General features: G+C 33.9%; 10 protein-coding genes across 14 annotated transcripts; 6 read left to right on the top strand and 4 right to left on the bottom strand.

Moving 5' to 3' along the window:
* The first annotated feature begins 9,436 nt into the window (after positions 1–9,436).
* LOC107020302 (3-ketoacyl-CoA synthase 20-like) lies at positions 9,437–12,112 on the top strand. Its single transcript, XM_015220603.1, has 2 exons — positions 9,437–10,216; positions 10,975–12,112. The coding sequence occupies exons 1-2, from the start codon at positions 9,500–9,502 to the stop codon at positions 11,737–11,739; spliced, it is 1,482 nt and encodes a 493-aa protein (XP_015076089.1). The 5' UTR covers positions 9,437–9,499; the 3' UTR covers positions 11,740–12,112.
* Positions 12,113–14,057: 1,945 nt separating this feature from the next.
* Positions 14,058–15,894, bottom strand: LOC107019244 (extracellular ribonuclease LE-like). Its single transcript, XM_015219795.1, has 4 exons — positions 15,871–15,894; positions 14,704–14,859; positions 14,238–14,436; positions 14,058–14,170 (listed from the first exon to the last, which is right to left on the bottom strand). The coding sequence occupies exons 1-4, from the start codon at positions 15,892–15,894 to the stop codon at positions 14,058–14,060; spliced, it is 492 nt and encodes a 163-aa protein (XP_015075281.1).
* On the bottom strand, positions 14,294–17,993 carry LOC107020300 (pentatricopeptide repeat-containing protein At2g02980, chloroplastic). 5 transcript variants are annotated; one of them, XM_027917254.1, is made up of 4 exons: positions 15,871–17,993; positions 15,194–15,392; positions 14,704–14,859; positions 14,294–14,600 (listed from the first exon to the last, which is right to left on the bottom strand). In XM_027917254.1, the coding sequence occupies exon 1, from the start codon at positions 17,960–17,962 to the stop codon at positions 16,145–16,147; it is 1,818 nt and encodes a 605-aa protein (XP_027773055.1). In that variant the 5' UTR covers positions 17,963–17,993; the 3' UTR covers positions 14,294–14,600; positions 14,704–14,859; positions 15,194–15,392; positions 15,871–16,144. The 5 variants fall into 5 exon arrangements, with proteins under 5 accessions (XP_027773055.1, XP_027773056.1, XP_015076086.1 ...); XM_027917255.1 differs by lacking the exon at positions 15,194–15,392 and having other exon boundaries at positions 15,871–17,253; positions 17,515–17,993; XM_015220600.2 differs by lacking the exon at positions 15,194–15,392 and having other exon boundaries at positions 15,855–17,993.
* A 51-nt stretch (positions 17,994–18,044) lies between these two features.
* On the top strand, positions 18,045–21,428 carry LOC107020303. The gene is made up of 3 exons (XM_015220604.2): positions 18,045–18,444; positions 20,154–20,227; positions 21,160–21,428. The coding sequence occupies exons 1-3, from the start codon at positions 18,196–18,198 to the stop codon at positions 21,239–21,241; spliced, it is 405 nt and encodes a 134-aa protein (XP_015076090.1). The 5' UTR covers positions 18,045–18,195; the 3' UTR covers positions 21,242–21,428.
* Positions 21,429–25,320: 3,892 nt separating this feature from the next.
* Positions 25,321–31,100, top strand: LOC107018645 (phosphate transporter PHO1 homolog 10). Its single transcript, XM_015219177.2, has 13 exons — positions 25,321–26,507; positions 27,083–27,407; positions 27,525–27,573; positions 27,970–28,041; positions 28,166–28,295; positions 28,444–28,564; positions 28,686–28,938; positions 29,015–29,119; positions 29,210–29,254; positions 29,341–29,490; positions 29,827–30,105; positions 30,193–30,329; positions 30,508–31,100. The coding sequence occupies exons 1-13, from the start codon at positions 25,946–25,948 to the stop codon at positions 30,608–30,610; spliced, it is 2,331 nt and encodes a 776-aa protein (XP_015074663.1). The 5' UTR covers positions 25,321–25,945; the 3' UTR covers positions 30,611–31,100.
* An 829-nt stretch (positions 31,101–31,929) lies between these two features.
* On the top strand, positions 31,930–32,881 carry LOC107018923 (cytochrome b-c1 complex subunit 6-like). The gene has a single exon (XM_015219512.2). It carries the CDS (start codon positions 31,988–31,990, stop codon positions 32,498–32,500), a length of 513 nt encoding a protein of 170 aa, XP_015074998.1. The 5' UTR covers positions 31,930–31,987; the 3' UTR covers positions 32,501–32,881.
* Positions 32,882–37,951: 5,070 nt separating this feature from the next.
* LOC107020229 (ribulose-1,5 bisphosphate carboxylase/oxygenase large subunit N-methyltransferase, chloroplastic) lies at positions 37,952–41,206 on the bottom strand. The gene is made up of 6 exons (XM_015220514.2): positions 40,598–41,206; positions 40,362–40,390; positions 39,408–39,619; positions 39,078–39,203; positions 38,501–38,908; positions 37,952–38,323 (listed from the first exon to the last, which is right to left on the bottom strand). The coding sequence occupies exons 1-6, from the start codon at positions 41,071–41,073 to the stop codon at positions 38,108–38,110; spliced, it is 1,467 nt and encodes a 488-aa protein (XP_015076000.1). The 5' UTR covers positions 41,074–41,206; the 3' UTR covers positions 37,952–38,107.
* A 368-nt stretch (positions 41,207–41,574) lies between these two features.
* On the top strand, positions 41,575–45,477 carry LOC107020231 (ribulose-1,5 bisphosphate carboxylase/oxygenase large subunit N-methyltransferase, chloroplastic-like). The gene is made up of 6 exons (XM_015220515.2): positions 41,575–42,624; positions 43,011–43,039; positions 43,434–43,645; positions 43,954–44,079; positions 44,348–44,752; positions 44,942–45,477. The coding sequence occupies exons 1-6, from the start codon at positions 42,158–42,160 to the stop codon at positions 45,122–45,124; spliced, it is 1,422 nt and encodes a 473-aa protein (XP_015076001.1). The 5' UTR covers positions 41,575–42,157; the 3' UTR covers positions 45,125–45,477.
* Positions 45,360–51,275, bottom strand: LOC107020228 (rhamnogalacturonan I rhamnosyltransferase 1). Its single transcript, XM_015220513.2, has 8 exons — positions 50,384–51,275; positions 48,247–48,314; positions 48,002–48,090; positions 47,760–47,922; positions 47,147–47,436; positions 46,555–46,759; positions 46,079–46,236; positions 45,360–45,999 (listed from the first exon to the last, which is right to left on the bottom strand). Exons 1-8 carry the CDS (start codon positions 50,646–50,648, stop codon positions 45,726–45,728), a joined length of 1,512 nt encoding a protein of 503 aa, XP_015075999.1. The 5' UTR covers positions 50,649–51,275; the 3' UTR covers positions 45,360–45,725.
* Positions 51,276–53,791: 2,516 nt separating this feature from the next.
* Positions 53,792–57,069, top strand: LOC107020232 (transmembrane emp24 domain-containing protein p24delta9). The gene is made up of 4 exons (XM_015220516.2): positions 53,792–54,201; positions 54,441–54,650; positions 56,256–56,332; positions 56,754–57,069. The coding sequence occupies exons 1-4, from the start codon at positions 53,992–53,994 to the stop codon at positions 56,896–56,898; spliced, it is 642 nt and encodes a 213-aa protein (XP_015076002.1). The 5' UTR covers positions 53,792–53,991; the 3' UTR covers positions 56,899–57,069.
* The last annotated feature ends 12,440 nt before the right edge of the window (positions 57,070–69,509 follow it).

Below are 69,509 nucleotides of genomic sequence, written 5' to 3'. Positions count from 1 at the left end.
AAAGCCAAAGCCGAAGCCGAAGCCGAAGCCGAAGCCGAAGCCGAAGCGAGCGACGACGACGACGGCGCGAGGGGGGTCCCTCTTTCCAACCCTTTTAACAATTAATAGGAGTGTTTATTTATTTAAACTCTCCTATTTTCATTTCCATTACCGATGAGGGACTATTGCCTTTTTCAATAAAGCATTAGAGGACTTTTCAAGTTCCCAACCTTTCAAGTTCTAAACTTTTCAAATTCCTCTCCTTCCCTCTATTTCCCATCAATTCTTGCTACATACCCAACAATCCCCCACATTGATGGGGAATAGTTATAACATAGGAATGCACGGACAATTGTGTACTTTACAAGCAAGGATTAATTGCATCTGGATAAGTAGGTTTTCCCTTGGACTTTCCGTAGTGAACATATGTCGGATATACTCGGTCAATCGGTAGATGTGATATCTTTGAACCGTCGAACTTTGGTGTATACCTAGACAACCATATGTCACACAATTAACCCTTTACTGTTTATGATTCTTACGGTTGTGTTCGTTTCAGCCATGAACACCTCCTGGTTTCATGAGTGTATAGAGAATAGGCTTTTGACATAAATTCTCTTTGAAGCGGCTTCCACTTCACACTCACATAGGTGATTTCTAACCGTGTCATCTCGTAGATACACTATTTGGTCAAATCTACCAAACTTAGCAAATCATTAAAAACTTTAAGCTTTATTACCTCATTAACAAGCCTTAAAGTCTTAACCTTTTCCTGAACATTGTCTTCATCATGAGAATGGATTGAGTTATTTGACAATGTCGAACCGTCAGCCACAACTTTGTTTTTCTCCTTGAATCTAGCTCTTGGGATCTCCAGTCTGCTAGATAGAGTTACCGTCATGCTGACTTGTCCTAAGCCGTAAACCCATTCCCTTAGATGATCTTTCAACTGCCTCTCTCACTAGGCCTTTCGTTAGTGGATCTGACACATTATCGCTTGACTTTACATAGTCAATTGTGATAATTCCACTAGAGAGCAGTTGTCTTATGGTGTTATGTCTACGTCGTATATGACGAGACTTCCCGTTGTACATAACGCTCCCTGCCCTACCTATTGCTGCTTGACTATCGCAATGTATGCAAATTGGTCCAACAGGTTTGGGCCAGAATGGAATATCCTCTAGGAAATTCCGGAGCCATTCCGCTTCTTCACCAGCCTTATCCAAAGCAATGAATTCAGATTCCATTGTGGAGCGAGCAATACATGTCTGTTTGGAAGATTTCCAAGAGACAGCTCCTCCACCAAGTATGAATACATAACCACTCGTGGATTTTACATCATTTGACCCGGTGATCCAATTTGCATCACTATATCCTTCAATCACAGCAGGATATTTATTATAATGCAAAGCATAATGTTGTGTCCATTTTAGATAACCCAACACACGTTTCATAGCCATCCAGTGAGTTTGATTCGGATTACTAGTGTACCGACTCAGTTTACTAATAGCACATGCTATATCTGGTCGCGTGCAATTCATAATATACATCAAACTTCCCAACACTCTGGCATATTCCAATTGAGAGTCACTTTGACCTTCATTCTTTTTAAATGTACAACTTAAATCAATTGGAGTTTTGACTACATTGAAATTCAAGTAATTGAACTTATCCAATACTTTTTCAATATAATGAGATTGAGATAATGCTAGTCCCTGGGGAGTTTTGATAATCCTGACCCCTAAGATCAAATCAGCAACTCCTAAGTCTTTCATATCGAACTTGCTGGACAACATGCGCTTAGTAGCATTTATATCGTCAATTTCTTTACTCATTATTAACATGTCATCAACATACAAACAAACAATGACTTCATGATTCATAACGTTTTTAATGTAAACACATTTATCACATTCGTTAATCTTGAATCCATTTGCCAACATTATTTGATCAAATTTAGCATGCCATTGTTTGGGTGCTTGCTTGAGTCCATAAAGTGACTTCACAAGTCTGCACACTTTCTTTTCTTTACCAGGAACTATAAACCCTTCAGGTTGTTCCATGTAAATTTCTTCCTCTAACTCTCCATTTAAGAAGGCTGTCTTTACATCCATTTGGTGGATTTTAAGATCATGCACTGCTGCTAGTGCTATTAACATCCTAATTGATGTTATCCTTGTTACTGGAGAATATGTGTCAAAGTAGTCCAGACCTTCCTTTTGTCTGTACCCTTTGACTACCAGTCTAGCCTTATATTTGTCAATAGTCCCATCAGGTTTCATTTTCCTTTTAAAGATCCACTTTGATCCTAAAGGTTTATTTCCTGGAGGAAGATCAGTCAATTCCCAAGTGTGATTGCTTAAAATTGATTCAATCTCACTATTGACTGCTTCTTTCCAATAAGTTGACTCTGACGAAGACATAGCTGCTTTAAATGTTTGAGGCTCATTTTCAAGCAATAGTGCTACAAAATCTGGTCCGAAAGAAACAGATTTTCGTTGTCGAGTACTTCGCCTAGGTTCCTCACTAGTTAGAATATTTTCCATTGATTCTTCTCGTGGTCGTTTAGGTCTTTCACTTGTTGACTCACTTTCAGTTTTATACGGATAAATGTTTTCAAAAAACTCTGCATTATCTGATTCAATTATCGTATTAACATGAATCTCAGGATTATCAGATTTGTGAACCAAAAATCGACAGGCTTTACTATTCACAGCATACCCAATAAAGACACAATCTATTGTTTTGGGTCCAATTTTAACCCTCTTAGGTAAAGGAACCTCTACCTTGGCTAAACACCCCCACACTTTGAAATATTTCAAGTTGGGTTTTCTTCCTTTCCACAACTCATATGGAATTGATTGTGTTTTTCGATGGGGTACTCTATTGAGTATTTTATTAGCTGTAAGGATGGCTTCCCCCCAAAGATTTCGCGGTGAACCAGAATTGATCATTAAGGCATTCATCATTTCCTTTAATGTTCTGTTCTTCCGTTCTGCCAAACCATTTGACTGTGGTGTATAAGGTGCAGTAGTTTGATGAATAATACCATATTCCAAACATATCTCTGCAAAAGGAGATTCATATTCTCCACCCCTATCACTCCGAATCATTTTTATCTTTAGATTCAATTGGTTTTCCACTTCATTTTTGTATTGCTTAAATGCATCAATTGCTTCATCCTTACTATTAAGCAAATATACATAACAAAATCGAGTGCAGTCATCAATAAAAGTTATAAAATACTTTTTCCCACCACGAGATGGTGTTGACTTCATATCGCATATATCTGTGTGAATTAAGTCTAAAGTTTTAGAATTTCTTTCAACAGACTTGTAAGGATGTTTAACAAACTTACTTTCCACACAAATTTCACATTTCGACTTATCGCATTTAAAATCAGGCAATACTTCTAGATTAACCAATTTTCGCAAGGCTTTGTAATTTACATGTCCCAAACGGGCATGCCATAAATCACTTAACTCCAATAAGTAAACAGAAGCAGAATTTTTATTAATACTGTCAATAACCATTACATTTAGTTTGAAAAGACCCTCATTGAGGTAGCCCTTTCCTATAAACATTTCATTCTTACTTATTACAGCTTTATCACTAACTAGGACACACTTAAACCCGTTCTTAACGAGTAGTGCAGCAGAAACTAAATTCTTCCTAATAGTAGGGACATGCAGAACATTGTTTAAAGTCAACACTTTGCCGGATGTCATTTTCAACATTACTTTCCCAGTTCCTGCAATCCTTGCTGTTGCTGTGTTTCCCATGAATAAATCTTCATCGTACTCAGCAGGAGTGTACGTTGCAAAGGCTTCTTTTGCAGAGCAAATATGTCTAGTAGCACCTGAGTCGAGAAACCACTCCTTGGGATTTCCAACTAAGTTACACTCCGATATCATTGCACACAAGTCATCTGCATCTTCCATCTTTTCCACGATGTTTGCTTGACTTTTGCCTTTGCCTTTGTTTTTGTCCTTTCTTGGAGCATGACAATCAGAAGATCTATGACCAGCCTTGCCACAATTATAACAGTTGCCTTTGAATTTCTTCTTGGCCTGTTCTGACTTCTGCCCGTTGGACTTCTTTCTCTTTTTGTCTTTGGTAGGAGCTTCTTCAACAATATTAACTCCAATGATTGTTGAACTCTTACGCGACTTCTTTTCGGCATTTCTGTTATCTTCCTCAATCTTGAGCCGAATCACAAGATCTTCAAGCTTCATTTCTTTACGCTTGTGCTTTAGATAATTCTTGAAATCATTCCACGAAGGAGGCAACTTCTCGATCATTGCAGCCACTTGAAAAGCTTCATTTACTACCATATCTTCAGCAATCAGATCATGGAGAATAAGTTGAAGTTCCTGCACTTGTGATCCAACAGTTTTACTATCTACCATTTTATAGTCTAAAAACTTTGCGACCACAAACTTTTTCAAGCATGCATCTTCTGTCTTATATTTCTTCTCAAGTGCATTCCACAACTCTTTTGAACTTGTTATTGCACTATAGACATTATATAAGTCATCCTCTAAAGCACTCAAAATGTAACCTTTACATAGGAAGTCTGACTGTTTCCATGCTTCAACAATCATAAATTTTTCCCTGTCTGGCATATCATCAGCAGGAACTGGAGTATCTTCACTTGTAAATTTCTGCAGACCAAGAGTGGTAAGCCAGAAAAATACTCGTTGCTGCCATCCTTTGAAATTCACACCTGTGAATTTACCCGGTTTCTCTGCTTGTGATACAAGAGTTCGGGTTGGTGCAGCAACAGCCACTGTAACACCAGTGTTTTCCATTTCTGATAAACAAAATTGATACAATATAAGTAAGCAATAAATTATAATTGCAAACTTAAAGGAGTATAAAATCACAAAGATTTTTGTCTCCACCAGAAACACAGATTTAATAATTTCCTTAAGATTGTTTCCAATCTGTGTTATAAAATCAGAAATTACTGGTTCTAATAAATCATTCAGAAACACGAAGTAACTGAGAATTTTTGTAACCAGTAAATAAGATGAACAGAAATAAAATAATTTAATCTGTAAAAACGTACCAGAATCTGGAATACTCTTATTGAAAATTTAGGAAGAAAATCAAGTCCACTGAATTCACAGTGTCCCCTTAAGGAAATTATTCCCCTCTAGTATCCGAGGTTTGATTTGGAATATAACCTCCCAGGGTAAAATGATCTTAATCAGTAGAGTATAGATACCAAAAACTCTACTGTCAGCGAATCAATCCACAGCAGGAAAGTACACGAAGAAAAATTGTGATTTTAAGAAGAAGGAAGATCAGAAAATTCGTTAGTAATATTCTGAAGACTGAATGGTATTTATAGGCAAGAAGAATATATTCTGAAAGGTTGCAACCCTTTCAGAATTAACACGACCATTAATGAAAAGTTGCAAACTTTCAAATGGTATTGACTGTTCCTGAAAGTTGCAACCTTTCAGAACAGTCATGGCGGGAAATTTTGAATATAACGGAATTTAAAATGGGTCACTCACGCGGATCCGAGTCGGGTCGGGTTAACTAAAAAAATTGAAAACATTTCGGTTAAATTCTGTTATCAACTAATTTATTGAAAATAATTTTTGGCCATTTAAATTAATTAATAAATAATTAAAATAAATTTTGTCCAAAAAATTATCTCTCGATCGATCATTTGCCAAAGCCAAAGCCAAAGCCAAAGCCGAAGCCGAAGCCGAAGCCGAAGCCGAAGCCGAAGCGAGCGAGCGACGACGACGACGGCGCGAGGGGGGTCCCTCTTTCCAACCCTTTTAACAATTAATAGGAGCGTTTATTTATTTAAACTCTCCTATTTTCCTTTCCATTACCGATGAGGGACTATTGCCTTTTTCAATAAAGCATTAGAGGACTTTTCAAGTTCCCAACCTTTCAAGTTCTAAACCTTTCAAATTCCTCTCCTTCCCTTATTTCCCATCAATTCTTGCTACATACCCAACAATACAAACGCATTTTATACATTTGTATTTGTATAAAAGCGAAAGAGGCGAGGGAGACTGCCAGCGAGAACGAGAGTGTCGAGCGAGATTCACCAGGAAAGAGGCAAAGTAACAACAATTTGATATGTGATACAATTAAATCAAACTATGTTTATAACGTTTAATTTAAAGTTTGATACTTAAAGAGTGCTTTATTAGAACCCTAAACTGTAGGAAAATGATGAGAACAACAAACACCATGTAGAAAAATAAGAAGAAGAAACAGTGAAGACCAACAATGGGGGAAATTTTCTCTGATTTTCTGAGTTTTTTTTTATTGAAGAAGGAACAACTATTTAACCTAATACAAAATGGCAGAAATGTAAATAATCTAAGAGGCTAAAAAATTTCTAACAAACTTTGCACACCTATACAAAATTCTAGAAGAAGCATCTAATAAGAGAATCTTATGCTATGTATTAAAAAGATGACAAAAAGTAATGGGATATGAGTGAATGGGCTTTCTTGATTGATAATGTTGATCGGAATGTTGGGTCATGAATGTTGGGTAGAATTTGATTAAGGAACAGGTCCTGCGACCTGTTTCTCTTTATTCTTCAGATGATACTTGACTTAAGGAACAAGTCCTGTGACTTGTTTCTCTTCATTCTTCATATGAGACTTGTCTTCAGATGAGACTTGACTTAAGGAACAGGTCCTGTGACCTGTTTCTCTTCATTCTTCATGTGAGACCTGGGCCTGGTTTTCATGACTGCGGCGGCGTCGCCTGAGTTTCATTATCATTCTAATACCCCCCCCCCTCAAGTTAGCGGGGAGAGAAGCGAGACACCAACTTGCCATCAAGTCTATGGTGTGAGGAACTAAAAAAAGTAGAGTTGAACTGGTGAAGAGAATACTGAATGTCATGAAAACCAGGCCCAGGTCTCACATGAAGAATGAAATGAAATTGGTCGCATGACATTCAGTATTCTCTTCACCAGTTCAACTCTACTTGTTTGGTTCCTCACATCATAGACTTGATAGCAAGTTGATGTCTCGCTTCTCTCCCCGCCAACTTGAGGGGGGGGGGGTATTAGAATGATAATGAAACTCAGGTCAGGCCGCAGTCATGAAAACCAGGCCCAGGTCTCACATGAAGAATGAAGAGAAACAGGTCGCAGGACCTGTTCCTTAAGTCAAGTATCATCTGAAGAATAAAGAGAAACAGGTCGCAGGACCTGTTCCTTAATCAAATTCTACCCAACATTCATGACCTAACATTCAGATCAACATTATCAAACAAGATAGCCCATTCACTCATATCCCATTACTTTTTATCATCTTTTTAATACATAACATAAGATTCTCTTATTAGATGCTTCTTCTAGAATTAAATTACCATAGGGCCCCTTTTCTGATTTCTAGCTTGAAATTAAATATTTTAGAAAATAAAGGGGAAAGGGACAATAATTTATACTACACATTTTTTTGGATCGGGTCAAATAGGTCATCAATCAGGTGGTTTGGGTTGAGATATTTGGATTTTGTGTAACTTGCCTAATTAGTATGCCAACTAAGCATTTAATATATGAGATAACATGTCAACTTAATTTATTAATTTTTTAATCCACAAAAGATGAGTAAAATAATATGAAGATTAACGATAAAAGCATACGATTATATGAATGTGAAATATAAGAAGAGGTGTAATGTAATTACGTAAGTTCAATCATATTACTACACGTAATTGAGTCTTAAAAGATAAATTGTATATGTGTTAAAAAATTTCATTCTCTAGAATAAGCTCTAACATTCAATATGATATAACATGTCAATGTAATTTATTATTTTGCTACATAAAAAATGAGAAAAATATATGAAAATTAATGATAAAAGCATAAGATTATATGAATGTGAAATATAAGAAGAGGTGTAATATAATTTCCTAATTCAGTTATGTTAGTAGAGGTAGTTGAGTCTTGAAAGATAAATTGTGTATACATTTATTTCTAATGATGAAAATTATCAATCATTCTCTAGAATAAGCTTTATTGTTAGTATTTCACTCAATGTTATCATAATTATATTTTATTCAAAAATAAAATAAAATTAGTAGTCTTTTCGAAAAATAGTCTATTATATTGTATTTTTTCAGAAAATGAGTCGTCTATTATACCATCCTTTTCTTGAAGAAGTTGTTTGAATTTATATAAATAAAATATTTGTCTCCTTATATACATGACACATACAATGGTTTTCACGATCTAGTTGTTTTGAGAGTTTTTTATTTTTTTGGAATTTCAAGATAACCTGCAACTGCTATAATCTCTGTCTCAATCTCTGTATTTTTGGATAAGCACTCTTTAGTGAGTACTTTATGCACACGGGGTAAACCCCCATTATGTAATAGCCTGCAAATCACACCGGAAATGTAAATAGATTTTTTTTTTATTAATATTATTTTACGCTACCTCTAACCTTCTATATATTAGCTTTCAATTTTGTTTGATCATGCAATGCATGCTTATATGGTTTTATTTAGGTAGAAGACATCATTCCCCTAACTTTCTTGAAGTCTTAGATTTCTCTTCTTTTAGTAATTCCATTCTCTCTCCCTATATATTGGTTTTGCCTTCCATACCTATCTCATGATTCAAAAAAAAAAAAAAAAACAATTAAAACTTAATAAAAATGGAATGTGTTTAATTTTAATCTAAATAACTTTTGAACTTAAATGACACTTCTATGGATGAGCATTTAAGGAATTTAACTTTATAATCCGCTATGCTTTCTTAATTACAAGTGAAACAATTAATTAGTTTCATTTTAATTACTTGCCCTTTGTATCGAAAAAAAATATATACTTTTTATCTTATCAGTTTAAGAGTCTTTTTTTTAATACTATCCTTTGTATTAAATATCTACATAAAATAGTAGTACAATATATTTAAAAAAAAATTTAGCACTTCACTATCACTATATACTCTTAGCGATAATTAACATTCTTTGAAAATGTCTGTGAAGCCTATAATGATATGAGATTCAAAGACAATGTCAGTAAAAACTTTAACAGTATCGCTAAAAGTTGTTTTTGTTTTGTAGTGATAATCAATTCAAAGTTCCAAAAGCATCATTAATAGCGTTATTTAATAAAATATATCTCCAACGAAAATGCTATTAAAAAATATATCAAATACTTATTACGAATCAAGTAATATAAAATGGAAGGAAAGTATTTTATTAGCTTTTATCTTCTTATCACGAGTAAGAAAATTTCTTCCTACCCATATAGGTAGGGGTATACAAATTGTGTTGGGTGTTTAATTGCATTTAATATTACGGCAATGAAAAGATGATAAATTTAAATGAACAAAATTGACTTTACATTATCAATTTATGACACATTAATTAATGTAATAGGAGGTTGTCTTTTTTTTCTTCTTTTCTCTCACACTCTTTAAATTGACCAATGTTGATGTATTTTGGAAATTCAACAAACATATCATATACTCCAATATTTCTTGTTCTACTCATAATTTTCTTGTAACAAAAAAAAAATGGCACAAAATTCTCCTAATGGAGAAATTCAATCATCAAATTTACCTAATTTTCTTCTCTCCGTTAGACTTAAATATGTTAAACTTGGTTACCATTACTTAATCTCAAATGCAATTTATCTCATAATTGTTCCAATTCTTGTTGCTGTGGGACTTCATCTTTCAACTCTTACACTTGAAGATCTCATGAAAAATCTTGCAATGTTGAAATCTTATTCGACACTTGTTGTATTTTTGGGCACAATATACTTCATGAGTCGTCCGAGAAACGTTTACTTAGTCGATTTCTCGTGTTACAAGCCACACGAACGTTACATGATATCGAAAGAACGTTTAGTAGAGAAACTGACAGATATTTTCGATGAAAGTAGTTTGAACTTTCAAAAGAAAATTTTGTTCAACTCAGGTTTAAGTGACAAGACATATATTCCAGTAGATAAGTGGATCCCTTCGAATTTTTCGCTTAGTAGTAACCAAAATCAAGCAAAATTGGTTATTATTGGTGCTATCGACGATTTATTGGCGAAAACCGGTTTAAAAATTCGAGATATTGGATTTATTATTGTGAATTCTAGTATGTTTAATCCAACACCTTCTCTTTCTGCCATGGTTGTGAATCATTATAAACTTAGTGTCAATGTGATTACTTACAATCTTGGAGGTATGGGCTGCAGTGCTGGGCTTATATCTGTGGACTTGGCCAACAGACTTTTACAGGTTGGTGTATCGTCTTTTTTGATATATTTTTTTAGTACGTTTCAAAAAGATTATAGATATGTATATATATTTAGGAATAGCCTCTAAATATAGCTAGCTAGTTAAATTGAACTGATTGTAAATTCTCATGGGAACTTTAATTACTTCTTAAAGTAACACTTTTAATTACTTCTTAAAGTAACACTTTTTATGAAGGTATGTCCCTCTTTTTTTAGTCCATTTTGCAAGAAACTCAATATCTTTTTCTTTTTTTTATATATATTTTTGTATTTTGGGGGTGTGTTCTATATAAAGAAGAATATTTTCTTTAAAATGTTTTTCTGGTTATGAGATATTTTCCAACAAAGACGTTTTTCCACCAACAGAATGAACATGATTTCTATTGCTTTTGGATGGAAGTCATTTTCCTTCATAATTATTTCATCTCATTACTTCATATCACAATAATACTCGACATATTATCAATCTTTAATACTTAAAACTACCATCAAAACACAATATGATTCATTAATATATATCAATCTTTAATACTTAAAAGTACCATCAAAACACAATATGATTCATTAATATATATCAATCTTTAATACTTAAAAGTACCATCAAAACACAATATGATTCATTAATATATATCATCATCAACTTTTAATAAAAAATGAGATCCACAGTCAAATCATTTTTTAGAAACTTTCTAGTGTTGGATCAAACATCATCATATAATATGTTGGTAAAATTTGTTGAGTTTTGAAATGATTGAACAGGGGAAAGCCAACAGCTATGCACTTATAGTAAGCACAGAAATAGTCTCATCAGCCTTCTATACTGGGAATGATAAATCAAAGCTAATACCAAACATGATTTTTCGGATGGGTGCATCCGCTGTTCTCCTATCGAACCGTTTCTCCGACCGGAGGCGGTCGAAATATCAACTGATGCATGTCGTCCGCACCCATAAAGGCGCGGACGACAGAGCATTCAGTTGCGTGTTTCAAGATGAGGAAGAGGATGGGAAAAAAGGCATGTCATTGTCAAAGGACCTAATGGCAGTAGCTGGTGAGGCTTTAAAAACCAACATCACAACTTTAGGCCCATTGGTCTTGCCAATGTCCGAGCAGCTCCTCTTTTTCGCCTCGTTAATTGCAAGGAACGTGTTTAAACGGAAAATCAAACCGTACATACCGGATTTCAAGATGGCATTCGAGCATTTCTGCATTCATGCAGGGGGGAGAGCTGTGTTGGATGAGCTTCAGAAGAATCTTGATCTCTCAGAAGCACTTATGGAACCATCTAGAATGACTCTGTATAGGTTTGGGAACACTTCAAGTAGCTCAGTGTGGTACAATTTGGCCTATTCCGAGGCTAAAGGAAGGATTAAGAAGGGCGATAGAGCGTGGCAAATAGGATTTGGATCAGGATTCAAATGTAATAGTGCTGTTTGGCGCGCCCTCAAGACAGTCAATCCAGCCAAAGAAAAGAACGCGTGGACAGATGAGATTGATGATTTTCCTGCTCAAGTCTCGCGTTGATGCTTCATACTGAAAAATGCACAACACCTACAAAAAATCACTCTTATACATTAAACTGTGCAAACAATTATTTGTACAATTAATGTATCTACAAGTACAAGGAAAATGAGGCAACCAGTAGGTAGTTCAAATTTCAATTTCATTACAAGCTTTGAATCAGATTGCTGACTTGAATTTCAATCTTTTATATTTCAATGTTGAATTAGCTCACTCATGCTCTCTATTTGTTGAAGGAAAATACCCTGTTCTTGAATCTTGCATCATTTTAATTTGTTTGTGTATACTTTTGAAACATGTAATCTTTAATATGTCATGAAAAATATTTTTCTTCATGCTCAACATACCATCAATGTGTTGGGTATAACACATGAAATTCATGAGCTAGCCTTATTCTTTTACTACTTTTAGTTTTTGGCACTTTTTTTTTGCGTCAGTTGAACAAGTAGACACACGTGTATTATGCCACATAGGACACGTGTTTATTTGTTTAGCTTTAAGTGTCTACTTGTACATTTATGTCTTTTATTACTTCTTTTGTATTCCTTTTACCTTTATTCACAGGACCACCATTCCAAAAACAGGAAATATAAGATGTGATATTGCAATTTGCAAGAGGAGAGCAAGTTACACATGTTATATGAATGGTTCTTTGAAATAGGACCATATGTATCTGTAGCTCGTTTTAGTTACTAGGTTCACAATTTAATACATAATACATATTTAATGAAGTTTCTAACATAAATACATGATCTAAGCAAAAACTATTGGGTTCGTCTCAACCCATACCTAATAGTGTAACTCCACCCCGGCCCGCTCAATAAATATCAAGAAATGTTTGAATGTGTACCCGGTTATTATACTATACTAACTTGAGGTCGCGTAGGAACCCATAAACTTCAAATCCTAGATCTGTCTTGGCTGGCTACTTTAGCTAGCAATGTCCAGCAGCAACCTAGGTCTTAACGATGCTTAACTTAGGAACAAATTAAACTCTTATATCCAATGTTTGTGTTAGTAAATAAAACCAGAACTTTGAGCTCCTTATGGATAACCAATTATTTAAGATGGCATTTGACACTGTGAATATTTCAAAATGCAGATCAAATAGTAGGCTTTCTAACAAAGAGGTACATACAAAGTGATTATAGTACTCATATTATGTCAGCCAGCCATGAGAATGGTCTTGTTTTATGTTCATGACTCAAATCCAGTAAGGAGTTTATGGTTGTTGGGGCTAGGGGACAAAATTTATAATCCGCCAAACCACGTCATCGATAAAACAAGTAAACATTTAAAACTGCAAGGTAGGCCACTCTCGGTGATGTAATTGAAAAATAACTATTGTCATGGAGTTTCAAATTACCTTGGGACTATGACCACTAGGATTCCAATTGAAACTTGAGGAGATGGAACGAAACAGACTTAGGCCCCTTTCCTCTTTCAAGGGGACTAGAAAGAATGCAACTACTGAGACAGCATCTCAAATTAAATCCTGAGAGAAAATAAAAGATTGGTGAGGTAAGGTCTATAGAACCGTAAGTAAAAGGGCTTAAAAGGAAGAGCACTCCGACTTGCTTTCGAGAGAAATTCTAGACACCTTAGATGTCAGATCCTACAGGAAAGACTTCATGATTATGTCCTGGAGTTTCATCTCTGGAATTTGAAACTCCATGACAGCGGCTACTTTTCATTTATAGGAACTGAGCAGTGGCTATTTGTGACGGTAAAATGTCACATCCACTTCGTGTTATCATCAAAAGTTGAATAGGCCTATGAGTTGGTAAGAACCTCAAAAGTAGCTTTGCTCTTTTTTCATAGCCGATGTGGTTAGTTTGACAATGATTGTCCAAAAGAAATCTGTTGATCCAAAGAATATCGGATTGATGGACAAATTAAACACTCAAATATGGACTTTCAAACAAGATAAAAAAGAGAGCCAACCCAAGTTTGCTTGATAATTGGAGTGAATAACTGGGAGTTCAATTACAAGAAGCCAATAGAAGTATAGCAAAATAAGTTGCACAAAGTTGCTTCTGCTAAATCTCTATTAAGTTCAATGGAAATGCAAGAAATTCTCTGAGTAGGAAAAATTATTTTATAAGAAGGCCCAATGCAACATGGGAAAGAGAAGGCCTAGTAGGTTGAAGATTGGTCACTCTCTAGAGAAAGAGTGAAGAAAGATCCCTCCTCGACGAAGGCTTCTGGACCAAAGGTTGCAAGCTCAATAGTTTCATTGCATTTCCTTCGAGGGAGTATTGGACAATTGATGAGGTCTAACATACTTATCAACACAAAGAATAACCTGGTACAGTTGGTTGTTAGTTGTTACTAAGGGCATCCTTATTGCATTCTATTGCTGCTTCATGTCCAGTTCCTTTCTTTACAGCTTCCTTGATTATTTCCAAGCTATAAAAGCCTCCTGGCTCAATTCCTGCAACGTGTTTGTTTCGAGACTTAATGAATAATTTGATGCTGGACTGGAAAATAACTATAAGTACTTGCATCCTTAAGAACAGAAAGAATATTCACCTTCTCCTTAATGGTCAGAGCTGCTTTGAAGTAAGAATGCTCATCTAGAGTAGAAAGGGAACAGGTAACATGTTTGTGCCATTCGTGTGACCAGAATTTTGTTCCTTTATTTCTTAGACAGGCTAGCGTTGGCCAGTTCTCTTGCATGCTACTTATCAGGTCTTTGATCTGCACCGACATAAATTTTCATGTGCAGAGTTAGTCCAGATCTCCAGATGACCAGTCTTCCGACCTATATATAATTGGTTTTCATCTGTGCAGGATACATTAATGTAGAGGCCCTCCCTTCAAAAAGGAACTTCACTGGTTGAAACTTGGGAGTGCTTGAGAAGCTATTTCGACAAAATTAACAATGTTCACGAGAAAATGCCAGTGTGCCAGAGGTACAAAAGAGCATTGTAACATAAATGTAAAATCACAATTCATTGACCTTACCTCTGTTTCATCATAGAGGTTTGTGTTATCACAACTTGATGGATAGGAGCCATTGTCGTAATTTGGTCGAAGTCCATGAACGCCAAAGTCAAGTGTTGGCTTTCCAGTAGTTGAATAACAACAACTTAGCTTTTGATCACATAGTGCTGGTGGCCACTGAGAACAAACATAACCTTAAAGTTAGAAAGTTCAAATCTAGGGGAACTCCAATAATTTTTACCTAAAAACATTCCAGGAGTAATAATTATCATATTCTAAGAGGAACTAGCAATAAAAGGAGAACTTGCCTGCTGAACAAAGTAAAAAAAATCAAAATTCTGTGTGACACAGAGAACAAACAAACATTTTACTACAATAATCTTGATCAGTATAGGGCGGTAGTATCCTATCCTTGTGTGCATATATGGTTGCTATTGGAGTTGAAGATGGTGTTTGCCGTCTAGAGTTTTATACACATATATGTATGTACAATACAAATCATCAGGATTACCAGTGTGCGGATGGAAAGTATCACCAAACTCTGCTTAAGTTCTCGTCATGCCAAAAGAGTAAAATCATGTGAAAAACACACGGCTACGTCCCTCTAACAGGTTTATCTGGACAATGAGCATGCGCCAAATGAAGCCATTCTTGATTTGACTCTCAATCACAGAGAAGTGTCGGAAGCATGCTAAGAAGAAATGAATATCCTACGAGCGATACCACATGTATCAGGAAACTGCATGGTAGTTCATAAAGTCTAACTGATGGCTAGTGGTCAGAATTTCACCAAGCAGATTCATGTGCTACAAGTTTTGTTATCCTCTCTTTTCATTAAACATTATTATTAAACAGAAAAACTCTGTGGTCCAAGAAATATAATGATCCCATCTAGGGAACTCAATTAGGCCTTCAATTGGAAAGTTATGGAAACTATATAACTATAACAAAATATGAAGAAAAAAAAAAGCATTTCAAGGATGTTAATTGTAGACAAATTTCAATTTACTCAAAACAGGGAATATGTATCAAAGTTTAGGTTGTCTTCTTGAATTAGTGCTGTTTAGTACTTCAGTTGATTTAAGAAAGTTGTAGCTTCATCTTTAAATTTATGTATTACAAAAATTAAAGAAACTGAACTGAAAGTAATATGGTAAAGAAGGATAAGAAACCTGCTTATTTTCTAACCTCGGGTTTGCTTTTCACCAGCATTCACTAGCAAACAAATCTGAACGATAAACTATTATGATGATTGATGAGAATACCCAATTATCACAAGAAAATTCTGCATTGTCTCCAGTTGGTGTTAAGATTGTATAGGCTTGGTCTCGCTAGTGAGCATTCCATCAATCATGTAACCGAAACTACCCAATATAACTTTTTCCACCTTCAAAATTGATGAAACTCATTAATGTGAAGGTGGTAGAGGTTTCCTCTCGCAAGAGTGCATATCGATCATTTGTCACCAAAAATCCCCACAAGAACAGTTTCCACCTTCAAAATGATGAAATCTATGCAAATCTCTAATAATAATATTTCGTTTAAAGATAAGTGATATGAATTTCGCAGCTGAATGACAATCCCCACAGATTCTAAGGTTCTTAACAACACGGATTGTTTTTCCGGGTGGACTATTAAGAAGACCAAAAGTAATTGCCAATTTTTCACTGTGGTACCTCAAAGTAGCTTCTTTATCTTCATCGTTTAGGCCGGGACGAAAAGCTATAGATGTATCAGGAACATAACCAACCAATTTCAATTTCTCGATTAACTTGTCAACTTCCTGGTGCAGTTCCCTGTGCTCAATACACGTAACCTCCCCAGAGAAGAATTCATGTAGTACATTGTTAACCTCTATCGAACTACATCCAGGAATTTTTTTAATCCCTCTTTCTTTCATCAATTTCCAGATGTAATTCACTTCTTCCCACTTCCCAGCTCGTGCACACATGTTTGAAAAGATCACATAATCGCCACTATGTGATTTGTCCAGTTCAAAGATTCTCTCAAGTACCAGCTTCCCCAAATCCACATTTCCATGGATGCTGCAAGCAGCTAACAATGTCCGCCAAAGTAAAAGTGTAGGTGGAATTGGCAATTCCGTTAAGAACTTAAAAGCATCAGTAAGGCGGCCAGCCCGAGCTAATGAATCCAACATGCATCCATAGTGTTTCACCCCTGGTACAATCCTGTAATATTCTGTCATGCTATTGAAAAATCTAAAACCCTCTTTGATCAATCCACTGTGGTTGCAGGCATAGAGTAGGCCCAAAAATGTAATTCCATCAGGATTAACTTTAGTGTTCTGCATCTCTTGAAACAAAGTTATTGCACAACGAGCACGCCCATGAATAGCATAAGCCATGATCATTGCTGACCATGCTTGAGTGTCCCTATAAGGCATGCTCTCAAAAACAGAAATCGCATCAGCCAAGCTCCCACACTTTGCATACATATCAATAAGTGCTGTGCTCACCTTAACATATTGATCAAAACCATTCTTCTTAACGTATTCATGTACCCATTTTCCAAATCCCAACGTTCCCAATAAAGCACATGATGAAACAACACCTAGAATTGTAACATCAGTAGGCTTAATTTTTTTCACTTGCAATTTACGAAACAACAAAAGAGCCTCATTTGGCTCGCTGCTTCTCACGTAACCCATTATGATTGCATTATATGTTACCACACAAGGGTCAGCTATTCTATCAAACACACAACGAGCTGAACTATTGTCCTTACACTCAATGTACATATTCATAAGTGCAGGACAAACATACATATCACCGTTAAGGCCGTATTTAATCAAAAGACAATGCAACTGCTTACCTTCTTCCAGAGCTTCAGCACCTGCACAAGCCTTCAACAAAGAAGGAAATGTATAAAAATCAGGGACAACACCCAATGTTAGAATTTTCAAGAACAGAACAAAAGCATTTAATGGGGTGTCACTACGAGCATAACCACGGGCCAAGAAGTTAAAAAGGACTATATCTGGTTGTGGAATTTTATCAAATAGGAGGTGAGCATGGTACATAAATGCAGGTGTTGGATTTTTTGTGCAAAAATTTATGAGCTTACTCATAAAAAAGATATCATTTTGCATTTGGGTTTTTATAGAAAAGGCTTGAATTTGCTTGATGTCTCTTAAAGATTTGCATTTGGGTACAAGAGCAAGAGGGTCAATTGGTGTAAATGTGTCTTTTCTTGAATTCTTTTTGGTGATCTCTTGGCAAGAGAAAGGGCCTACTATGAGTAATGGAGTTTGAATAGCCATGGATTACAGATTTTACATACAGTTAAGGGATTTTATACTGCAAATCAAATCAAAAGGATTGTTTTGAGTTTGGCTTTTCCTCCTTTTTGGCCTTTCATTTTGTGCCTCAATTATCCTTTCCCACTGTCTTTTTCTTGAACACAAGCCCAACTTTTAAACAGTTTAAGCCCACTATTCATTGCCCATATGGGCCTCTAACCTTCTCCTACCTCAGTCACTTCATCCTGTCAAAGATGGCGTCTACAGTAGCCAAGCTCAGAAGCAGCTCCAATTTCATCAATGGCCTTCGAAGATTTTCTCACGCAATATCCATACCACCACCACTTGATAGCACCATTTATCTCCAAACACCTTCATCACCATCGTTGGTTTTACCTGAACATGACGACGACAACAACAACAACAACAACATAGGATTTATGGTCCCAAATTCACCTTTTCTTAAAGGGTCTATGGAGCTAATGGCTGTTCCTAAGAAAAAGGTAACAAGATCGTTCCTTTTTCACTTTGTAATTAAGCTCAAATGAGAGCCTATTTCTTGTATTTCCTAAATTGTTTTTTTTTCCCTATTACTATTGTTTAAAGTGATAATTATGGTTATAAATTTAGTTTTGGGTTTACTTTCTGTTGGCTGATGTTCATTTTCACGGTCAGGATTTCGGATACCATATTGCTTAGTGTTCTTTAGGGGCATGTTCTCTTTTGTGGTTATAGAGTTTCAGAATATTGATTTGGAAACAATAGTTTGGGCGTTTGGCCATATTTCGATGTGAAATTTGATTTAAAAAAGTAGATTTTTTAATGATGTTCACAAATTATACATGATGAGTTTAAATGGAGTAAGGTGGTCAATGACAATTCATATAGCCAATCCTAACTTATTTCAAATAGAGGTGTAGTTGTTGTTAATGACTAATATGTTATAACTGTCTGTTGAGTCTTTAGTTTTGCTTGTCATTGCCATGTATTTTGGCTTTGACAGATTATATAGAACAATGTTGCAACATGACTAATTGTTGTATTGAGTTTTACATTATACTTTTTATGTATTTGTTCCTGTGATGTTATTGTCTTCAGTTCTGATTAGGTTGTGAGTTGATATCAGTAACGTTGCAAAGTCTCTCGTGCTAATATGTGAAGCAAGACCTTATATGTATGTAGAGCTTTTATATTTTTCTATTTTTGTATATGAGGTAATAGACTCGATAGATGATAGATTCAGAATGTTTAGAAAGACGTCTTTAGGGAGATCACTTACCATCATGATCTTTATTGGGGGAATAAAATCAGAGAACACAAGTACGGCTGGGAAAAAATCCATCCTAATTGAAGCACTAAGAATATCAAAGTCTTGTAAATGCATTTGGGGCCTTTACTATGTGGTTGGCGAAACTTGGGAAGTGGCTTAAGTTTCTCTATTCCCCTTGCAAATACACGAGATTAAGATAGTGTAGTTACTCTTTGTTTCCTTTTGGCCTTTGTTCCCCTGCAATTCTCGAGAAATTTTCAGACAGTTCCAGTATGAAAGTAGGTAGTAAAACTAAGCTTAAATACAAGAACTGGAGTTGAGACTTAAATTAAGATTCCGGATATAAGATTTTATAGTATAATAGCTTTACATTTTGGCTATTTATTCACAATTAATAACAATTTAGCTAAGTGCCTACTCTTATCTTAGCTACCCTTTGACTGTAAACTGAATTCTGGTAAACTTATGGCTTTTGAGGAGGCCTCCACATATAAATGTCTCCCAACTTTTTGTTAATAATTGGCAGCAAGGTTGACAACCTTTCACACTTTAATAGGTTATTCATGAAGAGGTTTTCTGCTTGCTTGTGCATATTCCACATGAAATGTCTGCAAAAATTTAGAGTGTGTAACATTAAGTTTCCTGAAGAATTGATCCAACTACCTACACAAAAAGGAATGTTGAAATTCTGAATCTTTATCTAACAAGTTGGAGCCTTGTCAATTAGACTACCTCATTGGCCTTTTTCTTTGTGCTTTTTTGCATAGTGCATGCCAGCTTGGGGCACTTGTTTAAATTTTCCTATGTATAGATGATGCATTCTTATGCTGTGAGGTTGCATTTGCTCATGCACTCGTGTGACACCGAGAGAGTGCATATGTGTATACATGTTACATATAGTTCACATTTTGTTGTGCTGATAGGATATGCTTGATCATGCAGGTTTCCCCTCATAAGAGAGGCATAAGAAATGGACCGAAGGCTCTAAAACCAGTGCCAGTGATTATGCGGTGCAAGTAAGAGCTTTATGCCATCAAAAAGAACTAGTTAAATATTTTGCTTCTTCCCATAAATTAATCTCAATTGAAACATATTGAAGAATGAAATGCTTAGCTAGTAAGAGAAAATCCTGAATTTTCTATTTAGCTTGTAAACAACAGAAGATTGATACATCGACATATGTCTTTCTTGGTGCTTCTGAATACTATTATGTCTCCCACTTTCAAAACCAGAAACCAAAGCAAGGCTTGGCACAAAAAAAGTATTATAGTAGATTGTCTTTCCCTGTAATGGAACTTTCATGTTGGAACAAAAACTAGCATGAAAGTCGAACTCCGTGTCTCTGTGTCAAGGGAAGTTTTGATAGGGAGAGAACTCCTTGGAAAAAAGGCAATGAAAGAGTAAAAGTGTACTTGGGCTACCCATAGATTGAAAAAAGAACGACAAAAAGATAACAGTGTTTTTCTTTCGTTACATATCTCATTTTTGAGCGTGCATTGGCTATCCAATGGAGTGAGTCTTTGAGATTTTATTCGGCTCTCTGATCTTAGCTCGGGAGTCAGACTAACCGTGTGCTTCTAAAATTGTTCTCCCGAATTGATGGGTTTCAAGTATGATTTGTTCCAAGGTAACATCTTGCTTGAATGATTGATAAACAACAAGATTGTGATTGTTGACACAAGAAAAATTCAGTAGGACATTAAAAAAGTTTAACTGATGATATTTGAAAGATCTGTATAATTTTGTGATTTAGATGTGTCACCGTGATGTTTATCTTGGTCCTCTGTAAGGAAGACACTTGCTTAATGTCATTTTTCATTTTCTTGTCTAATGGAATGATTTTTGTTGTGCTCCCGGTTCCATTTTTCTTTGTTGGTCTTCCATCTAAGGTCTACACTATTCCATGCTAATTCTCTTAACATCCTTCTGCTTGCAAATAAACTTGCAGGGTCTGCGGTCGAGTCAAATTACCACATTTCTTTTGCTGCAGTGGAATCAAGCCTGGTGATGAGAATAGTTCCAGCAGTTGATCAACTTGAAGTGGAGCATCCAACATAATTTCTTCAACTTCAACTTTGTTGTTCTGGTAGAGTTTTTTTTTTGTTTGAAAGAAAGAAGTTTAAAATATGCACCATAGCTGCACAATAGCATAGGCCTCTTGCTGAAGAACCTGTTTTGCATGTTTAAGTTGCACTATATTAGTTTTATTTCTTCCAAGTCTTCCCTTTGATTGATGACGAGACGACTAGTTCTTGAAAATCACAAAGCATTAGAATTCGGAGACTAGAGCACGTAGCTCTTTCACATTCATCACTCTGGAAAAAACATCCCTGATGCTCCCCTGAGCAAACAAGCAAGAAGTTACATCAAGATCGTCTGTTCTCCGTGACTATCAGAACTGTTCATGTACTTTATGAAGTTGCACTGTTGAGTATGAAAGTTTCATATCTGTAGCATTCTCATCACTTTTAGTTTCTTCATATACATGTTTGAGTTCTTTTGTTGAAGGATTTGCTCTTCCTCTATGTCATTGATAAACGCGCGGGTATGTATGAGAAACAATCATCCTAGTTGAAGCTGCTAAACTGTGTTTATGCTATTGAAATAGATTGGATTTTGTTTCCCATGCAAGACATAAAAAGCTATTCTTCGAAATACTTTTGAATTATGATATCTTATCTTCCAGTTGTTCTGTTGTGCTTTGAATTTATTTCACCTTGTGGTGGTGGAATTACATGGTCAAACTTGCTTCAACTGCATTCTCTTGTCAGAAGATAAACACTAGTTTTTTTTTTCAAGAGTTGATACAGTATTGTTATTCATAACTATTTTAGTTTGCCGCACTTAAAGCTAAGCAAAAACAGTGTCTCTACTTCCATGAGTAAAGGTAAGGTCTACGTAATTTTACCCTCTCCAAACTCAACGTGTGGGATTACAGTAGTCACTAGGCATGTTGTATGAAAAGTTGGAACTTGATTGCTTTGGAAAAAATAATGTAATAGTTTTTTGAAGAAATAATCTACAACTATTTTAAAAAATAATGTAATAATTGGAAATCCGACTATAGATCCGAGGATTTTGACCATTTTTTTAAATTTAAATAATACAACAAGCATAAAAACGTAGACATAAATAGTTGCAAAGAATGTGGAGAAAATTTATAAGAGGATTGCTTATTGACTTGCATTATATGATTTGAATATCTATTTATTTACAATAAAGCAACAAGCATGAATTATGTGGCTTTTACACATCATGATTATCCAAAATAAGAATTAAATCTAATGTAATGCCCTCAAACTTTAAATTATGTCGTACGTATTTATTTTTTTTTATTTTTTACTCATGATTGATATTTATTTTGAAATTCAACTAATTTTGATTTGTATTGAAAAATTTCACACTGTAAAGTAAATTAGAAGAAACTTCGATAGTCAAGCATATGTAGAAATAATAATAATACTATATTGCAACCAAATGGTGTTACAAGGAATATGCTGTTTTGGGATAAGAATTAACGTGATATGTATATGTTGTTTGAATAAGTTTATAAGATGATAAGTGTAAGATATCATTGCCAACATAAATACAGTTGAGAGAGTTTAAAAAAAAAATACATCTATATATATCCTATGGGTCTCTAAAAAATAATTAATGTAAGAAACCAATAAGTTTTTTTTAAGGATTTGCAAGTTGACTTTTAAATATTATACTCCTTTCGTTTACTTTTATTTGTCATGATTTTTTCTTAGAATCAAACTATAAAAATTTAGAACATTTTATGATGTAATTTTCATCATATTAATATGCAAAAAATTGCAATTTATAGTGTTTTTCATATATATTTTTGAATATCAATTTTTTTTTTTGGTTTAAAATATTGAATTAATGCAATCTAATTTAACTTTGAAAATTAGTTAAACTGACTTTCGAAAAATGTAACATGACAATAAAAAGTGAACATAGAGAGTATTCAATAACATTTTCACATTTAACTATACCCTTGTTCATTTTTCTATTATCATAATTTTTATTGAATCAATAGCCTTTCTATGTAAAAGATAGGAATAAGGTCTTTATATATTTAATATCTTTTTTATATTTCGCTCACTCGTAGAATTACATTAAAATTCGTAATAATTAAAATCTCTAAAAACAAAAAAAAAAATCCTTTATTGAAAAGAAAAAAGAATTGTTATTTTTGATACGAAAAAGAAATCAAGTTATCATAAACCAATTGCACAAACGAATGCTCTATTGTCATGTTGTGTGCACGATACTATATTTCAAATCCCAATTTACAAAATAATTGTGGAAGTTCTTTCTATCCCCATTTAATATAATTTGTCAAAGTTTATCTATAATTATTTCAAAATAATTTGATTGTATATATGATTTCTACTTTTAAAAAACAAATTATTTTTCACTTAAATTTAATCTCAATTTCTTAATCCAAATATTTAACTTATTTCCCAAATTTTCAACATATCATTAAAATTTAAGAAAAGCTTAAAGCTTCTTTTCAACATAAAAAAAAAAATAACAGCTAAACAAATCTGTAACAAATCATTTTATATTGTATTATATTATATACTAATATAGGAAACTTAAAACTCTTATAACTTTAAAATATTCCAACTAAAGTCAATTTTTTTCCCCTGTCGTGAAAAATAAAGAATTATTATTATTTCTGGTATGAAAAAAAAGAGAATGTTTGACAAAAAAGTTGCGTATAGAATTGCTATAGCATCAAATGAGGACCGGAAAATGAGCATCAAATTCCTCAAAAATTCGCACCACATATGATGAAACAGAAAAATCGTTCGTTTAGAGAGATCATACTTTTATTATTTAATAATATTTTCAACGCGTGTGTGGGTCTGATTTAATTTTGGGTGGCGACAAAATTCGATCTTGGAACCTTTGTCTGCTCTGATACCATATTGAAGTGTGTGATCATTTCATCTAATCTAAAAGTTTAAGCTATTAGAGAAAACACATTTTTATTATTTAATGATATTCTCAACAGTTTTCGATTGAAATGATGCTCTAGATAGAGGCGTATTCAAGATTTCTAGATGATGGATGCACTATTATAAAAAGATTGATCTAATATATAAATTTGATCGGTTTGACATTTAGATGTTTATTATTGAAAGTCATTAAAATATCAAAAATGCTCCCAATAACTATTAAGAGAGGTAGTATTATCTAATTTTAGAAAGAAAAATAAAACAAGATAAGTATAAAATTCAAATTTCTAACCTCACATAAAGAGGTGCATCCCGTCATTATCGCATTATCATAATATGAATTCACACATTTATATTTTAATATTTTTACAAAATATAACACTACTATATATAATTTCGATAGAAAAACATGAATTCATGTAAATCAAATAATCCTCCTTAAATACGCCTCTGACTCTAGAAATATCCTATAAATTTATATTTAATCATAACTTAATATAAATATGAATATTTAGAATACCTTACTCACTAAACACCAACTATAGTGCTAATGTAACCTTCACGTTCACGTAAAAGTTTGATCCTCTTGTTTTCTTACCTCGATGCATGTATTAAAAACATTTTAAAGAATAAAATTGAAAAATAAAAATAAAATAAAGACACGTATTAATAATCATATTATATTCCACGTGTAATATGCTGAGATTTACGGATGATAACTAACTAAACCAGCCGCGTTACAGCTGACATTTGTTTGTTAACACAAGCAAACCAATTTCCAAAATTATAAATTGGCAAAATTTGTTCATCATCAGCTCTTCCAAAGTTTCTGCATCACATAGCCAAAAAAAAAAAAAAGGTACACCGACTATTTTACAAATTATGTTGTGTATATATATAATCATGCGTGTGTTTTTTAATTTGTATAGTTTCGATAAATGACACATAATTTTATTTTTTGTACGTATATATATCTTTTTCTAGCTTAGAATAGGATTAACAGTATTTTCATTTATCTTAGACGTGATCTAATTCTGAGCTTACTAGGTCACGTCTATGGAATAATTATTCGCTTAATGATATTTGTACATACTAATAAAAAAAGGGATTACAAGGTGGGAAATCAAAAGTTTTAATTAAGATCCCCTAATATAGCTTCTTGAATTCTGATGAGTTGGGTATTTTAGGAGATTGTTGGCTTAGCTAAAGTTTAGTAATATTTCTTAAAAGAAGTTACTTGAGTTTTGTTACTCTGCATATGAGTGATGTTATCTCTTCATTGAAGAGGCGGGGCTAGGCGGGGTTCATAGGTTGGGACGAAAACACTGGCTTTTTCATAAATCGTATATTTGTATCATAATTTTTATTTTTGTTTTTATGTATATTAACTTGTGAACTCCCAAACTCCTATTTCTGGCTCCGCCTCTGGTTCAATGAGTAGAAACTGTGTTGATGGAGGAACATTGGACTTATTTATGGTAGTTAGCTTCTCCATATTTCTTGTTCAGTTAATTAGTTTGAGATTTAGAGATTGCCCTTTTTCATATTTTCTTCATAATCTATCATCTTAGATATATTGAAAGCTGGAATTCTTTTTTTGTGATCATGCTGAATTTTTCACTTGTCATATTCTGTATCACTTGTTAATGGCACACATTCTGTTTACTATTTGGAATCTTGAATGTGAAGTTGCAGATATATACCCCAACGCGGTTAGACGTTTGCTAATTTCGTATAAATTTTGAGATATAACATTCAAGAATGAAGTTTGGTAAGTTATTCAAAAGGGAAATGGTCCCAGAGTGGATAGAAGCTTATGTAGACTACACTGGACTCAAACATATTTTACAAGAGATCCGCCGTTTTAAGGAAAGCAAGCAGCCTCAAACGCCTGCAACATCTTTAGATCAGAGGTTGGCATTGTATCGCAACTTTAGTGGTCTAAATCTACAAGGCGGTGTTCAGAATACTGGTGATATTGAGAACCAGGTGATAGCAGTAAACACGGTGCCACACGAAAACTACAGAAAATTTTACCAAACAAAGTTCCTGGCATCTCCTGAAGGAGCTGAAAATGAGATTATCTTCTTTGACAAACTAGACCATGAATTCAACAAGGTTAATACCTTCTATAAGGATAAGGTGGATGAAGTCATGAGGGAAGTAACTTTGCTGAATAAACAGATGGATGCTTTGATCGCGTTACGTATCAAGGTAATGGATCCGGGTTTCAATGCATTTCCTTCCCTTCAAAGTCTTTCCTTGGACATTAACAATTCAACACCTTCGAGGATCACATCTCCTCTCAGAATGACGGCTGTAGGTAAGGGACTCAATCAAATCCACTTCATGAATTTCACATATTATGAGCTTTACAAGTAGTAAGTATATAGCAATAGAATTGATAGTTGGAATTTTAATGATGCTGATCCCTCTACGGAGCAGACTCAACGACAAACCAACAGTAACTCATCAAATAATACTCCCTCGTTTTCAATCTATTTATTTGTCTACTTTTGACTTATCACGGAGTTCAAGAAAAAATAAAGAAAGACTATTGAATCTTGTGGTTTTAAGCTCAAGACATGTAGGATATACCAAAATGTCTTTTGATCTGGCTAAAAAGGGAAAAAAGACGTTCTTTTTGAAACATACCAAAAAGGAAAGTAAGATAAACAAATTGAATCAAATGGAGCTTAGTACTTGTTGGCCTTTAGTTGGCTCCAAGGTCCAATCTCAACTTAGTACTGCATCTTACATATCCCAACTTTACGACTATCTTTCGCTTCATTGTATGATTAGACAGAGAAGTAAATTATTTTATCATTATTCCTGCAGATGATGTTTATGTATATTTCGTTATAGTGCATTTTCAGATTCTTCACTGTCAATGTGCAGATACAGATGATATGCCTGTCAGTCCAAGTTATGGAAGACAGGTTTCTATGACTAATGCTTCATATCCAAAGCTTCCCATCAACCGCAATTCTTTAAGAGAGTTCAGAGATACTGATTCACATAAAACCGATCCTCTTGAAATCCTAGATCATGTTAAGATTGTCAATACATTTGAAAGTCCCATATCAACTATAAGAGGCGTCTTGAGCGAATCCAAAGAGAATGATTTGAGTTATAAGAAAGAGGAACTAAAGAAGGTTGAACATAGGCTGAAGCTTATTTTTATTGAGTTCTATCAAAAACTTCGCCATCTAAAACATTTCAGGTTGTGCAAACTAAATTCTGACTTGCTTTAATTTCCTTTCCAAAATTATTCTTTCAATTTAATTATTTTCCGGCTCTCTGCATTGGGACTGCTTCTTCTTCGGTGAACTTATACCAGCTATATGAACCTGTCTGCATTCTCCAAGATCCTCAAAAAATATGAAAAGGTTAGGTTTCACTAACCAAAAGCTTATTTCAATAGCCTGCCTTTCGGTTACATTTACATTATACTCCTTCCGTTTCAATTTATTTATCTAGTTTTGACTTGGCACGGAGTTTAAGAAATCTTGTGGTCTTAAATTAAAGATATATAGATAGTACCAAAATGTCCTTTAATCTTGTGGTTTTAAATATGTCACGTGGAAAGCTGAAACTGAAGAGTAGCCAAAAAAAGGAAAGAGACACTATTTCTATAACGACTAAAAAGGAAAGACAAATAAATTGAAACGGAGGGAGTATTAGTTATAAGTGAAAACAACATTTTGAGCAAGTTCCAGGAATGCTGCAGTCTGTCACCAAGGAATTTAAAATCCTAAAATTTTGGATCCTTTTCCCGATTGCAGATTACATCTAGAAAAGCAGCAAGATCATACTTGAAAATGGTAGATAACTCTTACCTTGGGAGCTCCGAGGAGGTCAGTCTGATCTATCCTTCCACCGTTAGGATTATGTTGTTCTTGTAAAAAACGAGAAATTTTTATCGTGTGTTGTACTTGAAACTGACTGTTACATCATTGATGGTATTATGCCATTCTATAGGTTACCAGTCTTCTGAACAGGGTGGAAACCACCTTCATCAAGCATTTTTCGCAGTCGAACCGCAGAGAAGGCATGAAGATATTGCGGCCAAAGCATAAAAGAGAAAAACATCGTATAACATTCATATCAGGCAAGTAATACAAATATATGATGGACCGAACCGATTGGACAGTCACTCTTTTCTTCAGATATAGTGTGTGTTTTTTTTGCATTTTATAGTACCCTTTATATTTTGGTCCTTCGCGTTATTTCAAATTTTATCAATTCACAATTTCCAGGTTTCTTTTCTGGTTGCTCAATTGCTCTACTAGTTGCTGTTATTCTATTACGAGACGACAGAAAGTTGATAGATAAAGATGAAGGCAACTCTTATTTGGACAAGATAGTTCCACTTTACAGGTAAGGGAGGATTAAACTCTTTTCTATGTGAATATCACTAATTACCAGCATAATGACAAACCATACTTAGGCTTCCTGAACCTGTAATTTGACTAGAGAAGAGTTTTGAATTGTCTGGCAGTTTTTATGCATACATTGTGTTGCATATGCTTTTATATGCTGCAAACATATATTTCTGGAAGCACTACAAAATCAACTATGCATTTATCTTTGGTTTCAAGCAAGGGACCGAGTTAAGCTATAGGGAGGTCTTTCTTCTTAGCAACGGTCTAGCAATGCTCGTCCTTGCCGCTCTCCTGATGCATCTGCACATGAATTCAAGAGCTGAAGTATATGGTACACGTATTGACTATGTTCCTCTGGGACTGATAATGGTAAGATTTTGGATCTTTCTGACTGATCAGTTCTACTGTATTTACTTTCTTTCACCAAAGATAATTCTCTATGCAGGTTCTTCTTTTCATTACTTTCTGCCCTTTTAACATCATTTATCGCTCAAGTCGTTGGTTCCTTATAAGATGTGTCTTCCGCTGTATCTGTGCTCCTCTTTACAAGGTATATTCAACAGATAACGGGTCGTAAATCAAAAGTATATAGTTATATCCAGGTGAGCTAACTCTCTCTTTAAATTCTCATTTTGTGCAGGTGACACTTCCAGATTTCTTTCTAGCAGACCAGCTGACTAGCCAGGTTCTGTGACTTCTCGACATTGTAGAATTTAGTTTCTACTTCATCTTTTGGTTGTTGTAATGGTTTTAACTTCCTACATAATACAGGTTGAAGCAATAAGGAGTTTGGAGTATTACATTTGCTATTATACTTGGATTAAATCTTCACATGGACATGATACATGCCAAAGTCACAATGTCTATAACATATTTTACTTCATTCTAGCGATCATACCATATTGGTTCCGGTTTTTCCAGGTTTGACAACTAATTTTGATTGTTAAGTTCATTACTGTAAATTGTGTATATGAAAAGATGAGTGCCACTACGGATCTTCCCTCCTCCTTTCATCTCTAGTGATCCCCCCTGCTTGTGTTTTTTTTCTAGGACACGGGACATCTTCTAGATTGTTTTCACAATTAACGAAAATCAAACATCTCTTACTCTGCTATATCCTTGGTGGCTTTAAGCATAAATCATGTTCTATTAGGAACTCGCTTCTCTTAATAGTATCTTTATACCATTCTTTAAGTACTCAAGAATGGGATCTTTTCCTTTACAGTAGACTCAAAGATGCTTATGCTTTCACTGTAGTGTGTCCGTCGACTGTTTGAAGAAAAGGATCAAGCACAGGCATACAATGGCTTGAGATACTTTTTGACAATTCTGGCTGTCGTTATTAAAACAGCTTATGTATTGAAAAAGAGTTTGACTTGGGAGGTGTTGGTTATACTAAGCTCACTTATCACAACTCTTTTCAACACATACTGGGATATAGTTGTCGATTGGGGGCTGTTGAGAAGGAAGTCGAAGAACAAGTTCTTGCGGGATAAGCTCATACTGCACCATAAAAGTGTATACTTCGCAGCCATGGTAACTTCCATAAGACAAATAAGTTGTTCCAATTCATTTTAAGACGAGCTGTTATTAGCTACTCTTTTGACACTTCCGTTCTCACAGGTCTTGGATGTTTTGCTCAGATTTGCCTGGCTACAACTGGTATTAAGATTCAACGTGCACTCTTTGCGAGGAAGCACTGTCTCAAGCATATTTGCTTGCTTAGAAGTGATTCGACGTGGCATGTGGAATTTTTTCAGGTATTACAATCTCCCATGCCACATTTTCGTTTGAATCAGTCTTTCCCAACTTATTTATCATCTTTGAAGTTCTGTGAACTGACATTGCACAGTTCACTGCTATTCTGCTGTCCATGTACAGTCTTGTTGATAATTGTACGCGATCTTAGATCTATTTATATGCATTGTAATTTATCAGGTTGGAAAATGAACACCTGAACAATGTGGGGAAATACCGGGCATTCAAGTCAGTACCTCTTCCTTTCGCGTACCATGATGAGGATGATCACAAAGAAGAATAAAGATGAACATTTATCGATCGATCCCCATTACCTTATCAGAGTACTAGCAACTGCCAAACTTTACCAAGCATCAAATGTCATTCATCATGAAGAGTTCACATGTCAAATGTTGTATGATACACAACATTTTGCTATCTAAGCTCAAGAAGTTGTTACATTTCTGGGCTTAAAGGTAGACGCCAAGAGTAGAACGCGTGTGGAAGAGCTTAATTTTCACACACACAAAAAAAAGAACCAGGCAGAGTTCAGAACAAGGCAAGATATGCAGTGACAAGGAGGGAGAGAGAATACATTGTTGAGAATTATACAAATTTAAAAATTTCTTGTTTGTATATTGTTCAAGTTGAAGATAAGTGAATACGTGTTGCATTTGTTCATCATAGTTGAGAATTATTTACCAAGTGAATGATCAAGAAAAAAACAATCAAACATGTTTAATTTTATTTAAATCATATTTAATGGCTTTAGGCTACCAAATTCATTGAGCTAATATATTGTTATGTTCCCAAACTTCATAGGTTATGACATAGCTTTTGTGAACGATTTTAAACCATTAATAACAAACAATATTTTCCTTTTTCATTAAATGTAGTATTCATACACGCTCTGTTTTTAATTATTTGCTTATTTTTTCTTTCTTTAGTTGTCTTTAATTCCTTGTTAATTTTGATAAATTAAGAAAGGATAATTTTTTTTATCTATTATACCTTTAATTAATACTTTGAAAAAAAGCAAAATTTCTTGTATAAATCTTAAGTTTTTAATTTATGTATTTCATAATTAACAAGGGAAAATTATAAACTTTCTCTATCAATAATTATTTTCTTAATAAGTACAGTAATTCAAAAGTGGATAAGTAATTCGGGACAAAGGAAGTACTATTATCTTCTCTTTTTCCTTTTCATTGCTAGGGGTAATTTTTATCTAGAAGATACTAGTGTCATGTTGTGCCAACCCGGAAAGCAAAAAAAATTACAATACATAAATATGATTATTAACTTGATATCAGCGAATAATTACCTTTCAAATTTGAGTATGCATAAGTAATCGCTTAAACTTGCATAATATTGAACAAGTAGACATACATATGTTACATGTCATAATACACGTAGGACGTTACGAGGACATAAAATTATCATGTAGAAAAATATGTCTATTTGTTCAACTATTCAAATTTAAATATTTACTTATACACATCTAAAATTAAATATCATAATTATTATGTTTATGCATTATAAAAGACAGAGATCTTTTATTTGGCATTAATAATTTTCTATTGACCTGACTTTTTTTTCTAAATAAATAATGTCCAAAAAGTAATAAAATATTAATTATTCTGTGGAGAAAAAGGGTTTAAGAGGAGGTTTATGAGCAGCCATGGAAAACTTAACTTCCAAGCTTTCAGATTCAAACCCTAGCTCCCCCAATTCAACAATCTTCACCATGTCTTCCTCACCGACCCACGAATCAAAATCCAAAATTGAACCGACCCACGAATCAAAATCTGAAATTGAAGAGACCCATGAAGCTGAAACGAGTGAAACCCAAAAACCTAAGGAGGAAGACCAAGAAGAAGTTGGAAACGAGGAGGAAGAAGAGGAGGAGGGTGAATGTGGGTTTTGCTTGTTTATGAAAGGGGGAGATTGTAGAGACTCTTTTATTGACTGGGAAAAATGTATTGAAGAAGGGGAGAAGAACAAAGAGGATATAGTGGAAAAGTGTTTTGAGGTTACTTCTGCTTTGAGGAAGTGTATGGAGGTGCACTCTGACTATTATGCTCCTATATTACAAGCTGAGAAAGCTGCAGGGGCTGAATTGGAGAAGGAGAAGGAGAAGCAGAAGGATGAAGGCAACGACACCAAATTGGAAGGGAGTTCAAATAGTTCTTAGCTAAAGCAGAGGCTAGTAAGTCTACAGAATCAGAAAAAAATGATCTTTTTTTGCTTGGGATGTTATAGGTGATTTTGATTATTAAAAAGTGGAAATTGGGAGATTCTTTTGAATTGAGGGAAGAGAATAGTCCACTAAATTGTACTGAAGTTGCCTCAAATTTTAACATTATATGTTTTCTCATGAACTGAATAATTTGTTGCATTTTGTCTCTGTGTCTTTTGTATACTCGGCGAAATTTGGTGTAAACTATAGTTTCTTCTGATTTATGATATAACGATGCTGGAATGAGCAGAAGATATCTTCCAGCTATGACCTTCAACTCTTGATCTGCAATTTCTGTCATTTTTTTTCGATAAATAAGAATTTGATGTTAGTTTATTGCTGTTGGAATTAGTATTGTAGTTGTTGATTTATGTGTAAATGCATTAATTGTGAGAAATGAAGTGTGGATGCATAAGGAAAATCCAAATCAGATGGATTGACTACTTGCTATCTGTATTCTTCATCAGTTTAGGAGTGCATTAATTGTGAGAAATGAAGTGTGGATGCATTGAGGAAAATCCAAATCAGATGGATTGACTACTTGCTATCTGTATTCTTCATCAGTTTAGGAGTATCTATTTCTTTTTTTTTCTGCAAGGTTTTGACTTTCAGCTGTATCAAAAGAAATATGATTTGAGTACTAGTTGGTTATTGGTTTGAATCTTTTGAAGACCAGTGAGATAACTCTCTATTTTCTGTGTGTTCAGCTGGAAACAGACTGAGCAAGATAAGAATGCAAGATTGCATTTAAGAGCTACGGTAATGTTATTGCCTCTTGTTACGTTCTACTATCAGTTGTTAAGAACCATGAGCCAGTCAGATTCCTTATCAGAATTATCTTAATATTAATATGGTACAATAAAGTGAGACATTTGTTCTATTTACTCGTCAATGACATCAATCCCATGTTTTGGACAATTTAAGATTTCTAATAGACAAATTATGTGATTCTAAAGGTTCTTGCTTGACAAGGTTACCTTTCCTAATACTGATAAAGTTTGAGTATTTGATATCAACTCAACTTCTTTGCTTATTCATTGCAGTACATGAGTTTTTCATTTTCTCAATTGTGTGACTGAAGACAAATTGTGAATATAGTATTCCAGAAAAAGTAAAGGGTAGATCCAGTCTTTCAGTGCTGTTGCCTGCTAGAAAACAAGTTCCTAAACTGTAAATATATACATCCTGACAATCTATACTTTTTATTGATTTCATTTGAAGACTTGACAGTACAAATGAAGTAGATTTTTGGTTGTGTCTTGCTGCTGCTGTTAATCGCCTGTTCTTTTGTAATTTATGCTACTAAAGGTTCCATCATATCGTCATAATGGCGGGTATCTGCATGTGCAATGCATTTAAAGCCACTGATGTTGTCCTCTGCACTGTACTATAAAAGGAAGTGCATCCTGTTGCGCTGCTTCTCAACCAGATACTCCGAGGAGAATATTTGTTTCCATACCCAGAGAAAAATGCCGTTTTATGTTGGAAAAATATGGTTAGGCTTTTACTGCTGCTTAACGTTACACCTGCATTCAGCACTGTGCTCCAGGAAGTGTGTATCAAGTAGATTAGCTGATAAACTGAGGCTTATGTTAGTGCTCTTCATATGACTTTTTGTTTATGTTCTTTAATCTCTTTAGCTCATTTCATCTCATTTCTGCTTGTTGATTGAATCTCATCATCTTTTAGATAGCTCGCGTCTCTCTTACCTTCACCTTTTTAGAAGAAGATAGTTTGTTTACATTATGAAATAGAGTTTCAAGAGATCTGCTCCTGTTGTGCTTCAATCACATTAAAATTGTCCTTTTCTTACAGATGAGGCAATCTATAAAGACCATCATACAAAATAATACCAATGCAATGCCTGTGAACTGATATGAACAGAAATTCAAATTCCCCTTCCTGGCTGCATACTTTGTATGTCATGTAAACTGCAGCGTTCATCAATTTGTCTCTGTGTATATGTATTTTCATTTTGTGATTGTGTTCAATCTGGTGTTGTGGTATGCTAGAAGTTACAATATGGTCCAATTTACTTGCTATTTATCCTTTTTAATGCTTGCATCTTAAACAGCTATATCGTTCTTAGTTTTGCTGGTCTATGACCTAGTCGTATTGAACTATTAATACTGTGAATAATTGTTTTTGCTTCGCGGCAATCATGATTTTACCCTGATTGGCTTATCTTTGAGTTGAGATTCTTGTGTGTTCTTGCTCTACTTGTGGATTGAGCAAAATCTGCATAATGCCCTCATTTCAACCAACCTTTCCATCACTATCCATGTGTTTTTGAGCTGTTCTTAGCAGTCTCGAAATGACAATGGTTTTTTTTATTTGCTTATATTGTGTATTGTATCTCTTTGCCTCTGGTTGCGTATATCATTCTCATTGCCTAATAATGGCTGCCTTGTGGGGTAATTGGACATAACACTATTTTGCTAGACAAACCAAATCACTCATAGGGGTAGGGGAAATTTGGGAGGAGATAACAAGGTGGTAAATCAAACATATGTTTCTAGTTTGTTGATACAAGTTGTGTTTGTTGATATTGAGTGAATACATCAGGAACAAATACACTTGATATATATCAATTGTATTTATGATACAATGAACACAACATGTATTCATCCTCTCTCTCAAATCCTGATCACCTCTACTACCTCTCCCCGTCGCTCTCACCTCACGAGTTATAGTTGAAGCCAATCGAATTCTAGTTAAGCTCAAGCTATAATCATTTTTCAAAGCTCCTCATTGTAAAAAAGAAAGCCAATTACTTTGGCGTTTTGTAACATTTTACTTCCCTATTTTTCGATTGTTGTAAATCTTAGAGATCAAGCTCTAACACACGAAATGAGTATTTCATGCTCAGCATACATAAATTTGAATTAGTGAGATGATACATGTATTTGTCGAATATAAAATCGAGATACATATTTTATTTTTTTAAAATTAATTGATTGTAATCGATTTCCTTGATTAGAGGAGTAATTGAAGATTTTCAAAATACATAGACAATTAATACAAGAAATTTAAATTAATAAAGGGAAAATTGTATATAATATCAAACTAATAACCTAAAATAAATGGAATAACTAGGGTTTGATTTAATTGTGCTCCATAGCAAATGTTAGCTAAAATTTGCCAGTGTCTTTCTCCCAGAAATCTCGCTCGCCACTCTCCATTCTCGCTCGCCTATCTCGCTTTATACACAAAAGTGTATAATTCTGTTTCTGTTTTGTACAAAGCGAGAGAAAATTGTATATACACATGCAAAAATATATATCTTTGTGTTATACACTTAATTATACAATTTACAAACATTTTACTTCAAATATTGCAGAGAAAAAGGTCAACGAATTATACAATTGCAAATTATACATTTGCAGTGAAATACAATTTTCTCTAGCTTTATACAACAGAAGTGTATATATTGTGTTTCTGTTTTTGTATAAAGCGAGAGAAAAACATATATCTTCTTGCTATACACTTAATATTGCAGCGAAATAGGCAGTGAATTATACAATTGTTCATTATACAATTGCAGTGAAATAGGATAGCGAATTATACAATTGCAGCGAAATAGGCCAGCGAATTATACACTTGTATATGTATAGCGAATTATACGGTTTTATGTTTGCTATGGAGCGCAATTATGCAAAGTTTGTTATAGCATACAAATATGAATTTTTTGTTTGCTATATGTGAAAGTTGCCCATTAATAAAACCCATTAATATAAGGCGGAAATCAATGAGTGTATATATGTTTAATTGATTTTATTTTATTATTCTTTGAAATAATATATTATTAATATTATTATAAAAGACAAAAATATGTATATCTTGGTCATATAATTTGACCAATTTCATTTTATTACTCTTGAAATAATAAATTTTTAATTTGATGTATCTATTATCAATATATGATATATCCAACAAACTAAACACTTAGATACATGAGCATTAACTACATTCATATGTATCATACAAATATCTAGTATTAGTTTCCCGTATTTATTATCTGTGTCTAGTATTTATTTCATGTATCTATTTATATGACCTAATATTGATTTCATAGATCGATTTATCTGACCTAATTTTAAGTTCATGTATCTTTTTTATGTATCTAGTATAAATTTGATGTATCAAGTATCAACTTTTTTACATTATATTAAAAAACATGTATCTAATATGCATAGTAAGCATATGCATATAATTATGTGTATTTAAATATGGAATGTAATAGAAACACACAAATTAAGGAATAAATCAAAATTTGTGTAGTATTTGTCTTATCATATATAAAAAAGGATTTTTTTTTTTAAATTCTTCCTTTTTTTTAGCATCTGAATTTTTTTCTCATAGATATACATAACTTTAACTCAGATATATGAAGTCTTAACTAAATATATATACACCTGATATGTATTCAACATTGTTGTAATTAATGTATATCTTATGATACATTTGTTATGTTAATTAAAGTTGGCGTGATTCCTTCCATCTTTGATTGAATCGTTCTTATATTTAGATCTATTCTCGACTTGAGTGTTGGTAGACGAAGAGTTGTCCCTACAAGGAGAAATTCACGAGTGAAAACAAACAATAAAGTTTTTTAATTTAGTACAACATTGTTAATGTATTGTACCTTTAACGAGATTTATTCGATTTCGAGAATGGTCAGGCACTAAAGTTTTTGGGGAATCTAATGTTTGAACTTTTTAACTTGAATGTAAGAATATTATGAACTTTTAACTCAAATACAAAAATCAAGATAAGAATAATAAAATAATAAAAATAAACCTATATGTAAATTGTTGATTTGAATATATCAATATCAAAACTTGCTAGAGTTAGAAATCAAGCCCCAAAATGTGGTGTTTTAAAAACTTGCTAGTGTTTGAAATCAAGCGCAGAGCAGCCCATCAGACATTCATTGAACTTGTATGACACTGGCTCGTTATCCTTCCACTGCACAGAGCAGGAGCTATTCGTTGCTCTGTAGAACCAGCCTCACGCAGTCCACCCCACTTTAGGAGCCCAGCAGCCCGAGCCTTCGCTTAAGCCACAAGACCCAACTCTGTGCTTGGATAGGGCAGGCCAGAGAATTGCCACACAAGCCCTACCTTCTGGTCATGCTCAACATTCCACCACACTGATGCCCTCACTTGAGTTACAAGCCCACGCTACTGAGCTCGGCGATGTAAACTCTGCTTCTTGCTAAAATAAATAGGCAAATAGGTATGCTTATCAACGATGTGGGACAACACTTGGGGAGAAAAGGAGTAACACTTAATAGAAGAAAAAAAGAAAATGTTGTTCTTTCGTCTTCCTTTTTCTAGTTAGTTGTTTCATTATCTGCTAGTACTCATTATGTGCCTGAACATCAGCTGGAAAAGGAAATGCTGCTAGAACTCGAGGAAGTCGCGATTCCATAACATTAACAACCATCATAAAGGCATTTGACGATCAAAAACTGCTCGTAATTTAAGTATTTACATCAAATAAAAAGCGACCTTGTAATATAACTCAACTAGACAGACCATAAGATCAGCTTAAGTGTCCTTATTTTGGCTCCCAAAATATGATATCTCCTTGCTCTCCAACAAGACCAAGATCTTTAAGCCTTCTTTCTTGGTAGTATTCTAATTCATCTAATTCCAATTCTCTTTCTCTAAAGATATCGTCGATTTGTTGTAAAACCTTCTTCTCTCCTGCTCTTATCCCTACTGCTATCTGAAGCCTTGAACTGAGGTTCCCTTCCTCCATCAATTTCTCATCCTACAATCGTTGTTGTGTTCAATGCCATAAAGAAGTTTTATTCATAAGATTGAGAAACCAGATACCATAGAATTAAAGGAAGGCGACAATGAAACATGGACGATTTAAATATAGTAGGACAAGAGGCAATGACGATGTCTTAGTAACAGAATTAACTAGTGATGTAAACATATATACCTCTTCAATTGTGGTGTGATAGGCTGAAAGTGCAGATTTGCATGCATCTCGTACGACTTTACATATGAGCTCCTCATTTGCTCTGCTGACAGGTAACTCAAGATGACCCCAAACAGCATTTCTGAAAATTGATTCTAGTAGGAAAGCATCAGTTCCACTAAGGGCAACCAGCCTTAGATATGGAATCAGAAAAGGGGGAAGAGATTGTCCGAGTTTTATGTCAAAGTAAGCAGTTTCTCCTAGGCCATTTGACTCTGCTATATCCAGCTTGTCCTCATAAAAATCATCAGACTCTGATATTTCCAAAGTTAATGTAAATGCATCACGAGCTGAAGTACTTGGTTCGATGAAGCCATAGTCAAGAGCCATATCAGCATTGCTTTTGTTCAAGTCATATTGGATGAAAAGCTGTCAAAATCAACCAAGTTGGCTATCAAATTGAAATGCTACCTAATGCATGTGATAATGAGATAGGAAGTAATGAATAATTGTTTTCACAATATCAGTTTTTCAATGAACAATAACAGAATGACTTGTTCTCTAGTGAAGATGGATTGAAGAACTCAATAAGCTTTACCTGGTCTCCAGCCTTCAGTTTCAATGGACTTCGTAAAGAAAATAACAAATCCCACGAGAACAGACCTGCTGGTCCTCTAACTTCATGGGCATGATCTTCTGTGGTTACTCTGGCATTGTGGTTTGTCTGATAAGTAAACCATTCATATAACATTATTCACCAATCCATCATAGACAAAAAAAATGATGAAATGTATATAACAATGAACATTTACGCAGGTGCACAGAGCCAGAGCCTCTCTCACCATTGTGGGCTTCTTATGAGCAGTTAGTCATCATTAAAATACTTCAATTGCTTATCTAAGTAGTTTTCATTTACCTAATAACTTACCAGGTCAGCAAAAGGAACCAGAATAAGATTTTGATTCCGAAGACGAGAAAATGCCCTTGATCTGAGCATTCCAAATGCCCAGAAGAAATCATCCAACGTTATAGGAAAAGGGAAAAGCTGCTTGTTAGGAAGTATTACTTCTTCTTCCACTTTTCGGAATTCATTTTGCACATAATCTTTCACACTCAATGTTGTGCTTAAAAGTTGAGTCCCTGCAAATGATAGCATGACAAACGAAATGAATCACAAGTACCTGAAACTCTCAAATTCTCACTTAACCAAACAAGGGACATCACATTTCCTATATAGCAACGAGCAATTTCATCATCGTTAGAGAAAATGCCATCGTGTTCTACACATTTGATCATGGAGTGTAATCAAGACAATCATGTAACAACCCTATGCAAAGGCATTAACAGTATCTCTAACTAAGTCAATAAGGGATCACAATTTCATAGGTTATATGAAAACCATTAACTAGCCTACCATATAAATTATTGCATCCAAAGCTGGAAACAAACTTCAAGAGGTTCTGTAACCATATGACATCTCTCAATAGTCCAAAATTTTAAGACAATAACAATATAAGCAACTAGGACTAGCCATAACGCGATGATACAGTTGCTCCTTTGGTAACCTAAAGGTCATGAGTTTAAGGCATGAAAACATACTCTTGTAGAGATACAAGGGGAAGGCTGCAATTTAGAGTACTTTGTCATGGGGCAAGCACTTAAGTAATAAAGCAAGAATTTAAGTTCTACATACTACACAGTCCAAAAATGTTTATACAATGGCGTGGAGCTCGATTTACTTCCCCTTTACGAGCTTAAAGACACACACATACAAAAAGAAAGCTAGTTGTGGGCTTCGTACTCAGACGGTGTGGGTGGCACAGAGTGTATGAACACAAAAATCTGCAATTCTGTTTTTACATAGTAAAGCAGATTAGATTACCTTGAATCTCAGAAAGCTCCTCTTCTGACCTGCACTGGAAGAACATATCAAGAACCTTCATCAGCAATACAACTTCCAAAATAATTATTCATAACATATCCAGTGTAATTGCACAAGCGGAAGCAAAAAATACACAAAAATCTGCCTTCAATATGCAGACCTTACACCTACCTTGGGAAAAGCAAGCAAAATTATTCATAAATCTAAAAAAGAAAGCAAATTGAAGGCAGACCCACCAATAAATAGTGGAATCAGTAGACTCTGGAAGAACAGCCATGTAATATTTCCACTTTGAATCATCTCTCCATTTCTCTCTAAGCAAGAAAAGAGCAACAGAAATCCAAGGTTTCAATCCAGTACACACATTCCCAATTTCAGTATCTGCAACAGCATCTGGATTAATCCAGAACCTTCTAGGAACTTCTAGAACTGTCTCCCCTTTAGCTATATCTCTCTTAGCAACTAACCCTAAACCTTCTGGTACAATTCCTGGCTTTACAGGTGTCTTTGCTGATACAACCCCTTCATCACATAGCCACTTCCAGAATGTTTGGACTGGTTCTGGGATATTTGGGTCAAGTTCTTGCAACTGAAGAGAGTTTATCAAGAATGATTTTGGGGAACTGTGTAAAGATTGAAACTTTGTTCTGAATCTTGTGGTTTTGAGTGGACAGAGGAAAGATGAAGAGGGTAAAGAGAAAACAGAAGCCATTTTTTCTAGCTTTGTTTCCCTCTTAGCTAGCTTGGCTTGGTTCTACTGGATTTCAGAGTAACTAGATTTCCAGATGAGGTTGTTAATCAGTTAAGACAAGACCTTTTCTATCTTCTTTATCAATCATCATATCTAGTTTATTGTGTTAATAATATATCTATCTATCATATCTTGTTTATTGTGTTTCGATAATCACATTATTTTGTCCTTGTTATTACTCTTTTCTTGTAGGCTCTGCAACGCTTTTCTGTGTTAGTTGTTATGTTTGCCTCACTATTTTCTTCTTCTTTTACTTTGTTATCTTCTTTCGGAAATCATCTCTCTATGTGTATAATCTACCTTTCCAGTCCCAGATATCACTTGTGAAATTTCACTGGTTATATTATTGTTGAATTAATAACAAATTTTCTATTCATGACATAATCAATCTTTTTTTTCCCAAAGTGCTTTCCCACATCGCTGATAAATATATCTGTTTGCCTCTTGATTTTTGCAGGCAGCAGAACTCAAATTGCCGAGCTCGGTAGCGTGGGCTTGTAACCCAAGTGGGGGCATTAGTGTGGTGGAATGTTGAGCATGTCCAGAAGGTAGGGCTTGTGTGACAATTCTCTGGCCTGCCCTGTCCAAGTACAGAGTTGGGTCTTGTGGTCCAAGCGAAGGCTCGGGCTGCTGGACCCCTAAAGTGGGGTGGACTGCGTGAGGCTGGTTTCACAGAGCAACGAATAGTTCCCGCTCTGTGCAGTGGAAGGATAACGAGCCAGTGTCATACAAGTCCAATGAATGCCTGATGGACTGTTCTAATTAAACCACCACTTTTTTTGTCTTGTAGTGAAGTTCTCCATGACCACACCTCAAAGCTAACCATAACCAGTCATTTGTTTCTGAGACTAGGATAAATATACAATGCTCTGAAAGCTAACCATAACCAGTCATTTGTTTCTGAGACTAGGATACAATGCTTCAACTGCATAACATTATAACCATTTAACTATTTATTTATCTTTTTTTAGTCCTTTTTCATTCTGCAATCATTAAAGAACAAATGAGATAACATTTGTAGAACCAAGTAAAGCTAGAGCGAAACATGGCTTCTGTTTTCTCTTCTTCTTTCTTCTGTCCACTCAAAACCACAAAATTAAGAATAAAGCTTCAAACTTTACAGAGTTCTCAAAAACCATTCTTGATAAGTTCACTTCAGTTAAGAGAACTTGACCCAAAAATCCCACAACCTGTCCAAACATTCTGGAAGTGGCTATGTGATGAAGGAGTTGTATCAATAAAGACACCTGTAAAGCCAGGAATTGTAGCAGAGGGTTTAGGATTAGTTGCTAAGAGAGATATTTCAAAAGGGGAAACAGTTTTAGGAGTGCCTAAAAGGTTCTGGATCAACACAGATGCAGTTGCAGAATCTGAAATTGGGAATGTTTGTACTGGATTAGAACCTTGGATTTCTCTTGCTCTTTTCTTGTTGAGAGAGAAATGGAAAGATGATTCCAAGTGGAAATATTACATGGCTGTTCTTCCAGAGTCTACTGATTCCACTATATATTGGTGGGTCTGCCTTTAAGTTTATCTTTTTCCTTGTTGTTGTTAGGCTGGATTAGAGTCTGTCATTAGCTAGATTTTGAGTTTGGCTTAGGCTCAATTGTCATATCTTTACATAGTATCGAAACTAGGTCCATCCTGTTTGGGCTTTCGGTCCACACTCGAGATACGTCTGGTGTGAAGGGGAGTGTAAGAGTGGGTTAGATTCCCGTATTGGTTCGTGGGATGATTCTTTTATATGGTCTTGGGCACTCTTCTACCCATGAACTAGCTTTTGGGGTTGAGTTAGGTTAACTTTCAAGTGTCGTATCATTATCTTTACAGTTTTTATGAATATTTGTTTCTACTGAAGTTGTGTTTCTGATGCTGCTTGGTATGTTCTTTCAGTGCAGGTCTGAAGAGGAGCTCTCTGAGATTCAAGGTAAACTTTTTCCTTGTAAAACATGCCTTTAATAGGAAAATTACAGATTCTTGTGTTCATGATGGAGTTAAGTTATATACACTAACATTGTAAATTATTTTTTTAACTCTTTATGGTTACACAATCTCTTGAAGCTTGTTTCTGCACTGGATGCAATCTTGTATGTTGTAGCTATAGGCTATTTGACTGTTTTCATGTAACCTGTGAAATTGTGATCCCTTATGACTTTGTTATAGAGATTGATATGCCTTTTATATAGAACTGTTGCGTGATTCTCTTGATCATACTCCATATTCAAATATGTAGAGTGGGATAGCACTGTCTCTATGCAAAGTTGAAACTGCCCTTAGATAAGAAATGTGATGTTGCATGTTTGGCGTGCTATCATTTGCAGGAACTCAACTTTTAAGCACAACATTGAGTGTGAAAGAGTATGTGCAAAATGAATTTCAAAAAGTGGAAGAACAAGTCATACTTGGTAACAAGCAGCTTTTCCCTTTTCCTATAACCTTGGATGATTTCTTCTGGGCATTTGGAATGCTCAGATCAAGGGGGTTTTCCCGTGGTGGGATTCAAAATCTAATGCTGGTCCCCTTTGCTGACCTGGTAAGATTTTAGGTAAACAAAATTACTTAGATAAGCAATTGAAGTTTTCTAGTGATGAATGACTACTTATAAGAAGTCCACAATGAAAAGGAGGAAGTGTTGGATTCAGAATAAATTCATCTTAGTTACAACATTGATTCAAAAGTATGTTGATGATCAAATGAACCTATATAGATATGAAAGCTTTAGTTTCAGCTAGAAACAAGTATTAAAAGAGTCCGAGGACTGTTGTCAGAATTTCATTGTTTGTTGAAGTTCTTTTGGCTATCGATTGGTGAATAACGTTATACAAATGGTTTACTTATCAGGCAAACCACAGTGTCAAAGTGACTACTGAAGATCATATCCATGAAGTTGGGGGACCAGCAGGTCTGTTCTCCTGGGATTTGTTATTTTCTTTTCAAAGCCCATTGAAACTGAAGGCTGGTGACCAGGTAAGGCTTGCTGAGATTTTCAAAAGGAAAAGTCATTCTGCTATTGGTCATACAAATTCCAACATTTTGAGTAAAAACATTCATTACTTCCTACTATCTCATAATTTCATGCATTATGTAACATTTTTGCTGGATCATCTGTTAAGAGTCTATAGGAGGCCTTGTTTGCTTCATATATTTGATTGAAGATTTGAAGTACTTCTGTTAGAACTAAAACCTTTTATGCACTCATACCAAAAATGGTACATAACAGATGTGTTTTTGACAGTTTCTTATTCAATATGGCTTGAAGAAAAGTAATGCTGATATGGCTATTGGCTATGGCTTCATCGAACCAAACTCAGCTCGTGAAGCATTTACATTAACATTGGAAATATCAAAGACTGATGATTTTTATGGGGACAAGCTGGATATAGCAGAGTCAAATGGCCTAGGAGAAACTGCTGAATTTGACATAAAACTTGGACAATCTCTCCCTCCTTCTCTATTTCCATATCTAAGGCTTGTTGCCCTTGGTGGAACTGATAATTTCCTACTAGAATCAATTACTGGAAATGCTGTTTGGAATCTTCTCGAGTTGCCTGTCAGCAGAGCAAACGAAGAGCTCATATGTAAAGTTGTACTAGATTCATGCAGATCTGCACTTTCTGGATATCACACCACAATTGAAGAGGTATGACATTGTGATTCCTCTTGTTCTTACTATATTTTGGTTCTCCATGTCTTCATTGTCGCCTTCCTTTGAAGCATTCTGCTAAATACTATGGTATCTGGTCTCTAAATTGGATGAATAGAACTGTTTTTATCTCCATTATGTGGTACATGTATTGTCTATTGGCATTGAACATAATGACTATTGTAGGATGAGAAACTTATGAAGGAAGGGAACCTCAGTTCAAGGCTTCAGATAGCAGTAGGGGTGAGAGCAGGGGAGAAGAAGGTTTTACATCAACTCGACGATATCTTTAGAGAAAGAGAACTGGAACTAGATGAATTAGAGTACGACCAAGAAAGGAGGCTTAAAGATCTTGATCTTGTTGGATAGCCAAAGTAAGGAACTCTCTGCAGACCTTATGATCATTCTAGTTGAGTTATAACAGCTTGGACTTCAAAGTCAGAGGCGGATCTAGAATTTGTAGGCTCATATACGAACCTCAACTTAGCTATACGACTTCTCAGCACACAATTTGGATTTTCTTCAAGTACCCTTTATTGAGCATGACATTTAGATAAACGATCAAACTGTTACATTTCTTTGCTCTACATTTTAGAGCATTTGATAGTAAAAAAGGTTATATTCCTGTAAAAAAAACTGTGGTATCAAGTACAATCAACACTGTCCAACTTGTGGAAGAGAGTAAAAACATATGAACAAAATGAATGAACACATTAACATGACACTTCTTTTCTTTTTGACAAGTGACACGTTTGGTTTCTTCATTTTTTTTCCCTCTTGCTTCTCCCAGTTATAAACTACCTATCTATGACAAAACACCTCTCCAAAATGCCCTGACGACTGAAGGCCGCATTTCAGCCCTTTGGCTAACAGATCTCGATTGTGCATACCAACAACTTTACGCCTTCACAGAACGCCTGTGCATCACTATGGAGTAGCTACACATGGAAGACATGCCCTGAATTGCATTTCATTGGACAGCAGTGGAATTATCAGGCCCAAACAAGTCATCACAGGTTTTACTCTCACACAGACACTCCTGTGGATTTGCATAAAAATAATCTTCTTCTTTTGGTTTGTCTGCAATGACTCTGCGTCGGGACAGTTGTCCCATTCGTCCTTCATGTGACTGCCGGACTGTAGCTGTAAACTCATCCCATGAAAGTGTTCCATTCTGATGCAAATCTAATAACTCTACCAGTCTTTTTCGATCCAATAGAATGGTTTTCTTAAACCCAAGATACCTGCAAAATATAATCAGAAATGCCTTCATAATGTTGTTAATGTTATGGAATCATTTCCAGCGCAGTAGGTAATATGTACCTACGATGACCTTCAACAACTTTAGCCATGTTCCCATCATAAGTGGGAACAAATACATTACTAGCAGTTGAAACGATGAAATCCAGGGCTGCCATCTGAGATGAATGATTCTGGAAATGCTGCAATTCCCCAGGTTCTAGCAGCATGTCCTTTTTCACCTGATATTATACATAACAGGAAAGAAGGTCCTCAGCAATAAAAAAAAAAAACTACCAGTACAAAACGTAGAACATTTTGAGCACATTCGCAGGCTACCAAATGTCTCAAAGCATGTCGGTTAATTCAATAACAGAATACTTGTATCAGCGATCATTTTCCAAGTTGCTCGTCTACTGAATACATGCAATAGACTACAACAATGTTGGCTAAGGCACATGTTCGCTATTCCATGCATCAGATTTCGGATAAATGTTTAAGAAACAGCCCTAAAACTGGTAGTTTAAATGTCCCAGCAACAGATACAAATAATCACTTACAATTTTTGGGAAGGCAGCTCTCAAAGAAGCAAGCCTACGTTCACCTCCATAAATGTCACCAGATGCAATATATATTTGTATGTCTTTATCAAAACCCAAAGCTTGCAAAATTATTGCTGCCTCTTCTGGGGTGAGAGGACACAATCCTTGAGATCTCTTCTCCTCAGATACAATCTCTTTCTCCCTCCACCAAGGGAATGCATACCTAAGGAAACAAAGGCAACCAGAAAGGAATTTACTATTTAGACAACAAGTTTGCATGTTGGTCAAGACAAAAGGGTGAAACAGAGAAAATTGTTTTGGTGGGAGTGGAGAACAAAGTGAAATCTTTAAATCATCCAACAATGTAAAAATTCGAAATCTTGAGATAGAAAATTAACTTTACGAGTAAATGTCATTGTCACAGCAGCTCATAGTTTATGTTAGTAACCCACTGGCATCCAATCAACTAATTTTATTATGCCCATGACGAGGGCAGGTTGACGAAGGCGGATCAACTTCTTCAAAGATAACTTCTTTCCATATTTTGTTTAAAAGAAAAAAAAAAAGAGAGAATAAAACTAAAATACAACCGTCATTCTTAGATGATCACCTTAACCGTTTGAGCTCCTCAGCTTCCTCCTCAGTGCAGCCATGGGTACAACCAGAGAATGCCAACATATCCATCTCATATCTTAGATGCAATGCTACAAATGGCCCTCTCTCCTGAAGCAATCGTACCAATTTTTCTCCCAAAGCCTCAATATCTGGAGTGAATTTCAATGCCTGGAAATTCACACGACATCTGAGTTTTTGAAGCTCAAGAGGAATCCCATTGTTTGCTAGCCTAGTATCTGTTCTGTTGAAATGTATTACTTGATGCTTTTTGAAGAGAGGCAGAATCTGCAATAGTAATCCAAATGCGTTAAAGCGGGTTAAATTAAACGACTCTTGATGAAGCATATATAGCATCAGAGGAGATCTATTCAATTATCAAGGTATTAGAATCATTGTATGCAGATTGATTCAGTATCAAAAGCAGTACATGATACTACATACAGAAAAAAGAGAAGTACTTTGCAAGGTGAGATGTATCATATAAGATTTAAGCACCAGTCCTCTAAATGACAGACAAATGATGATGTCCACAGTCATGAAGAAGAATCGACGGTGTAGGTCAATCACAAATTGATAATAAGACAAGGATGTATTGCAAGTACATAAACCTGTTGCAAGTAATACTTTTCATTTGACCAGCTAACAGGAGGCATTTCTAGCGGTTGGTATCCATATCTCCTGCTGAACCTCTTTGGCAGTCTCTTTATTATCCGAACTTCATCTCTTAGGGAATCAATGAAGTGTCTCACATCAAAAATATCATCAAAATTGCTGCCAAGAAATGTTACAACTTGTTATAAAACACGGAGCAATAGGTTAAAGATCTACTTCTACAGAACACCAGAAATACCTAGGGTCTGCCCAGAAAGATGTTTTATCAAGCTCTGGGACAACCAAAGTTAGATTTAAAAGCCGTGCAACAGTCACCATGTCACAGATCTACATTCAAAAAAATGGCAGAAATAGTTACAGATTAGGAGTTTGAAATTCCGGTGCCTACTTTATATTGAATACAGTTTCGGATTTTCTGACTTTCTTGCCATATGAATTGGATAAGATTGTATAAAGCAAAAAAGCAAAAGAACAAATACTAACGGCTGCACGCATTTGATTCAAGCCACCATTGCAGGACACTTGAAGAAACCCATTATTTGTATAATTTCCTGCATAATATCATATGTCAAAGCTGTTATAAATGTTAGAAGAAGCAGAATTTGGAACTCATAGAAAGACATAGTTACTATTACTGTTCCACTTATAAGACTAGGTAACAGTACTTTTGGTCACTGAATGTTTAGTTAGTAGAGTGGCAGATATATAAGTTGTTTGGATACTTGAGTAAATCTTTAATGATTCAAAACAGCACAAATATTGTGCTGAGATTTGTATAACTGATTACAAAGATCAGTTCCTACTCTAAACTGAAAGGAAATGATGAAGTCTAAGAATGTATCTACATCATTTACAAAATCCAACCTACCAAAAAATGCTAGCGGAAGTGTACAATTGCACTTGGAGATATATAAACTGAAATACAATGTCTCATATTGCAAGAATTGAAAAAAGGTTGCCTGTAGCAACTTAAAATGTACGTTCATCCATAAAAGTGTGTTTACATCCATCCCCTTATAGTTGGAGATATTTATTTCTTTTATTAGTTCCTTGTAGTTGCGACATTTCGTCTAGCAGCATTAATTTGTTCAAAAACATCAGGAAAATTTATGTTTAGTCTACTTCATGATTCAAGCTGTAATATGGAATGCTACAGAGAGGACTAGAAAAGAAAGTCTATCATCCAGTCCCTTTCTCGACTTCCCTTCAAACGAACATTTTGTTTTTATCTCTAGGGAAGCACTTCCTACTAATCCAATTGATTATCTGTCGACAGACTAAGCACAGATTCAACGAGCAACTTCATTAGCTTTTCAGAATATAGTTTTAAAATGGGAAGAGTATATATATTCTGAAAAGCAAATGGAGTCTCCCATTGGATCTATGATTAGTTAGTCAAGGAACATGAGTTTAGGTTCTCTATTTCACACATTGTGACTTTATCAGCTTTTTCAGAATATATAGTATTATGTTCCATTTTTTCAGGAATGCTTGATAAAGCTTGTCACAAGATTACGGGACCTGGAATGGGGAAATATAATAGCATCAATCAAAAGTAAATCAATTAGCAGAGGAAAACACACCATATATGGATACCAATTTGGGACGAAAAGAAGACATTTAAAACCATTACCTATTTCTGACCACAAACCTTTTAAGCTGGCGATTTTTTATCGCCATTTGGACACCAAAGTGACAACTAAAAATAGAAAGAGAAACTGACCATAGACATCCATCCCATTGGTAGCTCTCTCTAGATTACAAATTTGTTAAATCGTACTTCCAAATTATCATATCTCAAAAACTATGAATACCATGCTCAGGTCTCCCTCCTAATTCATTTTTTTTCCTTGTCAATCTATGACAATCAATTAACTTGCCTCAATCTCAAACTAGTTAGTATATAAATCCTCTTTCACTTTCTGCTCTGGTAGGGACGCCTTCATTCAAATGCTAAGCTTTGACGTTTTCAGTAAATTAGGGATTCTTTAAAACTAAAAGTTCCCTAAATCTCATGTTGTATAAGTCTCTATTTATCCTAACTATACTAAAAAGACCAGATCAATTACCAGACCTCACACAAGTGTAACAACAACTATGTTTAAATCCCAACCACTGGGCAGATATCTCTATTCTTCCATATGGATCCTTCACTTCCATTGGTGTTAGGTTATTAGCTAAGGAATTACAACCAAATTATATACAGCAGACTGATCACATACTTTAACAACCACAACAACATAACCAGTATAATCCCACAAAGTAGGATATAGGGAGGGTAGAGTGTAGACCTTAACCCTACCTCAAAGGTATAGAGGTTGTATCCGATAGACCTCGGCTCAAGGAAAAACAGTCTAAAGCAGTTCCAAAAAAGAAGTACATAAGTACAAAAAACAACCAATAATAATACAAACAACATATAATAACAGAACGGGAACTAGAATAAATATCATAATCAAGGTACAAGAAACAATATATAGTAACAAAATCAAAGGACAAGAAACTACATACACAATACTACGACTACTAATATAAACGGAAAGATCACATACTTCAATGACATCAATTAACTAACTAAATACTTCATAACTTATAGAGATTCAACCTCAGAGGGACTCACTAGGTGGAAGGAGAGGCAAAGGAGAAGGCAAAGTCTCTTCAACATGAACAGACACCTTAGTAGTATAACCAGTAAAACCCGAAAACCAACGTGGATTATAAAGCTCCCAAACAGCAATAAGCTGAACCAAACATGTCCATATCAAAATGCTGGAACAAACCCTTATAAAATAAACTTTTAATCTAGTCCTCTGTATCATCTGCCCTTGTAATGGTAGTACTTTCTCACTTCTAACATGTACCTCACTCTCGGATCTAACCTCCATTTTACCTCCTCTTCACTCTTCATAGCCAATACTTCAACCCCAAATCACCAAACCCCTCAAATCTCTTCATACACAAATTCCTCATATGTACATGCATGTTAAGGTAATACCCAATTGCATCAAAACTCAAACCACATTGGAAAATGAGAAATTGTCACCCCAGATTAACTAAAAATTTAAACTTTTCAACACCCAATATGGAAAAAGATCTCAACTTTGGAACAAAACCAAGAAATGAGGGAAAATGGAAAATTATAACCCCAGATTGACAAAAAAATTCAACACCCAAAATGAAAAAAGCTGAACTTTTCAACACCCAATATGGAAAAAAATCTCAACTTTGAGCAAAACCAAGAAATGGGAAAAATGGGAAATCTATGATGAAGTAAAAGATGAGAAGCGGTGAGGAAATTAATTATTTTTTTTTAGGGGTTGTCAAGAATGTAGCACAAGAAGAAAACTATAGTAGGGACAGACAATAGTCAATATGCTGTAAATCTAAAAAAAAACATGCTTTTAATGAATTTTCTGAGAACTTTTTTCTCTGTAAAAAGATAAAAACTTGTACAGTATGTTGAAGTAGCAGGATCTAAGGAAGAAAATGACAGAGATGGAAGAGATCTAAGATTATCATGAGAGGAAAAAAAAAGAACAAATTTTAAACTTAGAATTTTGTACCCAAAAATGTACTTTTTACGTAATAGTATTAAACAAATAGTCCAAATCAACACACTCAAAATATGGTAATGGAAAATTAATTACTCTTAAGTCATATAACGTAAATTTTTAAATATAAAAAATTTAAAAGAGACTTTTTGGTATTCTAAATTAGGAAAAATAGTATGAAGTAATAATTTTTTAATCTAAATTATTGTCATAGTTTATTTTATTTGTAATTTGCGATAAATATCTTATTTTTTTGTCATCTGATTTGATATATAATTAGCAATTTTCGATATACGATTACTCATCCGATATACAAATGTATAAAATATGTTTCTCGTTATATAAAGCGAGAGAAAAATATATATACAATACAAATACACATAGTTTTGTCCTATGTACTTATAATTATATAAATACAGATCGTATTATACAAATTAGAATATAGAAATGAATTTATACAAAAGTAGACAATTTGTATAAAATTAGATATATCTAGCGAATTATACAAATAAATTTTTTTAAAACAAATATAAATTTTGTTACGGAGTGCAATTATACAAATTATAATTAGACTTTGCTAGATGGAAAAGTCGCTCGTTAAATTAACTCTCATCTATCAATAAATCAAAATTATTTATATTGAATTAATTTAGAATATGATTAAATTGTTTTTAAGTTTATAAATCAAAGTAAAGTGGCATAAAGGGGCTTGAACTTGTGACTAAACTAATCAAGTGTGTGTTGTAAAGTCTCTCTTCTTACAAATTAAATTAAAATTATTACTACTATTTATAAAAAGAATATTCTCTTAGAGCCATAATACGTCACATAGTGCGTGATATAGTGTATATAATTATAAGATTTTAGAATAACACGTGAGAGGTTAATTATCTTATAATTACAGAATAATTGTAGTAATAAAAAAATAAAAAATAAAAAATAAAAAATAAAAACATGTAATTTGACGTACAATTTCTTTATAAGATGAATAAGTTAATAATGTAATAAAACTAATTGATTGTTCATTTATTTATTATTTTAAAAATAAATTTTTACTCAATTAATTTTCAAGATACTCATATTATATAAATATCATGATAAAATACTTCTATTAATTAAATTATTTAATGACGATTACTCTCATAAGGAAATGACTGATGCATTCCTTTTCAATATTATTTGGTTTTAATAAATTAAGGTATATCTTCAACATTAAGAATCAATGATAAGCTCAAAAAACTTAAAAGTATTTATTAAGGTCAAATAAACATAGAGAGGTATGTTACTTTGATAATTCTATTTATAGGTTTTATTTATTAATTATATAAATCATTAATATAACACTTTTTTAAGAGTTCCAAAACTACTCAAAAAGAAATGCATTGGTAATTTTAACATTTTCAATCCAATCAACATCACTTTTTGCAAATTTAAAGGTCTTTCCTTTTCTATATATCCCTTTCACCACCACCTTTAAAAATATAAAAGAAAAATAATTCATTTAAAGTGAAAATCTGGATTTAATAATTTTATTTCAGGAAAAGAAAATGATAAAAGTATAATTAAGAAAGAAATGAGGCACCAACATTTAGCAGTGTGCACTATTCGAGTTAAATCGAATAATCAAATTAAATTAAATTGAACTTTTATTTAATTTTTTAGTTTGGTTTTAGATTTTAAAAAATAAAAACTGAAAAAAATGAATTATCTCTCTCTATATATATAGGTTCATAATTAAGTTAGAGTTAACCATTTTGTCTCTTTTTGGTTATTGTCTTTCACGATGATTACTTCTAAATTTTATGTTTGAACATCTATAATAGGTATACTTATAAGTATTGGGGTGTTTTAATTTTTTCTTATGATTTATATTAGAATGTATATTTAAGGGATTCAATATTATTACTCTGGTTATGTTATTAATTATTGACATAACCGAATAATCAAACCAAAAAAAATCGAACCGAAGAGAGGAAAATCAAACAAAACCCAATTTATTTTGGATGGATCAAATTGGTTAACACTTAGTGCAAAACCAAATCGAAAATCCGAATGCATTGGTGGGAGTGTTTCACCCTTAACTAGAAGTCTCAAGTTTGAGCCCTGAATATGAAAAAAAATCTTGATGAAATCACTACCCAAAATATAGGCTTCGGACTCCGAGCGAAAAAAAGAGAGGCTAAAATTTAAAATTAGAAAGGGAAGGTTCCTTTGAAGTCAAGATAGTTTTTTGGGGCAAATTCATAAATAGGCCAACTACAAAAGAGAGCCAATCATATTTCTTTATTACTCTCTTGGTCCACGAATAAAAATAATTTAATAGCCAATATTATATTCATTAAGAATTACCAAATTATTCTTATTTAATAAAGGTAAAATTTGAATTCTTTATTATTACTATAAGCTTAAACTTTATATTCAATTGAATAAAAAGAGAAGCAAATAAAATATATTTGTATAGTTGAGAGCAAAATTTGTATTGTTTCTCTACAGCCTACAACCCTCAAGAAAATAAAACTTATTTATTTATATATATATATATTTACTATTATAATAATAATAATAATAATAATAATAATAAAATCTTCATCCTTCTCCATCTGAATCTCTTCTCCAAACCAACATTCTATCAGTGAAAAATATAGCAATAATTTATTTGAATTTAGTGACAGAAAGGATGATTCAAAGAAGGAACATCCAATGGGTAGTTGTAATTTTGGGGTTTATTGCTAGTCAAGTGGAATCCCTTCGATTTGATCTGCAATCTGGTCTCACTAAATGCATAGCTGAAGATATTAAGAGCCATGCCATGACTGTAGGCAAGTACCATATTGTTAACCCTAATGAAGGTTATCCTTTGCCTGATACTCACAAAGTCACTGTCAGGGTAATTTTCTTGTTATTTTTATTTATTTTGATGTTTAAGCAAATGGGGTTTCTTTATTTGATCTGTTTATGTTAAAGTTTGAGTTTTTATTGGTCGATCTATGAGAAATCAAGAATGGTTTGTGTGTGTGTGTTGGATGTTTTTGGTTTGATATGTGAATTTTATGCTGGAGTTGTAAAGCATCAATTATTGAACATGCAAGGAAAATATGCCATTTGAAATTGATCTGTGTAATTTAGGTGACATCTACATATGGAAATACCTATCATCAAGGGGACAATGTTGTTGAAGGGCATTTTGCTTTTGAGGCAGCGGAAGCTGGGGATTATATGACTTGCTTCTTTGCTGCTGATCACAAGCCCCCTGTAACTCTTTCTCTCGATTTTGACTGGAGGACTGGTGTAGCTGCTAAGGATTGGACGAGTGTTGCCAAGAAAGGCTCTGTTGAAGTAAGTCCACTTTTATCTTCTATCTACCTGCTAATGTAGCTAGACTTCACGTATACTTGTGTTAGATATGCATTTGTGTGGATGATATGACAGTTTGCGCTCATATAGAATGTAGCTCACAAGAATCCCTTGTGCACGATAAATTTGCACTTGAGGAGTCTCATAGACTACATCTTTAGTTCAAAGGAAACAGGAAAATTATGGATGTTGTTTAGTTTAAAGGTTTTCAATTTTTGATAGGGAGTTTTATCTAGCTGATTCCAACTAATTTTGAAATAAGAGTAGTTGTTATATACCATTCTTTCTCAAAAAAAAAAAAGAATAAATGAAAAGTAGTTATATAACAGAATTTGGGAACGCCTTATGAAGTGACACTCTTTAGTACCTTTTCTTAAGAATATTTTCTTGCTTATCAAAACAATTTGTTTTTTGGCTGAGTAAAAAATTACAAGCAACTTACTAATCATCTTGAGAGCATCGGACTGTGTTTGCTTGGTGATGATTGCCTCCATCATCTCGCCTGTAATGCATACATACGCACTCCTTGCGGCCCTCATCTGCATTAGGCAGCCTTGCGATCACACTCATGAGTTCATCAATCTCCTCTGAGGCATAAGATTAACTTGGCTCGTGTATAGGTCTCATAGCTTCTGCATTATCCTGAGGTCTCTGAGCCCCTCTCACCCCATTCACGCCCTTAAACTTGGAGACTGGAGTTTCTACTTGATGGAACTGCTAGATGATAATGAACTTTTATTAAATAGTAGGGAATACCAAAATATGAGGATGAATTTATTATTCAACATTTTAAATCAATATCTTAAATTTCTATGCATTTATTTGCACATATAATGAGATTCATGTTTCTCTGTGCATGTCAGCTTGAACTTTAGTGTTTATTACTTCTGCTGGAGAAGCTGCTACAGCTATTAATGTTTCACTTTTGTACTTTCCTCCTCTTGAATAGAAGCAAATACAGATAAAGAATGGAAGGAAGAATAGCTAAAAACCATCCCTACGAAGTAACTCGGATTTGGTAGATATTATTTCCAGATTCTTGTTATTGTCAGCAAAACAAAAAAAAGCCTACAAGCCCATTAGCCTATTAGCAATTATAATTTTAGTTACTGTCATTCTGTCATTAAAAGAGGTACTGATATAAAACCATGTCACTAGAATTCTAGTGCCTTGCTACTTATTGAAAGAAGAAAGGAATTTCAATATCTGACAACCTATGGCTCAATCCTCAAGTTAGATTGATGTTATGATGCATGCTCGTGAAGTGTTATTGATATGTTCTTGGAAAACAACATAGGTTATAATCTTACGATTTACATTAAAATTTTCTGCATTCTGTTGTTCTTAGTTAGGACTACTTTTCTTTGTTTTGAACAATAGTCTAGAGTCTTTTATTTAAATCAAAACTTAGAGTAGTAGAAAAACTATTGTTGCCAGTAGTGTGCATCTGTATTTCAAAATCTTTTAGTTATGTCAACTTTGTGCCCGGACGAAGGGGCTTCTGAGGAGATGAAATTGACCATGAACTTGACTGCACCTTGTGGAGTTCTGAGTTGTGACTAACATAAACTCTTGTCATCTTAATAGATAATGGAATTTGAACTAAAGAAGATGCTTGAAAATGTTAAAGCCATCCATGATGAGATGTTTTTCCTCCGTGAAAGGTGAGTTTATCTTTTTTTTAAAAAATATTTTAAGTTCCTATCTTCAAAAATGCTGTCGATGCATGTCAAATTATCCCTGGTTAGTACTCCCTCCGATTCAATTTGTTTGTCCTATTTTGACTTGGCACAGAGTTTAAGGAAGAAAAGAAGACTTTTGAATCCTTATGGTCATATGACTTAGAGATATGTCAATTGCACTAAAATGTCATTTAATCTTGTGTTCTTAAACATGTCAGTTGGAAAGTTGGAAATTAAGGGAAAGAGAATTCTTTTTGAAACAAACTTAAAGGAAAGTAACGCGAACAAATTGAAACAGAGAGAGTACTATTTTTAGGATCAAACACAAGTGGTGCAACATTTTTGGAGAGTCAAAGCTACATAGTTCATAACTGTTGCTTGATATTTTTTCGGCACGATGCAGGGAAGCTGAAATGCAGGAACTGAACAGATCTACCAACTCCAAAATGGCTTGGATGACTGGCTTGTCAATCTTCTTGTGTTTAGGTGTGGCAGGATTGCAGTTGTGGCATTTGAAGACCTTCTTTGAAAAGAAAAAGCTTATCTAATGTTGTTTCTGATAGCTTAATAATGCAACATGTATGTGTAGAATTTTCCATAGATTACAGCTGAAGAGGGAAGGCAATGTTATTGAGTTAATTGTGATAGAGAGAACTTGGATCTTTTTAGTTAATTACTTTTATATGACACATTCTCCTATTTAGCCTTTCTCCATTTTATTTGCAGTTTACTTGTCAAACTTATCATTTTACCTTGATATCAGAATTTTATAGCCACAAAAATATCATTGCATGTAATTACAAAGTTCCAAGTGTAATTCCATAAGTGTGATTTGTGGAGAGTAGAACGTAAGTAAACCTTAACCGAGAATTTGTTTCCAATAGCCCCATCCTCCTACAATGCATCGACAGAAAAAGTAAATATATTTCACCCTTTCCGCTAGTAGTGAACTGACAAATCTAATACTAGTTGGACTGGGGCAAATGCATGCTTAGCAAAAGAAGAAACAGAGCAACTGTCACAGCAAACAATTTATGAAATAACTCTCTCAAGAAGAAGATAACAGGTAGGTTGGTAATTGATACTTGTCATTATAAATAACTTAAAAACATTTTTCTTCTTTCATTTACACTTTTTTTGCAAAAAAGAAAAGCACCCCAACCACTACCAATCATCATTTTCATAATTTAATTTGCAAAACTTTCTGCATTTTAGCTCCAACATTGTTTTTCTTTCATTTAACTTCATATTTGGAAGAGATAATAATTTCAGTCTCCATCGGAAACGAACACATCCTGGTTACTGAAAATGGATCATTCCTTTTCCTCCACTCCACTTCAGACTCCATCGGCAAATACGTCTTCACGATTGAATACGGATCATTCCTTTGCCTTCACTCAATTTCAGTCTCCAACGGCAACGAATACCTCCTGGTAACAGAAAATGGATCATTCCTTTGCCTCCAGTACTCCATTTCAGTCTCCATCCGAAGTGAACACGTTTTGGTAACAAAAAATGGATCAATCCTTTGCCTCCACTCAACTTCAGTCTTCATCAGCAACAAAGACCACTTCATAATAGAAAACGAATCATTTCTTTGCCTCCACTCAGCCTCTGTCTCCATGGCAGCGTAGTAGGCCTGATGACTGAAAATTGAAAATCATTCACATTTCTATTACTCTTATTATAACCAAAATGCTCACCATTAGCCATTGACGAAGAATGGTTCAGTAACTTCGGTTTTTTCGAAAAGCTAACTTTAAGGCTGAATGGTTTTGGAGCTTCTTAAAAAAAAACCGAAGAAACTGAACCATTCGTCATTTGCTAATGTTGAGCATTCTGGTTATAATAGAAGTAATAGAAATGTGAAGGATTTTCAATTTTTAGTCATCAGGCCTGCTTCGCTGCCCATGGAGACTGAGGCTGAGTGGAGGTAATAGAATAATCCATTTTCTATTATGAAGACGTCTTTGTTGCCGATGTAGACTGAAGTGGAGTGGAGACAAAGGAATGATCCATATTCTGTTACCAGGACGTCTTCGCTACCGATGGAGACTGAAATGGAGTACTGGAGGCAAAGGAATGATCCATTTTCTGTTACGAGGACGTCTTCGTTGCCAATGGAGACTGAAATTGAGTGGAGGCAAAGGAATGATCTGTATTCAATTATGAAGACATATTCATTGCCGATGGAGTCTAAAGTGGATTGGAGGAAAATGAATGATCTACATTGGTCCCGAGCCTGCCAATTCCTAACCCACACTTCCAAATCTATTTGATTAGCTCATAGGCTGAATTGGTCCTTTAGGTGGGATTGATCCATGTACCTCTTCTCCCATGGATAGTGTTAACTCAATCGTCCTTGCTCTTTTTATTGGTGTTCCCTATACTCCCACTCTCCTTTTGGTGGAATTTTGTGTCACCTCCAATTAGATTTTTGGCCTCTATTCCGGAGGTTGGGCTTCATTTCGTAAGTATAATGTCACGGACTTAGAGTCTTACAATTGATCCGTGCGACACTTGACAACTTTGCTAAGAGAATGAAAAGGAAAGACTTAGAAAGATCAAATGAGAGAACTTTGAAGAAGGCTTGTGGATTGCTTTTGGAGAATGCTTTACAACTTTGTTTGGTGCCTTTGCAAATGAGGGACACCTCTATTTATACTACCACCTAAGGACTAAAGTGCAATTAATATTTCTTTACAAGTCCCTAAGATATTTATACGTTGGTCCCTTTCTAGAGAATTCTACATTATCTTAGGACATTCCCTAGCCTTCTTGAGAATTCTAAAAGGTTCCAGAGTCCTCCGCATGCTTCTTCACAACTCTAGAATGTTCTACCCCTATCTAGACGTAGAATCTGACTGGAAAAGTGGCAGGACATCACAATAAGCTATATAAAGAGAGTTATTCTATGACTATGAAGAGTAAGCGAAAAAGGAAGTTCATTGACTCGATTATCTATTCAATCCCACAATCAACTCCACAAATTAAATATCTTATAAGGCTCCAAAAAGAAAGGCAAGCAGTAGGTCTGGTTCATCAAGTTCTACTATTGCAAGTCCCAATCATAGTCAAAAGTAGAAAAAAGAGGATTTGTAAGAAAAAATCGAATAGACTAACCTATGAACATAAGAAAGAAGAGAAAATTGAATTATGTATGATAAGCTAGAGTCGAGTAACAAAATGGGCTCATCACACCTTTAGAGTGATTTCACGATTATGATGAGCTTTCTTCTCCCTCTACTATTTTCAAGATCGAATTTCAGTTTTTTCTGATGTAGTGGAATCGCCCTACAATTTGAAGTTTTACGCTTTAGGCAGGAAATGTTGATGGTAGATGCAGGACTTGGGCCCCCCATAATTTGTATGCAAGATGAGCCTACATGGGTGCCAATCAACCGAGCCACCGGGCTTGAGATAGGGTGGGATTGCTGTATCTAGTAGCCGGTGAATCACTGATCAAAAAGTAGATTTTAGAGAGATTCTTCATCGATCTAGTGGCCAGTGAATCACTGATAAAAGAGCGAGCAACCGCCAGGTTTAATGATTTGGTGGGATCCACAAATGTAGTGGTTGGGTAACGCTTCTTCTTCTTCCGCGAAGATTCAGACAAAACCGAATCTGGATGAAACTGAACAAGATTGAGCGGAGAATACAAAGATCAAAGTCTTTATTATTATATTAGCATAACTAGTCAACATTTTCAATTTGGGTTTTGCCATAAATTCAAACATAATAAATAAAAATAAACAAAGATAGTTAGGATAGATAGGAGCCTATCTCCAGTAGGCATCAGAGTAAGTCTCCAATAAACAAAGAAAAAGAAAGGGGCTTCGGGTCAAATCCATATTTTGTGCCCTTTACTTATAGAGTTAACAATATGGTCTAGGCCCGTTGGGTAGGCCTGACCTAACCCGGGATTTAATAGGGTTGGGCTTAGATTTTGGAGTTAATTTAAGAAAAGGGTTTTTTAGCCCGACCCGAATAAGCTTGGTGATTTGTGGGGCTTGATAAATATCGGTAGGCCGGCCCATGAGCCAATAAAAATTAATTAAAAAATATAATATAATATTAAAATTTAAAATTAAAGAGAGTCCAAACTCAAAACAATTAGGTTAATATTTCTATTTAAATATTTATACATTTACTTGGAAAAAGAAACTTAATAAATATTATAAAAATAATTTTATTTGTGGATTTGATTGACAAGTAGTAACATTAACATCATGTAATATTGCTTTGTCAATATTTATGATAATATTTTGAAATTATAATTTATAATTTAATTTAATAATTCTAAAAAAATATAATTTTAAAAAAAGTGGTTTGACCCGACAAGTCTGTATCCCACGTACTTGTGGGTTGGACCGACCATTTTCTGGCCCATACAAAAAGTAGGCTAGCTCCGCCTGACCTGTAAAATGTCAAAGCCTGTATGAGTTAGCACAAATGGGGTGGGCTAGCCCATATTGACAACTCTATTTACTTACTTCAAGGGATGGTGCGTCCGATACATGATTGGTTAATGACCAATTACATAGTTTTACAATTTCATCGACTAAAATAGTTATCAAACTAATTGTAATTACAATTAAAATGATCGAAAAAGAAATGTGAGTTGATATATGCTCTAAGGTTGAAAATATCATAAAAAATCATTAAAAAGAAGAGTCGCTTATTTACATAATTTTAAAATGAAAATCGGGAATTGAATTCATTATAAGAGCTATTTATCCTTTTTAGAAGATGATATGCCACCACTCAGACTCGAACCGAGATGCATTAACACTGCTTCTTAAGAGCAAAGTGTCTACCAATTTCACTAGCGACTTGTCTTAAACTCATAATTGCATATCAATGAGCATTTATCGAGATTGAATAACCTATTTTAGTTTACTAATGATTCAAATGGATCAATAACAATAAAGAGTTGTTAAAAACAGGAATTTAGGGTTGAAGGTTCATTTTTTTGTTTGAGTTTAGAGTCTTAATTTTTTATTTAACCTGAGACTTTTCTATATTTTATGTTTTCCTCGAATTCAACTCTTGTAACTAAATCGTTCTATACTTAATAAGGAATAGAGTTCAATTTTTTTTTGTTTTCATTGTTTAAGCAGCAATTTTTTTCTTCATAAATCTAAAATAAAACAATAAAGGGATTTTGATGACAAAATAGAAAGAAAAGAACAAATTTTACACGCTAAAAATTCACAATTAGCCATACAAAATTTCACTAAGAAATTTTTTCTATTGGGTTAAGGGAAAGATATACATGGAGTCTATATAATAATTCAGAGAAAATTAAAAGTGAGAAAGATCGAGAAAACTAAAAGATTTTAAAATAGAATCAATTACTTTCAATGAGTTCTTAACTTTCACTAAAGCTTTTTATATACGTTCTTCTTTAGATATGCAAATATAGAATTTTATTTGCATTTTGTTCTGCAAATAGGTCGATGAGGAAAATAAAACTCCCCACCTTGGAATAGAAATGATCTTTATTCTTTTGTCAACTAAAAAATTATTATTCAATGAATAGTAAATAGAGGATTTCCTGATACTAGCGAATAAAGTTCCGTTACATATGGATTGGTGAGCTAATTAGTATCAAACTAGAAAGGGAAATAGTTCAATTATTCAATTAGATAATAATTGAATAATTGAATTATTTTTTCAAGTTGATTCAAATTATTCTAACGTCTTAATATTACTTATCTATTTTTGTTTGGCGTACAAAAAAAACTTTTTAAATTCCCGATAGAAAGAAATTTCGCTAATGAGAAAGCCTTTAATGCTATCCAATACCCTTTTTTTTCCAAATATTTTTACGACTACACTTTTTTGATGTCGAAGTGCATTTTTTTGGAAATGTCATTAGAAATTAAAAAATTACTGATTGTTATACCTGGATGTGAATGATATCTATTATTCAAAAGGAATTCTTTTTACTACTATTTATTTTCGAGCTAATAGTGTCCTCCCCGAATAAAACATTATCGAGATAGGCAAAAGCTATGTGAAAGTTGGAGAATCTATATATAGTGAAGGTGATGTGGCATCTCTCTATGACCTCTATTCTCATTTATATTTTTTCTTCTTTTTTTGATATTTTCTCAATAAATAATTGTTTATTAATAATTCAAAAATTCAATCATATTTACTATTCTAATTATGTCTAAGTTACAAAAAATTTCCATCTAATTATCTTCTCTACTTAAATAATATGCCTCTTCAACTTCTTTCTAACTATTGTTATGATTTTTCAATCTATAAATAACAATCATCTTTAGAGATGTTCAATGTCCATTTTCATTTTTCATTCTTTCTTTTTCTTTCTTTTTTCATTTACTTAATAATGTCAGGATATGGTCTTCACTTTGATAAAAATCATATATATATTCTTCAAAAATTCATCATAGAGATGTTCACATTAGTTTGGTACCACTTCATCAAAATGAAGAAGAAAACTTAATTATCTTGGAAGATTCATCAAAAGAGACGATCATATTAGTACAAAAGTTTGAATGGTTTCCAAATACTTTGAAGCTTCATTAATGCATTGTTTTTGATTTCAATTAATATTATTCTACTTTTTTATTAGATATCTACTAACATTGTTATTACGCAAATGAATGAAGATGAAAAGTATCACGATTTTATTTTTGTTTTTGTGTGTGTATCTGTTTGTCAATTTCTATTTTGTCATTGTTGAAGGGATAAATAATATTACCTATGGTACATTTCTCATAGCTATTAGATATTTTTACCCCTAAAAATATATTATGTGGTCTATCATATTAGACATCACTCACAAAATAAACAAGTAAACCGCCTTTTTAGTATTTTATAATTTTTAATTAATAAATATATTATTTAATGAAAAGAATGAAGAAAAAAAATCTCAAAGTTATTTTATAATTATGCTATAATAAATGTGCATTTGTGATGAATATATATTTAACTTATAATTGTATAAAGCAAAAATCATCTATCTTATTCACATCAAAGAACGAGTTATTGTAAAACTTGAGAACAAAAGAACAATATAAAGATGAAGATACTAAAAATATAAGATAAGAAGAACAATATTAGATAACATTCTTTCTTTCAAGTGTTCAAATCTTTAAGTGTATACAATATGAACCCTTATGCCTCTATTTATAATATAACATAGAGACACACAAAAGGTTAGCCATAAACATGACATTAACATGAATATAATGGGAGGTTATGAAAGTGAAAGGTTACAAGAAAAATGGTTATAAAGGTTGAAATTATGGTCATCTTCATAATGAGGAAAGTAGTGGAGATAATGGTTGAGTAACTTCTTGGTATAGTGGAAATCCACACTATAGTATTTTATAACACTCCCCCTTGGATGTCCATAGATAATATGTCTCGTTAAAAACTTACTAGGAAAAAATCCTGTGGGAAAAAAATCCTAGTGAAGGAAAAAGAGTACACATATCTTTTAATACGTTTGAATGTTGCCTCGTTAAAAACCTTACCAGGAAAATCCATTTGGGACAACCATGGTTAAGGAAAAGAGTACAATGCATATTTTTCTCCCCCTGATAAAAACTTTACTTGATATCTCGGAGACGATGCGTTCCAATCTTATATAACAACTTCTCAAATATTGATGTTAGTAATTCTTAGTGAATAAGCTTACAATATTATCACTTGAATGAGACTTTGAACGTCTATCTCGCCATTTTGTTGAAAATCATGAGTGAAAAAGATTTTTGGTGAAATATGTTTTGTCTGATCTGTTTTGATTGTATCCTCCATTCAATTGAGCTATATATTTTTTTCGTATATGTTGACTACAATATCCTTTGCCAAAGGAAAATCACATACTTCCTCAATATGATAGGTCATGATTCCAACCAAACATACTCGCGACTTACTTCATGATCAATGTTATTTTTGTATGATTTGAAGAAGTAGTTACTAGTGTTGATTCTTTGAATGCCAAGATATTGTTGTGCCTCCATATGTAAACAAATAGCCAATTTACGATCAAACTTTATGAAAATCAAACAAATATTTTGCATCTATATAATCAAATTGTTTCAGACTCAGAGATTAATCATTACAATTTTATTGAAACTTGTCTTTTTTCTCATAGAAAATCACACATCTTCTATGTGTTGATTCACCTGATTTGTTAGTTTCTTGGCATAACTTGAACGATAATATGACAATCTCTTCACATAATTTTTGTTGTGTATATTAAATAATCTTCTAGCATTTGCATAACCAACAATCTATAAGTGCACCAATTGCACTAATACATGGAATTTATAATCATTTTCGTGAGGTTGAAAAGATTATTTATCTGTGTTAAGAAATCTCAGAACCATTGAATACTCAATGAAATTATTTTAAGACCTTGTAAATCGTTCAAAAAATTTCATACAACATTCATCGTCTAGTTAGACATGATAATTAGTCATTATACCTATTCAAGTATTTCATTTATTGTCAAACTAAAATTAAGTCTCATTGCATCCACCATTGGAGAACATATCTCCATTTAATAATGTCAAGACTTCTGCAAAAATCTCTTATGTCCTGAGGCACGAACCGTACTTTATATCTTAGCGTTATACTTTCGCACAATAATTTATTTGTACCCTCACTGACATATATTTTGATCTATGAACTATATGTTCAAAAGCATCACTTTTCTAAGTGAAACAAAATATACTTGATAGTGTCAATCATTTATCTGTCTAAACTATTTGACATATTTGACTTTAAGATCCTTGTAACCAATTATAGCATTGAGTGCTACATCATATCAAATATACGGTCGACGACCATTTTGATATTGATTTTAATACGACATAACTTATCGAAATCTCTTTATTTTTCATCATTTTAAGGTACTTGAACCTTTGCCAAGGTATTATGAAATGTTATGTCATAGTGCTCTTTCAAAAAACTTACCTCATTAGCAATGCCCATTTTCATAATTTGCTCCTCTCCATATCAAGGAGTTTTACATTTGGAATCGATTGGTCTATCACGTTTCTAGCGTACCATAGAATCTGTCCTTCAAGGACTATTTATTGGAGCATTTGCAGTTTAATTAAAATATTGGGTCAGCACATACATCTGACAAATTACTTGCAATATTTTGGAAATGAATTATCTCTTAAACTTCAAAATCACATTTTTTAAACGAGGATCTAGATAATTCAGCTCACACATAATTTTCAGTTGCTACACATATCTCCCCCTAATGTTAGGAAATCTAACATTCACCCTCAACCTCATTTGGGGATCCATCTTGGTGCATGGAGCAATAAAATCATATGTCCGCACATCAATTTTTAGATGGAAATTATTTGGTTCCTGACCCTGAATCAATTGTGTTGGGAGAACCTTGTTAGCTTGATGCATATATGTTAAATAAACTCATCTCAAATTTTATATGAGAGATCTGTTCTCATAGTCAATGATCTATCTATAATTGGAGGCATACAATTTTTGCTAAACCAACCAGCATTATCAACATGACTTTATAGTTTGGAACTGTGCTCTTAATTTCACAATTCGAGCAAACAACCTTACAAAGATAAATTTGTAAGTTGATACAAATGAACATGTGACCATACCGTAGATGCATCTATTGAATCATAATAGTAAACGGTCCACATGGCAGGTGAATAGACCCATATTCACCTTTTTATATGTTCAAAATAATTTCAAAGGATAAAATCTAAACCTTAACTGGTAGAATGATTATTTTATCACGAGAACAAGCTAAAAAAGAAAATTCTTCCAAATTTTTTTATTTCTTCAACATATAACCACGTGAATTCTCAATTTCACTTGCATTATATTTGAATCGGAATTGACAACATATTACGCCAACTGATATTTATTCAAGTAAACTTCTAGTTTACTATTGCACGTGATTCCATCACCATGTCCATATTTATATACAACAAACATCGGAAAAAAATGGATAATCTTATACGTAATGATTTATTACCCACTTTGATTGTATAAATTTAAAGATATTAAATCTTCCCATAATTTATAGTCTCAATATAATATTTTTTTTCAATTATTCCAAAACTTAAAAGTTCCTTTTGAGACTACAACTCCAATATTATGAATAATTTCATTCCTCCAGATAATAACAAGTTAGCCCTGTTAGAACTATTATTACATATTGTGTACTACCATAATTTTCACAACGCCATCCTTATGGTGACCATCTCCTTCAAGGAGAAAATTATTGTTATTGTCATGGTTAAAATTATTACATTCAAGACTTATTTCTTGATAACCAATGACAAATTTGTGTTGCCAGACAACAACATTTATTCTGGTCATGACCACAAGCTTAACAAAAAAGATCTATTTTTTTCTTTTGTCCTCCAATATTTGTGCAGTACTCAAAGTATATATATGACCAAAATGACCATTTATTTCAAATATTTTCTTTCGATGTCTGAAACCTCCTGTAGAGGTGAGATGTGACATTCATCCAGCAATACATGAACATGTTCTTATCCATACAAACACAAGTCACATTTTCTTCAAGAAATGGACTATAACCATTTGTACATGTTCCATAAGTTTTTATTAGAAATTCATTGTCATGTTTTGGCATTATGTGACTTACCTCAACATCACTTTAAGAGGTCAAATGTACCAAATGTACTACCACTTTGTATTCCTTTATTTTGATGGAGGATTTAAAAAACTTTTTAAATCGACTTGTACCTACAACAATGTGCCCAACTTCTCATACCACTTTGATGGATAATAATTACCTAAAAAAATTATCTTCACATTTCAAGAGCCATTTTAAGAAATAATGTGTCTAATAACCTTTTTATACAATTTTAATGGACAAAATTACCTTCACATTTGAAGGAACATCTTAAGAACCCATAATGTTCTTCGTTTTAATTACCATATGATGACGATTAACATTTTATCATACCCATGTTCATACATTCAACCACTTGTCATTTTATAGACAAATTAATACACTGCTACCACATTCACATAAGAGAATGTAGCAAATTAATTAAGTAAATTTCATGACTTTCAGTCAAAAGTATAAAACTTTATGTTAGTCATTATCATATCATCACTATAGTGCATTATAACTTAAACGCAATGTCTTACCGATATAAAGACACCTTTGGTCATAAATCAATGAGATTTGAACCCAACTTCTTATTATCATGGTGCACCAAGACTTTAATTCGATGTCGTACACACTTGGTGCGGTGAAACCTGAATTCACTGTCTTACCCTCAACCAATCCCTTAATAAACCAAATGCATTACCAAAAAAAATAATTACCGAAAATCATAAATATAATTTGCACTTGACTTAGTATACAAGAAAAATGAAGAAAATCAATTAATTAAAACGACATGTTAGAATCATATAAAAGTCCTAAGTTAAAATAAATTCAAACATTCTAGTAGTCCCTCTCAACATTGTTACGAAGATTATTATAATTTACTAACAATTTTAGAATAGCTACAAAACAAACTTTGTTAGCACAAATAATATGTAGGATATGAAGTATACATGCAACCAAAAAATTACTAGGATAACTCATAAAAATCACCTACCATTGATTCTTGACGGAGAATGAGCAACTCGTGTTGATAACGTGTTGTAAAACTTCAGAACAAAAGAACAATATAAAAATAAAGATACTAAAAATATAAGACAAGAGGAACAATATGAGATAACTTTCTTTCAAGTGTTCACCAAATCTTCAATTGTATACAATATGAACTATTATGCCTCCATTTATAGTGTAACATAGAGGCATACACAGGGCCGACTCAACAATATTGGGGGCCTAGAGCGAAACTGAAGAGAGGGGCCCTTGTTAGTTTTAATAATTCAGTTTAGTAAATTAGAGTTCTGTTAGAAAATAAATTCTTATCTGTTTTGTTTGTTTTAGTCTTTAGGAAGTAGTTTAAAAGTAGGTTGTTACGTAGGTTTTAGGAGAAAATCTTGTTGGATAGTTACTATATTTTAGCTTAACGTTTACTATGTTTTTGCTTATTAGAATGACTGCATCGCAGTTTTTTTTCAGTCAATAAAAAAATTCTTTTCTATCAGTCCTCTCTTCTTCTCTATTGTGTTTTACTCACAGAACAATATATCTCTGGAATTTGTTTCTTTCCTATCAGTGGCATCAGAGCTGCAGGTTAGTTTCAAAAAGAAAACAGAGAGAGATATTGTGAGTTTATGGCTTCAGAGAGCAACTTCGTGCAAACAGCCATTCCTCGTTTTGATGGTCATTATGACCATTGGAGTATGCTGATGGAAATTTTTTTACGGTCAAAAGAGTATTGGCAAATTATCGAGGATGGCATCGGTGCTCCAACGGAAGTAGAGGCATTGACGAATGCTCAAAAGATGGAGTTCGAAGCAAGAAAGTTGAACGATTTGAAGGCAAGAAATTACCTCTTTCAGGCTATTGAGCGTCCTATCTTGGAAACTATTCTTTGTAAAGAAACTTCCAAGGATATGTGGGACTCCATGAGAAAGAAATATCAAGGCACTGCTAGAGTGAAGCGCGTACAACTTCAAACCTTGAGAAGGGATTTTGAGACTTTGCAGATGAAGGAAGGAGAATCTGTAATGAGTTACTGTGCTAGAATGATGGAGAGTAGCAACAAAATGCGATTCCATGGAGAGAAGATGAACGATGTCACAATTGTTGAAAAGATATTGCACTCTTTAACGCCGAAGTATGATTATGTCGTTTGCTCCATTGAGGAGTCAAAAGATATAGATGAGTTATCGCTTGATGAATTGCAAAGCTCCTTATTGGTACATGAACAGAAGATGAATCGAAAATCAACTTCTGAGGAGCAGGCCTTGAAGGCTTCTACTTTTATTTCTTCCAATTCTAGAGGAAGGGGTAGAGGTAGAGGTAGAGGAAGAGGAAGAGCAGATCGTGGAAATAGAGACGGAGCAACAAAGAAGGCTGTGGAAATTTTAGAACTAATGACTACGGTAAAGGCAGAGGAAGGGATTTCGATAAATCCAAGGTAGAATGTTATCGTTGTCATAAATTTGGTCATTATCGTTCTGAATGTTATACTAGGCTGCCTGATGAGAAACAAGAGAAGTCAAATTTCGTTGAGAACAA

Source organism: Solanum pennellii, chromosome 5 (genome assembly GCF_001406875.1).
Source record: "Solanum pennellii chromosome 5, SPENNV200".
In the NCBI taxonomy this organism is placed as follows: domain Eukaryota; kingdom Viridiplantae; phylum Streptophyta; class Magnoliopsida; order Solanales; family Solanaceae; genus Solanum; species Solanum pennellii.
This window is presented reverse-complemented; position numbering and strand designations above follow the sequence as displayed.

What these genes read in the sequence shown, in the direction of transcription:
- LOC107020302 (XM_015220603.1), top strand. Translation starts at nt 9,500, where the DNA reads ATGGCACAAAATTCTCCTAATGGAGAAATTCAATCATCAAATTTACCT. An exon ending in TGGCCAACAGACTTTTACAG is followed by an intron (nt 10,217 to 10,974) that starts GTTGGTGTATCG and finishes ATGATTGAACAG; the next exon opens with GGGAAAGCCAACAGCTATGC.
- LOC107019244 (XM_015219795.1), bottom strand. Translation starts at nt 15,894, where the DNA reads ATGCTGGTGAAAAGCAAACCCGAG. An exon ending in TGGTGAAAAGCAAACCCGAG is followed by an intron (nt 14,860 to 15,870) that starts GTTAGAAAATAA and finishes GTTTGTTCTCAG; the next exon opens with TGGCCACCAGCACTATGTGA. An exon ending in TTCTGTTCTTAAGGATGCAA is followed by an intron (nt 14,171 to 14,237) that starts GTACTTATAGTT and finishes AACACGTTGCAG; the next exon opens with GAATTGAGCCAGGAGGCTTT.
- LOC107020300 (XM_015220600.2), bottom strand. Translation starts at nt 17,962, where the DNA reads ATGGCTATTCAAACTCCATTACTCATAGTAGGCCCTTTCTCTTGCCAA.
- LOC107020303 (XM_015220604.2), top strand. Translation starts at nt 18,196, where the DNA reads ATGGCGTCTACAGTAGCCAAGCTCAGAAGCAGCTCCAATTTCATCAAT. An exon ending in TGGCTGTTCCTAAGAAAAAG is followed by an intron (nt 18,445 to 20,153) that starts GTAACAAGATCG and finishes TTGATCATGCAG; the next exon opens with GTTTCCCCTCATAAGAGAGG. An exon ending in CCAGTGATTATGCGGTGCAA is followed by an intron (nt 20,228 to 21,159) that starts GTAAGAGCTTTA and finishes ATAAACTTGCAG; the next exon opens with GGTCTGCGGTCGAGTCAAAT.
- LOC107018645 (XM_015219177.2), top strand. Translation starts at nt 25,946, where the DNA reads ATGAAGTTTGGTAAGTTATTCAAAAGGGAAATGGTCCCAGAGTGGATA. An exon ending in TTCCTCTGGGACTGATAATG is followed by an intron (nt 28,939 to 29,014) that starts GTAAGATTTTGG and finishes TTCTCTATGCAG; the next exon opens with GTTCTTCTTTTCATTACTTT. An exon ending in GGCATGTGGAATTTTTTCAG is followed by an intron (nt 30,330 to 30,507) that starts GTATTACAATCT and finishes GTAATTTATCAG; the next exon opens with GTTGGAAAATGAACACCTGA.
- LOC107018923 (XM_015219512.2), top strand. Translation starts at nt 31,988, where the DNA reads ATGGAAAACTTAACTTCCAAGCTTTCAGATTCAAACCCTAGCTCCCCC.
- LOC107020229 (XM_015220514.2), bottom strand. Translation starts at nt 41,073, where the DNA reads ATGGCTTCTGTTTTCTCTTTACCCTCTTCATCTTTCCTCTGTCCACTC. An exon ending in GGAGCTTTCTGAGATTCAAG is followed by an intron (nt 39,620 to 40,361) that starts GTAATCTAATCT and finishes TATCATTTGCAG; the next exon opens with GGACTCAACTTTTAAGCACA. An exon ending in TGGTTCCTTTTGCTGACCTG is followed by an intron (nt 39,204 to 39,407) that starts GTAAGTTATTAG and finishes TTTACTTATCAG; the next exon opens with ACAAACCACAATGCCAGAGT.
- LOC107020231 (XM_015220515.2), top strand. Translation starts at nt 42,158, where the DNA reads ATGGCTTCTGTTTTCTCTTCTTCTTTCTTCTGTCCACTCAAAACCACA. An exon ending in ACTGATTCCACTATATATTG is followed by an intron (nt 42,625 to 43,010) that starts GTGGGTCTGCCT and finishes CTTTCAGTGCAG; the next exon opens with GTCTGAAGAGGAGCTCTCTG. An exon ending in AACTGAAGGCTGGTGACCAG is followed by an intron (nt 44,080 to 44,347) that starts GTAAGGCTTGCT and finishes TGTTTTTGACAG; the next exon opens with TTTCTTATTCAATATGGCTT.
- LOC107020228 (XM_015220513.2), bottom strand. Translation starts at nt 50,648, where the DNA reads ATGGAGGTTAGATCCGAGAGTGAGGTACATGTTAGAAGTGAGAAAGTA. An exon ending in TTTGCCTCTCCTTCCACCTA is followed by an intron (nt 48,315 to 50,383) that starts GTGAGTCCCTCT and finishes GATATTATGCAG; the next exon opens with GAAATTATACAAATAATGGG. An exon ending in GAGCTGCCTTCCCAAAAATT is followed by an intron (nt 46,237 to 46,554) that starts GTAAGTGATTAT and finishes GTATAATATCAG; the next exon opens with GTGAAAAAGGACATGCTGCT.
- LOC107020232 (XM_015220516.2), top strand. Translation starts at nt 53,992, where the DNA reads ATGATTCAAAGAAGGAACATCCAATGGGTAGTTGTAATTTTGGGGTTT. An exon ending in CTCACAAAGTCACTGTCAGG is followed by an intron (nt 54,202 to 54,440) that starts GTAATTTTCTTG and finishes TGTGTAATTTAG; the next exon opens with GTGACATCTACATATGGAAA. An exon ending in ATGTTTTTCCTCCGTGAAAG is followed by an intron (nt 56,333 to 56,753) that starts GTGAGTTTATCT and finishes GGCACGATGCAG; the next exon opens with GGAAGCTGAAATGCAGGAAC.